The sequence below is a fragment of the Dermacentor andersoni genome, unplaced genomic scaffold, assembly GCF_023375885.2.
Source record: "Dermacentor andersoni unplaced genomic scaffold, qqDerAnde1_hic_scaffold ctg00000070.1, whole genome shotgun sequence".
In the NCBI taxonomy this organism is placed as follows: domain Eukaryota; kingdom Metazoa; phylum Arthropoda; class Arachnida; order Ixodida; family Ixodidae; genus Dermacentor; species Dermacentor andersoni.
Genome location: NW_027314782.1, coordinates 49,194 through 121,282, shown reverse-complemented (window position 1 = coordinate 121,282; position 72,089 = coordinate 49,194). Strand labels below are relative to the sequence as shown.

The 72,089-nt window shown below is 47.5% G+C and overlaps 1 long non-coding RNA gene across 1 annotated transcript; it reads left to right on the top strand.

Annotated features, from left to right (window-relative positions):
- The first annotated feature begins 22,235 nt into the window (after positions 1-22,235).
- LOC140214465 (uncharacterized) lies at positions 22,236-30,027 on the top strand. The gene is made up of 4 exons (XR_011891389.1): positions 22,236-23,262; positions 24,253-24,357; positions 27,025-27,169; positions 29,918-30,027. It is a non-coding gene; the product is annotated as an uncharacterized lncRNA (long non-coding RNA).
- Positions 30,028-72,089: the final 42,062 nt, after the last annotated feature.

The following is a 72,089-nucleotide window of genomic DNA, read 5'->3' as shown; positions in this document are numbered from 1 at the left end:
ACCACAAGATGTGCGTGCAAATGGTGCTTTTGGCAGAACGCGCACGTGGATTTCTACCAAACGACGTGCTAAGCATGCCGATGCTGCTCTTTTTAGCACCCGCGCACGGATTTGTGCGAAAACGCGTTTTAAGCATGCACATGCATCTTTTGGTAGACGCGAATGAAGTTTTCTGCAAAACCACAAGATGTGCATGCAAATGGTGCTTTTTGCAGAACGCGCACGTGGATTTCTACCAAACGACGTGCTAAGCATGCGATGCTGCTCTTTTTAGCACCCGCGCACGGATTTGTGCGAAAACGCGTTTTAAGCAATCACATGCATCTTTTGGTAGACGCGGATGAAGTTTTCTGCAAAACCACAAGATGTGCATGCAAATGGTGCTTTTGGCAGAACGCGCACGTGGATTTCTACCAAAGGACGTGCTAAGCATGCCGATGCTGCTCTTTTTAGCACCCGCGCACGGATTTGTGCGAAAACGCGTTTTAAGCAACATGCATCTTTTGGTAGACGCGGATGAAGTTTTCTGCAAAACCACAAGATGTGCATGCAAATGGTGCTTTTTGCAGAACGCGCACGTGGATTTCTACCAAACGACGTGCTAAGCATGCCGATGCTGTTCTTTTTAGCACCCGCGCACGGATTTGTGCGAAAACGCGTTTTAAGCATGCACATGCATCTTTTGGTAGACGCGGATGAAGTTTTCTGCAAAACCACAAGATGTGCATGCAAATGGTGCTTTTGGCAGAACGCCACGTGGATTCTACCAAACGACGTGCTAAGCATGCCGATGCTGCTCTTTTTAGCACCCGCGCACGGATTTGTGCGAAAACGCGTTTTAAGCATGCACATGCATCTTTTGGTAGACGCGGATGAAGTTTTCTGAAAAACCACAAGATGTGCATGCAAATGGTGCTTTTGGCAGAACGCGCACGTGGATTTCTACCAAACGACGTGCTAAGCATGCCGATGCTGCTCTTTTTAGCACCTGCGCACGGATTTGTGCGAAAACGCGTTTTAAGCATGCACATGCATCTTTTGGTAGACGCGGATGAAGTTCTCTGCAAAACCACAAGATGTGCGTGCAAATGGTGCTTTTGGCAGAACGCGCACGTGGATTTCTACCAAACGACGTGCTAAGCATGCCGATGCTGCTCTTTTTAGCACCCGCGCATGGATTTGTGTGAAAACGCGTTTTAAGCATGCACATGCATCTTTTGGTAGACGCGAATGAAGTTTTCTGCAAAACCACAAGATGTGCATGCAAATGGTGCTTTTGGCAGAACGCGCACGTGGATTTCTACCAAACGACGTGCTAAGCATGCCGATGCTCTCTTTTTAGCACCCGCGCACGGATTTGTGCGAAAACGCGTTTTAAGCATGCACATGCATCTTTTGGTAGACGCGGATGAAGTTTTCTGCAAAACCACAAGATGTGCATGTAAATGGTGCTTTTTGCAGAACGCGCACGTGGATTTCTACCAAACGACGTGCTAAGCATGCCGATGCTGCTCTTTTTAGCACCCGCGCACGGATTTGTGCGAAAACGCGTTTTAAGCATGCACATGCATCTTTTGGTAGACGCGGATGAAGTTTTCTGCAAAAGCACAAGATGTGCATGCAAATGGTGCTTTTGGCAGAACGCGCACGTGATTTCTACCAAACGACGTGCTAAGCATGCCGATGCTGCTCTTTTTAGCACCCGCGCACGGATTTGTGCGAAAACGCGTTTTAAGCATGCACATGCATCTTTTGGTAGACGCGGATGAAGTTTTCTGCAAAACCACAAGATGTGCATGCAAATGGTGCTTTTGGCAGAACGCGCACGTGGATTTCTACCAAACGACGTGCTAAGCATGCCGATGCTGCTCTTTTTAGCACCCGCGCACGGATTTGTGCGAAAACGCGTTTTAAGCATGCACATGCATCTTTTGGTAGACGCGGATGAAGTTTTCTGCAAAACCACAATATGTGCATGCAAATGGTGCTTTTGGCAGAACGCGCACGTGGATTTCTACCAAACGACGTGCTAAGCATGCCGATGCTGCTCTTTTTAGCTACCCGCGCACGGATTTGTGCGAAAACGCGTTTTAAAGCGTGCACATGCATCTTTTGGTAGACGCGGATGAAGTTTTCTGCAAAACCACAAGATGTGCATGCAAATGGTGCTTGTTGCAGAACGCGCACGTGCATTTCTACCAAACGACGTGCTAAGCATGCCGATGCTGCTCTTTTTAGCACCCGCGCACGGATTTGTGCGAAAACGCGTTTTAAGCATGCACATGCATCTTTTGGTAGACGCGGATGAAGTTCTCTGGAAAACCACAAGATGTGCATGCAAATGGTGCTTTTGGCAGAACGCGCACGTGGATTTCTACCAAACGACGTGCTAAGCATGCCGATGCTCTCTTTTTAGCACCCGCGCACGGATTTGTGCGAAAACGCGTTTTAAGCATGGCACATGCATCTTTTGGTAGACGCGGATGAAGTTTTCTGCAAAACCACAAGATGTGCATGCAAATGGTGCTTTTGGCAGAACGCGCACGTGGATTTCTACCAAACGACGTGCTAAGCATGCCGATGCTGCTCTTTTTAGCACCCGCGCACGGATTTGTGCGAAAACGCATTTAAAGCATGCACATGCATCTTTGGTAGACGCGGATGAAGTTTTCTGCAAAACCACAAGATGTGCATGCAAATGGTGCTTTTGGCAGAACGCGCACGTGGATTCTACCAAACGACGTGCTAAGCATGCCGATGCTGCTCTTTTTAGCACCCGCGCACGGATTTGTGCGAAAACGCGTTTTAAGCATGCACATGCATCTTTTGGTAGACGCGGATGAAGTTTTCTGCAAAACCACAAGGTGTGCATGCAAATGGTGCTTTTGGCAGAACGCGCACGTGGATTTCTACCAAACGACGTGCTAAGCATGCCGATGCTGCTCTTTTTAGCACCCGCGCAGCGATTTGTGCGAAAACGCGTTTTAAGCATGCACATGCATCTTTTGGTAGACGCGGATGAAGTTTTCTGCAAAACCACAAGATGTGCATGCAAATGGTGCTTTTGGCAGAACGCGCACGTGGATTTCTACCAAACGACGTGCTAAGCATGCCGATGCTGCTCTTTTTAGCACCCGCGCACGGATTTGTGCGAAAACGCGTTTTAAGCATGCACATGCATCTTTTGGTAGACGCGGATGAAGTTTTCTGCAAAACCACAAGATGTGCATGCAAATGGTGCTTTTGGCAGAACGCGCACGTGGATTTCTACCAAACGACGTGCTAAGCATGCCGATGCTGCTCTTTTTAGCACCCGCGCAGCATTTGTGCGAAAACGCGTTTTAAGCATGCACATGCATCTTTTGGTAGACGCGGATGAAGTTTCTGCAAAACCACAAGATGTGCATGCAAATGTGCTTTGGGCAGAACGCGCACGTGGATTTCTACCAAACGACGTGCTAAGCATGCGATGCTGCTCTTTTAGCACCCGCGCACGCATTTGTGCGAAAACGCGTTTTTAAGCATGCACATGCATCTTTTGGTAGACGCGGATGAAGTTTTCTGCAAAACCACAAGATGTGCATGCAAATGGTGCTTTTGGCAGAACGCGCATCGTGGATGTCTACCAAACGACGTGCTAAGCATGCCGATGCTGCTCTTTTTAGCAGCCCGCGCACGGATTTGTGCGAAAACGCGTTTTAAGCATGCACATGCATCTTTTGGTAGACGCGGATGAAGTTTTCTGCAAAACCACAAGATGTGCATGCAAATGGTGCTTTGGCAGAACGCGCACGTGGATTTCTACCAAACGACGTGCTAAGCATGCCGATGCTGCTCTTTTTAGCACCCGCGCACGGATTTGTGCGAAAACGCGTTTTAAGCATGCACATGCATCTTTTGGTAGACGCGGATGAAGTTTTCTGCAAAACCACAATATGTGCATGCAAATGGTGCTTTTGGCAGAACGCGCACGTGGATTTCTACCAAACGACGTGCTAAGCATGCCGATGCTGCTCTTTTTAGCACCCGCGCACGGATTTGTGCGAAAACGCGTTTTAAGCATGCACATGCATCTTTTGGTAGACGCGGATGAAGTTTTCTGCAAAACCACAAGATGTGCATGCAAATGGTGCTTTTGCAGAACGCGCACGTGATTTCTACCAAACGACGTGCTAAGCATGCCGATGCTGCTCTTTTTAGCACCCGCGCACGGATTTGTGCGAAAACGCGTTTTAAGCATGCACATGCATCTTTTGGTAGACGCGGATGAAGTTTCTGCAAAACCACAAGATGTGCATGCAAATGGTGCTTTTGGCAGAACGCGCACGTGGATTTCTACCAAACGACGTGCTAAGCATGCCGATGCTGCTCTTTTTAGCACCCGCGCACGGATTTGTGCGAAAACGCGTTTTAAGCATGCACATGCATCTTTTGGTAGACGCGGATGAAGTTTTCTGCAAAACCACAAGATGTGCATGCAAATGGTGCTTTTGGCAGAACGCCACGTGGATTTCTACCAAACGACGTGCTAAGCATGCCGATGCTGCTCTTTTTAGCACCCGCGCACGGATTTGTGCGAAAACGCGTTTTAAGCATGCACATGCATCTTTTGGTAGACCGGATGAAGTTCTTCTGCAAAACCACAAGATGTGCATGCAAATGGTGCTTTTGGCAGAACGCGCACGTGGATTTCTACCAAACGACGTGCTAAGCATGCCGATGCTGCTCTTTTTAGCACCCGCGCACGGATTTGTGCGAAAACGCGTTTTAAGCATGCACATGCATCTTTTGGTAGACGCGGATGAAGTTTTCTGCAAAACCACAAGATGTGCATGCAAATGGTGCTTTTGGCAGAACGCCCACGTGGATTTCTACCAAACGACGTGCTAAGCATGCCGATGCTGCTCTTTTTAGCACCCGCGCACGGATTTGTGCGAAAACGCGTTTTAAGCATGCACATGCATCTTTTGGTAGACACGGATGAAGTTTTCTGCAAAACCACAAGATGTGCATGCAAATGGTGCTTTTGGCAGAACGCGCACGTGGATTTCTACCAAACGACGTGCTAAGCATGCCGATGCTGCTCTTTTTAGCACCCGCGCACGGATTTGTGCGAAAACGCGTTTTAAGCATGCACATGCATCTTTTGGTAGACGCGGATGAAGTTTTCTGAAAAACCACAAGATGTGCATGCAAATGGTGCTTTTGGCAGAACGCGCACGTGGATTTCTACCAAACGACGTGCTAAGCATGCCGATGCTGCTCTTTTTAGCACCCGCGCACGGATTTGTGCGAAAACGCGTTTTAAGCATGCACATGCATCTTTGGTAGACGCGGATGAAGTTTTCTGCATAACCACAAGATGTGCATGCAAATGGTGCTTTTGGCAGAACGCGCACGTGGATTTCTACCAAACGACGTGCTAAGCATGCCGATGCTGCTCTTTTTAGCACCCGCGCACGGATTTGTGCGAAAACGCGTTTTAAGCATGCATCTTTTGGTAGACGCGGATGAAGTTTTCTGCAAAACCACAAATGTGCATGCAAATGGTGCTTTTGGCAGAACGCGCACGTGGATTTCTACCAAACGACGTGCGAAGCATGCCGATGCTGCTTTTTTAGCACCCGCGCACGGATTTGTGCGAAAACGCGTTTTAAGCATGCACATGCTTTTGGTAGACGCGGATGAAGTTTTCTGCAAAAGCCACAAGATGTGCATGCAAATGGTGCTTTTGGCAGAACGCGCACGTGGATTTCTACCAAACGACGTGCTAAGCATGCCGATGCTGCTCTTTTTAGCACCCGCGCACGCATTTGTGCGAAAACGCGTTTTAAGCATGCACATGCATCTTTTGGTAGACGCGGATGAAGTTTTCTGCAAAACCACAAGATGTGCATGCAAATGGTGCTTTTGGCAGAACGCACGTGGATGTCTACCAAACGACGTGCTAAGCATGCCGATGCTGCTCTTTTTAGCAGCCCGCGCACGGATTTGTGCGAAAACGCGTTTTAAGCATGCACATGCATCTTTTGGTAGACGCGGATGAAGTTTCTGCAAAACCACAAGATGTGCATGCAAATGGTGCTTTTGGCAGAACGCGCACGTGGATTTCTACCAAACGACGTGCTAAGCATGCCGATGCTGCTCTTTTTAGCACCGCCGCACGGATTTGTGCGAAAACGCGTTTTAAGCATGCACAAACGCGTTTTAAGCATGCACATGCATCTTTTGGTAGACGCGGATGAAGTTTTCTGCAAAACCACAAGATGTGCATGCAAATGGTGCTTTTGGCAGAACGCGCACGTGGATTTCTACCAAACGACGTGCTAAGCATGCCGATGCTGCTCTTTTTAGCACCCGCGTTTGTGCGAAAACGCATTTTAAGCATGCACATGCATCTTTTGGTAGACGCGGATGAAGTTTTCTGCAAAACCACAAGATGTGCATGCAAATGGTGCTTTTGGCAGAACGCGCACGTGGATTTCTACCAAACGACGTGCTAAGCATGCCGATGCTGCTCTTAGCACCCGCGCACGGATTTGTGCGAAAACGCGTTTTAAGCATGCACATGCATCTTTTGGTAGACGCGGATGAAGTTTTCTGCAAAACCACAAGATGTGCATGCAAATGGTGCTGTTGGCAGAACGCGCACGTGGATTTCTACCAAACGACGTGCTAAGCATGCCGATGCTGCTCTTTTTAGCACCCGCGCACGGATTTGTGCGAAAACGCGTTTTAAGCATGCACATGCATATTTTGGTAGACGCGGATGAAGTTTTCTGCAAAACCACAAGATGTGCATGCAAATGGTGCTTTTGGCAGAACGCGCACGTAGATTTCTACCAAACGACGTGCTAAGCATGCCGATGCTGCTCTTTTTAGCGCCCGCGCAAGGATTTGTGCGAAAACGCGTTTTAAGCATGTACATGCATCTTTTGGTAGACGCGGATGAAGTTTTCTGCAAAACCACAAGATGTGCATGCAAATGGTGCTTTTGGCAGAACGCGCACGTGGATTTCTACCAAACGACGTGCTAAGCATGCCGATGCTGCTCTTTTTAGCACCCGCGCACGCATTTGTGCGAAAACGCGTTTTAAGCATGCACATGCATCTTTTGGTAGACGCGGATGAAGTTTTCTGCAAAACCACAAGATGTGCATGCAAATGGTGCTTTTGGCAGAACGCGCACGTGGATTTCTCCTGAACGACGTGCTAAGCATGCCGATGCTGCTCTTTTTAGCACCCGCGCACGGATTTGTGCGAAAACGCGTTTTAAGCATGCACATGCATCTTTTGGTAGACGCGGATGAAGTTTTCTGCAAAACCACAAGATGTGCATGCAAATGGTGCTTTTGGCAGAACGCGCACGTGGATTTCTACCAAACGACGTGCTAAGCATGCCGATGCTGCTCTTTTTAGCACCCGCGCACGGATTTGTGCGAAAACGCGTTTTAAGCATGCACATGCATCTTTTGGTAGACGCGGATGAAGTTTTCTGCAAAACCACAATATGTGCATGCAAGTGGTGCTTTTGGCAGAACGCGCACGTGGATTTCTACCAAACGACGTGCTAAGCATGCCGATGCTGCTCTTTTTAGCACCCGCGCACGGATTTGTGCGAAAACGCGTTTTAACCATGCACATGCATCTTTTGGTAGACGCGGATGAAGTTTATGCAAAACCACAAGATGTGCATGCAAATGGTGCTTTTTGCAGAACGCGCACGTGCATTTCTACCAAACGACGTGCTAAGCATGCCAATGCTGCTCTTTTTAGCACCCGCGCACGGATTTGTGCGAAAACGCGTTTTAAGCATGCACATGCATCTTTTGGTAGACGCGGATGAAGTTCTCTGCAAAACCACAAGATGTGCATGCAAATGGTGCTTTTGGCAGAACGCGCACGTGGATTTCTACCAAACGACGTGCTAAGCATGCCGATGCTGCTCTTTTTAGCACCCGCGCACGGATTTGTGCGAAAACGCGTTTTAAGCATGGACATGCTTCTTTTGGTAGACGCGGATGAAGTTTTCTGCAAAACCACAAGATGTGCATGCAAATGGTGCTTTTGGCAGAACGCGCACGTGGATTTCTACCAAACGACGTGCTAAGCAGGCCGATGCTGCTCTTTTTAGCACCCGCGCACGGATTTGTGCGAAAACGCATTTTAAGCATGCACATGCATCTTTTGGTAGACGCGGATGAAGTTTTCTGCAAAACCACAAGATGTGCATGCAAATGGTGCTTTTGGCAGAACGCGCACGTGGATTTCTACCAAACGACGTGCTAAGCATGCCGATGCTGCTCTTTTTAGCACCCGCGCAGGCATTTGTGCGAAAACGCGTTTTAAGCATGCACCTGCATCTTTTGGTAGACGCGGATGAAGTTTTCTGCAAAACCACAAGATGTGCATGCAAATGGTGCTTTTGGCAGAACGCGCACGTGGATTTCTACCAAACGACGTGCTAAGCATGCCGATGCTGCTCTTTTTAGCACCCGCTAGAGGATTTGTGCGAAAACTCGTTTTAAGCATGCACATGCATATTTTGGTAGACGCGGATGAAGTTTTCTGCAAAACCACAAGATGTGCATGGAAATGGTGCTTTTGGCAGAACGCGCACGGGGATTTCTACCAAACGACGTGCTAAGCATGCCGATGCTGCTCTTTTTAGCACCCGCGCACGCATTTGTGCGAAAACGCGTTTTAAGCATGCACATGCATCTTTTGGTAGACGCGGATGAAGTTTTCTGCAAAACCACAAGATGTGCACGCAAATGGTGCTTTTGGCAGAACGCGCACGTGAATTTCTACCAAACGACGTGCTAAGCATGCCGATGCTGCTCTTTTTAACACCCGCGCACGGATTTGTGCGAAAACGCATTTTAAGCATGCACATGCATCTTTTGGTAGACGCGGATGAAGTTTTCTGCAAAACCACAAGATGTGCATGCAAATGGTGCTTTTGGCAGAACGCGCACGTGGATTTCTACCAAACGACGTGCTAAGCATGCCGATGCTGCTCTTTTTAGCACCCGCGCAGGCATTTGTGCGAAAACGCGTTTTAAGCATGCACATGCATCTTTTGGTAGACGCGGATGAAGTTTTTTGCAAAACCACAAGATGTGCATGCAAATGGTGCTTTTGGCAGAACGCGCACGTGGATTTCTACCAAACGACGTGCTAAGCATGCCGATGCTGCTCTTTTTAGCACCCGCTAGAGGATTTGTGCGAAAACTCGTTTTAAGCATGCACATGCATATTTTGGTAGACGCGGATGAAGTTTTCTGCAAAACCACAAGATGTGCATGCAAATGGTGCTTTTGGCAGAACGCGCACGGGGATTTCTACCAAACGACGTGCTAAGCATGCCGATGCTGCTCTTTTTAGCACCCGCGCACGCATTTGTGCGAAAACGCGTTTTAAGCATGCACATGCATCTTTTGGTAGACGCGGATGAAGTTTTCTGCAAAACCACAAGATGTGCACGCAAATGGTGCTTTTGGCAGAACGCGCACGTGGATTTCTACCAAACGACGTGCTAAGCATGCCGATGCTGCTCTTTTTAGCACCCGCGAACGGATTTGTGCGAAAACGCGTTTTAAGCATGCACATGCATCTTTTGGTAGACGCGGATGAAGTTTTCTGCAAAACCACAAGATGTGCATGCAAATGGTGCTTTTGGCAGAACGCGCACGTGTATTTCTACCAAACGACGTGCTAAGCATGCCGATGCTCCTCTTTTTAGCACCCGCGCACGCATTTGTGCGAAAACGCGTTTTGAGCATGCACATGCATCTTTTGGTAGACGCGGATGAAGTTTTCTGCAAAACCACAAGGTGTGCATGCAAATGGTGCTTTTTGCAGAACGCGCACGTGGATTTCTACCAAACGACGTGCTAAGCATGCCGATGCTGCTCTTTTTAGCACCCGCGCACGCATTTGTGCGAAAACGCGTTTTAAGCATGCACATGCATCTTTTGATAGACGCAGATGAAGTTTTCTACAAAACCACAAGATGTGCATGCAAATGGTGCTTTTGGCAGAACGCGCACGTGGATTTCTACCAAACGACGTGCTAAGCATGCCGATGCTGCTCTTTTTAGCACCCGCGCACGCATTTGTGCGAAAACGCGTTTTAAGCATGCACATGCATCTTTTGGTAGACGCGGATGAAGTTTTCTGCAAAACCGCAAGATGTGCATGCAAATGGTGCTTTTTGCAGAACGCGCACGTGAATTTCTACCAAACGACGTGCTAAGCATGCCGATGCTGCTCTTTTTAGCACCCGCGCCCGCATTTGTGCGAAAACGCGTTTTAAGCATGCACATGCATCTTTTGGTAGACGCGGATTAAGTTTTCTGCAAAACCACAAGATGTGCATGCAAATGGTGCTGTTGGCAGAACGCGCACGTGGATTTCTACCAAACGACGTGCTAAGCATGCCGATGCTGCTCTTTTTAGCACCCGCGCACGGATTTGCGCGAAAACGCGTTTTAAGCATGCACATGCATCTTTTGGTAGACGCGGATGAAGTTTTCTGCAAAACCACAAGATGTGCATGCAAATGGTGCTTTTGTCAGAACGCGCACGTAGATTTCTACCAAACGACGTGCTAAGCATGCCGATGCTGCTCTTTTTAGCGCCCGCTCAAGGATTTGTGCGAAAACGCGTTTTAAGCATGCACATGCATCTTTTGGTAGACGCGGATGAAGTTTTCTGCAAAACCACAAGATGTGCATGCAAATGGTGCTGTTGGCAGAACGCGCACGTGGATTTCTACCAAACGACGTGCTAAGCATGCCGATGCTGCTCTTTTTAGCACCCGCGCACGCATTTGTGCGAAAACGCGTTTTAAGCATGCACATGCATCTTTTGGTAGACGCGGATGAAGTTTTCTGCAAAACCGCAAGATGTGCATGCAAATGGTGCTTTTTGCAGAACGCGCACGTGAATTTCTACCAAACGACGTGCTAAGCATGCCGATGCTGCTCTTTTTAGCACCCGCGCACGCATTTGTGCGAAAACGCGTTTTAAGCATGCACATGCATCTTTTGGTAGACGCGGATGAAGTTTTCTGCAAAACCACAAGATGTGCATGCAAATGGTGCTTTTGGCAGAACGCGCACGTGGATTTCTACCAAACGACGTGCTAAGCATGCCGATGCTGCTCTTTTTAGCACCCGCGCACGCATTTGTGCAAAAACGCGTTTTAAGCATGCACATGCATCTTTTGGTAGACGCGGATGAAGTTTTCTGCAAAACCACAAGATGTGCATGCAAATGGTGCTTTTTGCAGAACGCGCACGTGCATTTCTACCAAACGACGTGCTAAGCATGCCGATGCTGCTCTTTTTAGCACCCGCGCACGGATTTGTGCGAAAACGCGTTTTAAGCATGCACATGCATCTTTTGGTAGACGCGGATGAAGTTCTCTGCAAAACCACAAGATGTGCATGCAAATGGTGCTTTTGGCAGAACGCGCACGTGGATTTCTACCAAACGACGTGCTAAGCATGCCGATGCTGCTCTTTTTAGCACCCGCGCACGGATTTGTGCGAAAACGCGTTTTAAGCATGGACATGCTTCTTTTGGTAGACGCGGATGAAGTTTTCTTCAAAACCACAAGATGTGCATGCAAATGGTGCTTTTGGCAGAACGCGCACGTGGATTTCTACCAAACGACGTGCTAAGCAGGCCGATGCTGCTCTTTTTAGCACCCGCGCACGGATTTGTGCGAAAACGCAATTTAAGCATGCACATGCATCTTTTGGTAGACGCGGATGAAGTTTTCTGCAAAACCACAAGATGTGCATGCAAATGGTGCTTTTGGCAGAACGCGCACGTGGATTTCTACCAAACGACGTGATAAGCATGCCGATGCTGCTCTTTTTAGCACCCGCGCAGGCATTTGTGCGAAAACGCGTTTTAAGCATGCACATGCATCTTTTGGTAGACGCGGATGAAGTTTTCTGCAAAACCACAAGATGTGCATGCAAATGGTGCTTTTGGCAGAACGCGCACGTGGATTTCTACCAAACGACGTGCTAAGCATGCCGATGCTGCTCTTTTTAGCACCCGCTAGAGGATTTGTGCGAAAACTCGTTTTAAGCATGCACATGCATATTTTGGTAGACGCGGATGAAGTTTTCTGCAAAACCACAAGATGTGCATGCAAATGGTGCTTTTGGCAGAACGCGCACGGGGATTTCTACCAAACGACGTGCTAAGCATGCCGATGCTGCTCTTTTTAGCACCCGCGCACGCATTTGTGCGAAAACGCGTTTTAAGCATGCACATGCATCTTTTGGTAGACGCGGATGAAGTTTTCTGCAAAACCACAAGATGTGCACGCAAATGGTGCTTTTGGCAGAACGCGCACGTGGATTTCTACCAAACGACGTGCTAAGCATGCCGATGCTGCTCTTTTTAGCACCCGCGAACGGATTTGTGCGAAAACGCGTTTTAAGCATGCACATGCATCTTTTGGTAGACGCGGATGAAGTTTTCTGCAAAACCACAAGATGTGCATGCAAATGGTGCTTTTGGCAGAACGCGCACGTGTATTTCTACCAAACGACGTGCTAAGCATGCCGATGCTCCTCTTTTTAGCACCCGCGCACGCATTTGTGCGAAAACGCGTTTTAAGCATGCACATGCATCTTTTGGTAGACGCGGATGAAGTTTTCTGCAAAACCACAAGATGTGCATGCAAATGGTGCTTTTTGCAGAACGCGCACGTGGATTTCTACCAAACGACGTGCTAAGCATGCCGATGCTGCTCTTTTTAGCACCCGCGCACGCATTTGTGCGAAAACGCGTTTTAAGCATGCACATGCATCTTTTGATAGACGCAGATGAAGTTTTCTGCAAAACCACAAGATGTGCATGCAAATGGTGCTTTTGGCAGAACGCGCACGTGGATTTCTACCAAACGACGTGCTAAGCATGCCGATGCTGCTCTTTTTAGCACCCGCGCACGCATTTGTACGAAAACGCGTTTTAAGCATGCACAAGCATCTTTTGGTAGACGCGGATGAAGTTTTCTGCAAAACCGCAAGATGTGCATGCAAATGGTGCTTTTTGCAGAACGCGCACGTGAATTTCTACCAAACGACGTGCTAAGCATGCCGATGCTGCTCTTTTTAGCACCCGCGCACGCATTTGTACGAAAACGCGTTTTAAGCATGCACAAGCATCTTTTGGTAGACGCGGATGAAGTTTTCTGCAAAACCGCAAGATGTGCATGCAAATGGTGCTTTTTGCAGAACGCGCACGTGAATTTCTACCAAACGATGTGCTAAGCATGCCGATGCTGCTCTTTTTAGCACCCGCGCACGGATTTGCGCGAAAACGCGTTTTAAGCATGCACATGCATCTTTTGGTAGACGCGGATGAAGTTTTCTGCAAAACCACAAGATGTGCATGCAAATGGTGCTTTTGTCAGAACGCGCACGTAGATTTCTACCAAACGACGTGCTAAGCATGCCGATGCTGCTCTTTTTAGCGCCCGCTCAAGGATTTGTGCGAAAACGCGTTTTAAGCATGCACATGCATCTTTTGGTAGACGCGGATGAAGTTTTCTGCAAAACCACAAGATGTGCATGCAAATGGTGCTGTTGGCAGAACGCGCACGTGGATTTCTACCAAACGACGTGCTAAGCATGCCGATGCTGCTCTTTTTAGCACCCGCGCACGCATTTGTGCGAAAACGCGTTTTAAGCATGCACATGCATCTTTTGGTAGACGCGGATGAAGTTTTCTGCAAAACCGCAAGATGTGCATGCAAATGGTGCTTTTTGCAGAACGCGCACGTGAATTTCTACCAAACGACGTGCTAAGCATGCCGATGCTGCTCTTTTTAGCACCCGCGCACGCATTTGTGCGAAAACGCGTTTTAAGCATGCACATGCATCTTTTGGTAGACGCGGATGAAGTTTTCTGCAAAACCACAAGATGTGCATGCAAATGGTGCTTTTGGCAGAACGCGCACGTGGATTTCTACCAAACGACGTGCTAAGCATGCCGATGCTGCTCTTTTTAGCACCCGCGCACGCATTTGTGCAAAAACGCGTTTAAGCATGCACATGCATCTTTTGGTAGACGCGGATGAAGTTTTCTGCAAAACCACAAGATGTGCATGCAAATGGTGCTTTTTGCAGAACGCGCACGTGCATTTCTACCAAACGACGTGCTAAGCATGCCGATGCTGCTCTTTTTAGCACCCGCGCACGGATTTGTGCGAAAACGCGTTTTAAGCATGCACATGCATCTTTTGGTAGACGCGGATGAAGTTCTCTGCAAAACCACAAGATGTGCATGCAAATGGTGCTTTTGGCAGAACGCGCACGTGGATTTCTACCAAACGACGTGCTAAGCATGCCGATGCTGCTCTTTTTAGCACCCGCGCACGGATTTGTGCGAAAACGCGTTTTAAGCATGGACATGCTTCTTTTGGTAGACGCGGATGAAGTTTTCTTCAAAACCACAAGATGTGCATGCAAATGGTGCTTTTGGCAGAACGCGCACGTGGATTTCTACCAAACGACGTGCTAAGCAGGCCGATGCTGCTCTTTTTAGCACCCGCGCACGGATTTGTGCGAAAACGCAATTTAAGCATGCACATGCATCTTTTGGTAGACGCGGATGAAGTTTTCTGCAAAACCACAAGATGTGCATGCAAATGGTGCTTTTGGCAGAACGCGCACGTGGATTTCTACCAAACGACGTGATAAGCATGCCGATGCTGCTCTTTTTAGCACCCGCGCAGGCATTTGTGCGAAAACGCGTTTTAAGCATGCACATGCATCTTTTGGTAGACGCGGATGAAGTTTTCTGCAAAACCACAAGATGTGCATGCAAATGGTGCTTTTGGCAGAACGCGCACGTGGATTTCTACCAAACGACGTGCTAAGCATGCCGATGCTGCTCTTTTTAGCACCCGCTAGAGGATTTGTGCGAAAACTCGTTTTAAGCATGCACATGCATATTTTGGTAGACGCGGATGAAGTTTTCTGCAAAACCACAAGATGTGCATGCAAATGGTGCTTTTGGCAGAACGCGCACGGGGATTTCTACCAAACGACGTGCTAAGCATGCCGATGCTGCTCTTTTTAGCACCCGCGCACGCATTTGTGCGAAAACGCGTTTTAAGCATGCACATGCATCTTTTGGTAGACGCGGATGAAGTTTTCTGCAAAACCACAAGATGTGCACGCAAATGGTGCTTTTGGCAGAACGCGCACGTGGATTTCTACCAAACGACGTGCTAAGCATGCCGATGCTGCTCTTTTTAGCACCCGCGAACGGATTTGTGCGAAAACGCGTTTTAAGCATGCACATGCATCTTTTGGTAGACGCGGATGAAGTTTTCTGCAAAACCACAAGATGTGCATGCAAATGGTGCTTTTGGCAGAACGCGCACGTGTATTTCTACCAAACGACGTGCTAAGCATGCCGATGCTCCTCTTTTTAGCACCCGCGCACGCATTTGTGCGAAAACGCGTTTTAAGCATGCACATGCATCTTTTGGTAGACGCGGATGAAGTTTTCTGCAAAACCACAAGATGTGCATGCAAATGGTGCTTTTTGCAGAACGCGCACGTGGATTTCTACCAAACGACGTGCTAAGCATGCCGATGCTGCTCTTTTTAGCACCCGCGCACGCATTTGTGCGAAAACGCGTTTTAAGCATGCACATGCATCTTTTGATAGACGCAGATGAAGTTTTCTGCAAAACCACAAGATGTGCATGCAAATGGTGCTTTTGGCAGAACGCGCACGTGGATTTCTACCAAACGACGTGCTAAGCATGCCGATGCTGCTCTTTTTAGCACCCGCGCACGCATTTGTACGAAAACGCGTTTTAAGCATGCACAAGCATCTTTTGGTAGACGCGGATGAAGTTTTCTGCAAAACCGCAAGATGTGCATGCAAATGGTGCTTTTTGCAGAACGCGCACGTGAATTTCTACCAAACGACGTGCTAAGCATGCCGATGCTGCTCTTTTTAGCACCCGCGCACGCATTTGTGCGAAAACGCGTTTTAAGCATGCACATGCATCTTTTGGTAGACGCGGATGAAGTTTTCTGCAAAACCACAAGATGTGCATGCAAATGGTGCTTTTGGCAGAACGCGCACGTGGATTTCTACCAAACGACGTGCTAAGCATGCCGATGCTGCTCTTTTTAGCACCCGCGCACGCATTTGTGCGAAAACGCGTTTTAAGCATGCACATGCATCTTTTGGTAGACGCGGATGAAGTTTTCTGCAAAACCACAAGATGTGCATGCAAATGGTGCTTTTTGCAGAACGCGCACCTGGATTTCTACCAAACGACGTGCTAAGCATGCCGATGCTGCTCTTTTTAGCACCCGCGCACGGATTTGTGCGAAAACGCGTTTTAAGCAATCACATGCATCTTTTGGTAGACGCGGATGAAGTTTTCTGCAAAACCACAAGATGTGCATGCAAATGGTGCTTTTGGCAGAACGCGCACGTGGATTTCTACCAAACGACGTGCTAAGCATGCCGATGCTGCTCTTTTTAGCACCCGCGCACGGATTTGTGCGAAAACGCGTTTTAAGCATGCACATGCATCTTTTGGTAGACGCGGATGAAGTTTTCTGCAAAACCACAAGATGTGCATGCAAATGGTGCTTTTGGCAGAACGCGCACGTGGATTTCTACCAAACGACGTGCTAAGCATGCCGACGCTGCTCTTTTTAGCACCCGCGCACGGATTTGTGCGAAAACGCATTTTAAGCATGCACATGCATCTTTTGGTAGACGCGGATGAAGTTTTCTGCAAAACCACAAGATGTGCATGCAAATGGTGCTTTTGGCAGAACGCGCACGTGGATTTCTACCAAACGACGTGCTAAGCATGCCGATGCTGCTCTTTTTAGCACCCGCGCACGGATTTGTGCGAAAACGCGTTTTAAGCATGCACATGCATCTTTTGGTAGACGCGGATGAAGTTTTCTGCAAAACCACAAGATGTGCATGCAAATGATGCTTTTGACAGAACGCGCACGTGGATTTCTACCAAACGACGTGCTAAGCATGCCGATGCTGCTCTTTTTAGCGCCCGCGCAAGGATTTGTGCGAAAACGCGTTTTAAGCATGTACATGCATCTTTTGGTAGACGCGGATGAAGTTTTCTGCAAAACCACAAGATGTGCATGCAAATGGTGCTTTTGGCAGAACGCGCACGTGGATTTCTACCAAACGACGTGCTAAGCATGCCGATGCTGCTCTTTTTAGCACCCGCGCACGGATTTGTGCGAAAACGCGTTTTAAGCATGCACATGCATCTTTTGGTAGACGCGGATGAAGTTTTCTGCAAAACCACAAGATGTGCATGCAAATGGTGCTGTTGGCAGAACGCGCACGTGGATTTCTACCAAACGACGTGCTAAGCATGCCGATGCTGCTCTTTTTAGCACCCGCGCACGGATTTGTGCGAAAACGCGTTTTAAGCATGCACATGCATCTTTTGGTAGACGCGGATGAAGTTTTCTGCAAAACCACAAGATGTGCATGCAAATGGTGCTTTTGGCAGAACGCGCACGTGGATTTCTACCAAACGATGTGCTAAGCATGCCGATGCTGCTCTTTTTAGCGCCCGCGCAAGGATTTGTGCGAAAACGCGTTTTAAGCATGTACATGCATCTTTTGGTAGACGCGGATGAAGTTTTCTGCAAAACCACAAGATGTGCATGCAAATGGTGCTTTTGGCAGAACGCGCACGTGGATTTCTACCAAACGACGTGCTAAGCATGCCGATGCTGCTCTTTTTAGCACCCGCGCACGCATTTGTGCGAAAACGCGTTTTAAGCATGCACATGCATCTTTTGGTAGACGCGGATGAAGTTTTCTGCAAAACCGCAAGATGTGCATGCAAATGGTGCTTTTTGCAGAACGCGCACGTGAATTTCCACCAAACGACGTGCTAAGCATGCCGATGCTGCTCTTTTTAGCACCCGCGCACGCATTTGTGCGAAAACGCGTTTTAAGCATGCACATGCATCTTTTGGTAGACGCGGATGAAGTTTTCTGCAAAACCACAAGATGTGCATGCAAATGGTGCTTTTGGCAGAACGCGCACGTGGATTTCTACCAAACGACGTGCTAAGCATGCCGATGCTGCTCTTTTTAGCACCCGCGCACGCATTTGTGCGAAAACGCGTTTTAAGCATGCACATGCATCTTTTGGTAGACGCGGATGAAGTTTTCTGCAAAACCACAAGATGTGCATGCAAATGGTGCTTTTTGCAGAACGCGCACCTGGATTTCTACCAAACGACGTGCTAAGCATGCCGATGCTGCTCTTTTTAGCACCCGCGCACGGATTTGTGCGAAAACGCGTTTTAAGCAATCACATGCATCTTTTGGTAGACGCGGATGAAGTTTTCTGCAAAACCACAAGATGTGCATGCAAATGGTGCTTTTTGCAGAACGCGCACCTGGATTTCTACCAAACGACGTGCTAAGCATGCCGATGCTGCTCTTTTTAGCACCCGCGCACGGATTTGTGCGAAAACGCGTTTTAAGCAATCACATGCATCTTTCGGTAGACGCGGATGAAGTTTTCTGCAAAACCACAAGATGTGCATGCAAATGGTGCTTTTGGCAGAACGCGCACGTGGATTTCTACCAAACGACGTGCTAAGCATGCCGATGCTGCTCTTTTTAGCACCCGCGCACGGATTTGTGCGAAAACGCGTTTTAAGCATGCACATGCATCTTTTGGTAGACGCGGATGAAGTTTTCTGCAAAACCACAAGATGTGCATGCAAATGGTGCTTTTGGCAGAACGCGCACGTGGATTTCTACCAAACGACGTGCTAAGCATGCCGACGCTGCTCTTTTTAGCACCCGCGCACGGATTTGTGCGAAAACGCATTTTAAGCATGCACATGCATCTTTTGGTAGACGCGGATGAAGTTTTCTGCAAAACCACAAGATGTGCATGCAAATGGTGCTTTTGGCAGAACGCGCACGTGGATTTCTACCAAACGACGTGCTAAGCATGCCGATGCTGCTCTTTTTAGCACCCGCGCACGGATTTGTGCGAAAACGCGTTTTAAGCATGCACATGCATCTTTTGGTAGACGCGGATGAAGTTTTCTGCAAAACCACAAGATGTGCATGCAAATGGTGCGGTTGGCAGAACGCGCACGTGGATTTCTACCAAACGACGTGCTAAGCATGCCGATGCTGCTCTTTTTAGCACCCGCGCACGGATTTGTGCGAAAACGCGTTTTAAGCATGCATATGCATCTTTTGGTAGACGCGGATGAAGTTTTCTGCAAAACCACAAGATGTGCATGCAAATGATGCTTTTGACAGAACGCGCACGTGGATTTCTACCAAACGACGTGCTAAGCATGCCGATGCTGCTCTTTTTAGCGCCCGCGCAAGGATTTGTGCGAAAACGCGTTTTAAGCATGTACATGCATCTTTTGGTAGACGCGGATGAAGTTTTCTGCAAAACCACAAGATGTGCATGCAAATGGTGCTTTTGGCAGAACGCGCACGTGGATTTCTACCAAACGACGTGCTAAGCATGCCGATGCTGCTCTTTTTAGCACCCGCGCACGGATTTGTGCGAAAACGCGTTTTAAGCATGCACATGCATCTTTTGGTAGACGCGGATGAAGTTTTCTGCAAAACCACAAGATGTGCATGCAAATGGTGCTGTTGGCAGAACGCGCACGTGGATTTCTACCAAACGACGTGCTAAGCATGCCGATGCTGCTCTTTTTAGCACCCGCGCACGGATTTGTGCGAAAACGCGTTTTAAGCATGCACATGCATCTTTTGGTAGACGCGGATGAAGTTTTCTGCAAAACCACAAGATGTGCATGCAAATGGTGCTTTTGACAGAACGCGCACGTGGATTTCTACCAAACGACGTGCTAAGCATGCCGATGCTGCTCTTTTTAGCGCCCGCGCAAGGATTTGTGCGAAAACGCGTTTTAAGCATGTACATGCATCTTTTGGTAGACGCGGATGAAGTTTTCTGCAAAACCACAAGATGTGCATGCAAATGGTGCTTTTGGCAGAACGCGCACGTGGATTTCTACCAAACGACGTGCTAAGCATGCCGATGCTGCTCTTTTTAGCACCCGCGCACGGATTTGTGCGAAAACGCGTTTTAAGCATGCACATGCATCTTTTGGTAGACGCGGATGAAGTTTTCTGCAAAACCACAAGATGTGCATGCAAATGGTGCTTTTGGCAGAACGCGCACGTGGATTTCTACCAAACGACGTGCTAAGCATGCCGATGCTGCTCTTTTTAGCACCCGCGCACGGATTTGTGCGAAAACGCGTTTTAAGCATGCACATGCATCTTTTGGTAGACGCGGATGAAGTTTTCTGCAAAACGACAAGATGTGCATGCAAATGGTGCTGTTGGCAGAACGCGCATGTGGATTTCTACCAAACGACGTGCTAAGCATGCCGATGCTGCTCTTTTTAGCACCCGCGCACGGATTTGTGCGAAAACGCGTTTTAAGCATGCACATGCATCTTTTGGTAGACGCGGATGAAGTTTTCTGCAAAACCGCAAGATGTGCATGCAAATGGTGCTTTTGGCAGAACGCGCACGTGGATTTCTACCAAACGACGTGCTAAGCATGCCGATGCTGCTCTTTTTAGCACCCGTGCACGGATTTGTGCGAAAACGCGTTTTAAGCATGCACATCCCTATTGGAAAATCCTATTTAAATTCAAACTGGGTTATACAGGTTTAAACTGGTTTTAACAGGGACCTGTTTAGCAACAAACAGGTATAAACAGGACCAGTTTACACACGAACAGGTTTGAACGGGGTCCCGTTTGGCATGCAAACAGGTATAAACTGGACCAGTTTACACACGAACAGGTCTGAACGGGGTCCCGTTTGGCATGCAAACAGGTATAAACTGGACCAGTTCACACATGAACAGGGCTGAGCGGGGTCCCGTTTGGCATGCAAGCAGGTATAGGCACGACCAGTTCAAGCAGAAATGGGTCTTAACAGGGGCCCTGTTTGCAACTAAACTGGCTTATACTGGACACAGTGGCACCATATAGGGTCGCCTGTTTGGCACAAAAGCTGGTTTATTCTGGAGCTTTGTGGCAACCATACTGGATGGTATCATGCATACGAGTTTAATGCTTGAATAGAACTGGGGAGGAACTTTTTATTGTTCGACATCCTGACAATTTAGCCCCTAGTGCTAAATTGGGGCCATTATCAAGCTCTACAGAAATTGCGTGACCACCTCGGAACATTCACAGACCAAACTGCGATATGCTAGCTGCGAATTTCAAACCGATTCCCGGTCCTGCCCAGTTGAAAAAGACACAGGAATTCCTGCTGCAACTACAGCAATTTCTGTTGTACGACAGAAGTTCCTAACGTTTCTGAAGTTGCGACAGACATTTCTGACGTTACGACAGCGATTCTGACGTCGCAACAGAAACATTCGGTCGCGACGGCCAAGAGTTCTGAAGTCGCAACAGAAGCACTTTCCGTCGCGGCCCTTTAAAATGTCAGCTTCGCATCGGTGGTGTACACTGTATTTTTTTTCTTGCGCGGTATTCAATCGTGCTTCTTTGGAGCCGGCAGTACTGATAGCACGGACACCGGCATTAAAGTCGACGTTGCCAATTGTTATAATTGTGCCGTGACGACGCGGCACCAGCAACGCCCTACCGGCCTCCTCAAAATCGGCCGCTGATGAAAATCATACTATCTGCGGGAATGGCTGCGTATCCGCTTTGTTTTATTTGGTAAGATGGGGCACACAGGCCTGTGGACTTACATGTGCGGTTACACTGACACATTAGTTAATTTCCCAGAAATATTGCACAAGCATATGCGAAGCGGGAAAGAAGTTTTGGATTGTTCCACAAAGTTGCGTGAAAAGCTGTCTCGCTCGGGTCTCATTAATCTGGTACAGCGCTGCCGTGAGAAGCCAGTATTCTGTCGAGATGAAGACTCACCCACGAGTGTTTATGTAGCTATATTGTATTGAACACACGAATTATATGCGAGGTCAAAAGTAGTGTAAAGAGCAAGAGACAACTGTCGAAATTAGCAGTAACAACCCTCAGTGTCCCCGGTCACCGTTGTCTGTTTCTGAATTTCGTATGAAATATGGATATCATTACAGCAAAATCGATGGTCTAGCACTCCACGATGTACCTGTCGATGGTAACAACACTTTTGCTCATCTAGAGATGCGGCAGTTGACGCGGTGAAGTGAAAGCGCATCGTGGCTTTTAAAATGCAAATGTAAACAGCAACCCAGACAGCAATTTGCACTCTTGACATAGCTTCAACATACGCCAGCAGTGATGTTCGGCGTGGTGCAGTGGTAAGATGCTTGTGTCGGAACCGTTGGGTCCGAAGTTCGAATCCTAGGCGAAAGGCATTTTTTTTCTACTTTTATTTTTTTATTTTATTTCGTATTAATAATTTTACATAACCTTAAAATGACCTCTGTCAATTTTTAATCAAATATTGATCAAGAACTACAGAATTTTCGACTACAGGGCGTCACACTACAGAGAACAGAACGACAGTCACAACGTCCCAAAATACGACAGACTGAAAATTTGCTGTTGTGTTTTTCAAGTGGGTGAGACGTCTATACGGCGTATACGCAGATTGCTGTCCTCTCTATTAAAAGCAACGTTGCTGAAACACGTCGTACAAGACGCTGTACGACTCGCATAACATCGAAATACAACGCCGTCACCATCCATGAGATCACCGAAAGCACGGTCGCTTTCGGTGGCGGCCTACAGATGGCAGCACAGGTAGCGCCGGTAAAGTTACAGGTGATATTATTTTGCCGTCCTCAGTTGTCGGCACATGTGAGCGCTTGCTGCATTGACGCCGTCCGATGTAGTTGTTTAATCGTGTGTACGCTGTGCCGAGAGAAATTGTGGTGCATTTTGTATGCATTGAGAATCACAAAACCCCTGGGACCGCGTAATGTAGCCCGCAGTATCCTTCGTGTGGTGCGCCGATGTCGAAGATATGACCCTTCGCGCTTCCTTTGTTCCGGGCTCATGAACAGGATCTCCTCCTCTGGCACTGTCGCATCGTATCGCGCTGTACGGAAGAATTTGGTGAAAGTTGTGCTCTTACGTCCTGTAGTTGATCCGCAATTCAACAGTGTGTGCGCCGGAAGGACCGTTGGTGCAGTCGATGCCGCGGCACCTGTGACGCTAAAAGGAGCGTTTTCCGAGTACGCCTAGAAAGGTAAGTCCGGCGCTTGCGCGCATTCTTCCTGTCTATGGTTCGTGAAGTGTGCGTTGTTGTACGTATCGCAAGATCCGTACAACAACCGGATCCGGATTTGTAAAGCAGCAAGAATTATAAATGTGCTTTTCAAGTGGTTGTTCTTCATGTCGCAGTGCACATTTAGCAAAAAGTTCCATGGAAATTGCCCTAAAACGTATTCATGTTACCAACAGCTCTATCTGTGGTTTATTTACTTTCACCTATGAAGCACGCTAGCGCGGGTGGTTCTTTGATATAAATGGGCACAAAAATTCAAGCAAAGAAAGTTACTGTTTGTGTACATAATTTTTCATTAAGAAATGGTATAGTCATTTCTAGAAGTAGTACGTCGATGTGTCGTCGTCACAGCTAACAGCTGCGCGAGATAGCACCCGATTTCTTCGTCGACGCATGGCCAGATTTTTAGCTTGTATGGAAATTCTTCTGTTTATAGTGTGTCGTCAGATGACGTGTATTAGTGTCCTGTGTGTTTTCGTGTACTTGTAAAGGATTCCGATCTAGCAGAGAAGCCGAAATTACATAAGCAATGTTTCTTTTTAATCGAAAAATCTTTCTCTTTTCTGTATTGTCTCTCCAGAAATGAGGTGGTCTGTTGTAATTTTAAGCGCATCGTCCTTTGGGAGCAGTGCTTTGTTGCGCCGCATAGACAAGTTAGGTTTTGGAACGCTTTTCATGTCCTAAGGAATTTTTTGATAGTACAATTCACATTTCACGTTATACAGCTGTACGTTTGTGTGAACCTTTTCATAGTAGATTCATGTTCTCTACAGTTCGATTTACGTGTTATTTAACCGCCTGTGATGTTACAATCAGATATTTGCACAACCAGTTGCAGCTTCATGTAACTGGTTGTATGAGACTTTTTTCAAAATATGACGGGATCTTTTTATATCACAAGTTTGCAGTTTCAGCAGGGATTACAATAAATAAGTATTTATTATTGTTTAGGGATGGCAAGATTTTGTGAACCAGAGGCACCTCCACATATGCACCTGCGGCACTTCTGCAGCCTCAACAGCACGGAAAAGTACCTGATGTGCATGCTGTGACAAGGTGTGTGCAAAGCAGTTGCTGCCACTTACAAGAGCTGCAGATTTTGTTGGTATCATCCATGTTTGGAAACTCCTGAATTTTTCGTGGGTTTACAAATGTGGGCTCATTTTACAATTTTATTAATGTCATTTTAGAAAGACAATGAAGTTGTGTTGGTTAAGATGTTTTAAAGCTGTTGAGAGATTGACGGTATGACATTGTTAAAATGCATGTAAAAAATTTATTATAATGGTACTCGTACTGCTTTATTATTAGCGATGCAATATCTCTAACGAGAACATCAGAGGGGCACGTGCTTTTAGGAAGTTTAGTCAGATAAATTCCTGAAGCAGCGTAAAGCTCTGTAATCTAAAAAAAAATGTCAGTTACTGGTTTCAAGTTCGCTGCTGCTTTTCGTGCTGTACGACAAGTTAAATAATGGTTGATAATGTGTGTGTGACGTAATAGTTCTGCGTAAACACACGAGGTGGAGAGAAGTAATTAATAAAGGGAAAATCGGACATCCACCCGCTCGTACCATTTGCAACAAAGGAAACCTGTATGTGTTCCTCAAAAGGAAAGCCGCACAGTTGAAGAAAAATTCGTCCTGGTCCGGGACTCGAACCCGGGACTACCGCCTTTCCGAGGCAGCCACTCTACCATCTGAGATAACCAGCTGGCTAGCACATGGCAGGGCGAAGTCGAATTACTTGACAACGCGAAGCAAAAGCAAGGGTTTGACATAATATTTTTTTCTCCTTTATTAATTACTTCTCTACACCTTGCGCATTTCCGCAGAACTATTACGTCAGACCCTTGCCTTTGCTTCATGTTGTCGACAAATTCGACTTGGCCCGGCCATCTGCTAGCCGCCTGGTTATCTTAGATGGTAAAGCGGCTGTCCCGGAAAGGCGGTGGTCCCGGGTTTGAGTCCCAGACCTGAACGGTTTCTTTTTTTCAATTGTGAGGCTTTCCTTTCGAGGAATCCGTACGGGTTTCTTTTGTAGCAATTGCTACGAGCGGGTAGATGTGCGATTTTCCCTTTATTAATAATGTGTGTGTGTATGCAACAATGGGGGTGCTGAGAGCAAGCTTTAAAATAATGTGTGCTATGTCCCTAACAAAGAATTTAGTGTCTGCAGCATTTTTACAAAATATTATGTTCACAGGTTGGCAGGTATGACATAATGTACAACAATAATGTACAACACTTTTGCTGTAGATGCATTTTCATAACGTCCATTTTCTGTCTACTTGAATCGTATATTTAGAATTTGGCCCACCTTCAGTTTGATCAAGTTACATAGGTAGCCCCCTCTGAGTTAAATATAATTAGGAGCTATTGTAGATATGCATGATATACCTACTCACTGTATTGTGACAGATATTTTTAGGGACTGTGTTTTGAGGCATGCTTTACCTGTTTGTCTTGCTGCAGCTTGCCCGACAAAAGCATAAATGCTTTGCCCACCTTTATTATTATGCTTTCATGTAGACTTCTAACATCTGTGCCCACATAGACTCCATGTTCTTAATTACATTTTTCTAAGTATTCACTGTTGTGCATTACATTATTGTGTTACATTACTGTGCATTACATGTTTTTCTTTGTTTTATTTTGGAGGGGGTATTCATTTCTATAATAGTACAGAGAATAGGAGTTCAAAACAAAAAGCCACGAAAGGTGGCTTAAAAGTGTATGAAGCTTGGAATTCTACATTCCATCCCCTAAAGCGCTACCAGTAGTAAAAGATTCCTAATTGTCTTTTTTAGAAGCTAGCTGCCAGATACATAGTCCCATTAGGAGAGTATTTTATTTTTTCTTCTTTGGTCTGACTTGTTTTGTTGAATGTTCTCCTTGTTCAGAATTTGTTTTCTTGCCACCTCATGCAATACTCCAACTGGAGCCTATGAGCTATGTGTATAATAAATAAGTAAATTCCTAAAGCATGCAACAAACCATGCAGCATAGCATTTAAATGTTGCCAGTTTATAATGCTTCTTGAGTGCAGCGCATCATGGAGCTTGAGGCTGATCTCTTCAGATGTAAAACAAATTGCAGGGTATGAAAATGTGGTCCTACAAACTGCTGGTTAAGCATGTCAGTCAGCCTGTTGCAGTGGTCACAAGTGAGAATGTAACCAGAAGCTGGGCGTGCTCGGCCATTTTGCATATGGCACAGGATAAAGCTTCACCTCTGCCATTGCTTCTCTTATAATAATGGCCTCCGAGTATACATGCCGAGTTATGCTTCTGGGGACACCTATTAGTTAACCTTATCAGGTAATACCATTAGCCTTATGGGTGCTATAATGTTGCAGTGCCTGCAGGATGGCCAGCATTACAACACATTAAAATTATTGTACAAGTCATGCAATGGTATCGGGATTGGCCCACCAAGTGACAACCTTTAATTACACTATACCTGGGATCAGCTCACTCAGTCAGGGAGACATCCATGCATAAGGGGAGGGGTATGGCAAATAGAGGGCGTTCGATTAACCTTTCTCACATAGATAGCTGATACATATAATCTTTCTTAAATTGGATGCTTTGTTGCTCAAAGTGAAGTTACTTATGGGCATAATGTCAGCATTTCGATCCTATTTATGCTTAACGAAAGTTGCTTTGTTCAGTGTCACTTTTTATATTGTTTCGCTTGTGATTCTAAGCTCACTTGTTTTATAGCTGCTGTAGGTATGGCTGGACCTGGAGAAGAAGTGTAAGCAGACCATGCTATGTTGCTGATCTGCGCTGATCTCCACATCCAAGTTGGTCCCGCGACAGTTGGGCACCATTGTGCCTTGCTTCATTGACAAGGTGATATAATATGGTGAGCTTGTACTTCAATATCGGTATTGAAAATTATGTTAAGGAAAAAAGACAAGGATTGGTCTTTATGATAGATACACTCATGTTCTGTCTTTAAGGTGTTCTTTTGACACTGTTCTGCATGGACAAATTTTTAGAGAATTATAACAGTCCTTTATTGCAAAGTGCCATGGCGCTAGTTTATGCGTTAAACTAGCACTCTTTCACCAAAAAAAGCCTTATTTAGCACACAATTCACAAGGAAAGAAAGGAGGCAACAGGACAGAGTGCTACTAACAGTTCAGTATTATTGCTCGCACAGTGATATTGTGCAAAAGGTGAAAGGGGGAGAATAGATCTGAATACATGCTGTTCGCACAGAAACATGGTGAGCGTGACACTTGTTTTTCAATGATAAGAAGCAGTCTCACTGTCTAGTAATTCTCTGCATGGGGAGCTAGCGCTAGGTTCCTCGTCATACATATAAGAAAAGCCTCAGATATCTCTCCAGCGCTTTTGTCTTTATATTTTGTCACGATCAAGCAGCTTTCAAACATAGGTGCATGTGCGCCGGGAGCAGTGCACTACCACTGCTAACTGACCCATGCATCAAGTTTGCTTGGTCACGCTGCCAGTCATTTATACATTGGCCGGTTTATCCGATGTAGCCTCTACTGCACGAAATGGTATGTGATAGACACTGCACCTGTGTACTGTACGTGCTTTGTTACATGATTTTTTTTTCAGAGATAGTGATGCAGGCCTTTTCATTATTTACATGCCTACACAACAAACCAAGCCAGCATGCGGCAACTGTTCTCGGCACGAAACAAACTTGATTCGTTAGTTTTCGTTCATTGGTGCGATCACACTAAGGCAGAAAAGCTTGTAGGCTGTGCTTCTGCAATTTGTACAGCACACTGACAGCACTGGTGTGGGCCTCATCTGTGGGCTGACTTATGGCACCTTCTACAGCGCAAACCACTTGTGTTGGGCGAGGCACCAATGTTGACGTTTGTTCCCTTGTGCAAAACAGCAGTCCTAGGTTTTGAGTAGTTGTAGGAAGACAAGGTAAACACAACTTCCATGGCTTGAGTGGGCTCATTTCTCTTGGGGCATCTAGCTTTTTTTCTTGCAACTGTGCAGAGGTGCTTCCCTAGAGTCTGTGTGAAAATGGCATAGAGTTGTGCATTCGGGAACTCCTGAACAATGATCTACTATAGTTAGGGCTTTGCGAAAATGCACTGTCTACCAATTGGTAGAAGGTGCATTATTCAGCCACTGATTTCCTGTTGGCATGCTTGCACTCGTGCTGTCAGTAATTTCTTGGCTTGCCGAATTATCTTGAGGCCCCACGCTGATGATGCTACCGATGTCGTCATGTGCAGACTTTTCAGGATGAGGTTTTTTGCTTTGCAAATGTTGTTGAAAGGTAGGTGGTGCTTACAGGTAGCTATTCTAGATATTAGTGGAATGAATTGGCCCATCTTGCTTCATCAAACATCGTCACGCCGACATCAGTTGCACAAACAAAAAACCTGGCCTACTCGCAGCTTCGTGCACGAAGAAACAAACAAATCAGCTGCTGGATTGTCTTGACATGGCATACTAAGCTGAGACCGGAACTGCTGTAGCTACAAACCAGGCAGAGACGATGATGATGAGCAGGGATTTGCAGTAGCGCCACTTCGTGGGGCAGCAAGGAGGCTCCGTTCAAAACAAAAATGTCGTTCAGCAAGTAGAACCATGCAACGGTCAGAGTCGGTGCATGGTGCTCTCGATCAAGTTGGCTCAAGGAGTGTCCGAAAAATCAGACGAGAGGTTGCAAGGCGACCGAACTTTCGGAAGTTGTTATACATTATGGTCCATGGGGAGAATGGCGGTGCCGTGAAGCAGACCGAGTAATCAAGTCCGAATTTTCGGAGTCCGGAAAATCAGTCGGCGACTGTACCTATACCTATGTGTCTATGTATACCTAGGTGCAACAGTGTTTGCTATGATCTGTGCAAGAATTGCTGTTGCCCGTAGATGCCCAACATGTCGGGTGTCAAGTTGTAAAATACCTTGCAAAAGTGATCTACGGAAAAATACCGCTTCTGCTATATTTCGCTTTTGCAAGAAATTTTGCGGCTGCTGGCACCTACCTTAAAAGGCTTTATATGGTCTTCGCATGGCCAGGGCCTTCTACTTTTGTGAGTTTGCTTATCTAGAAATTTACCCCGGTTTTTATAACTTCAAGCTGGCGGGATCCCTAGTCTCCTTTAACGTGTACCCAATAGACCTTACATAGGGGTTTTGGCATTTCCCTGCCATCTAAATGCAGCCATTGTGGCCGGGATTCAATCCCACGCCCTCTGCCTGAGCAGCGCAATGTCAAAGCCAGTACACTACGGTATTTTGCTGGCAGAAGGGTTTAGTTTCTGAATAATTTATTATCTCAACCTGTCGGTGTTGTTTTTAAAGGTATTTCATGTTTGTATTCTGTTGCTTCAATACTAGTAATTATTGCTAATCAAACGATGTGTCCATCTTTTTCCTATAACACTTGCTTCAATCGCCTGCTATTTATGACAGCTTATTCTCCCACAGTACTCCATGTTCCCTTGAAACATAGGCATTGCATGAAACCACATATTTTTCAATAAGATTTATTCATTATCTCCTATGACCGGAATGCTGAACCTTTCTTATCTGTGGGAACATAGGCGAATTTGCCTATGTGCCAACCTGTTGCATGAGTCAAGATAAATTATTGGCTTTACTTTTTCAGGTGCCCTGCTCGCTCTCACCCAAGCAACCCACTCCAGCGGTCTTCTCTCGGCAGACTGGATGCATCGAAATACCGTTAGAAGGTCCAATAAACAGTGCTTGGGACATTTATGACATGCTTTTTTTTAAGCCGGATGACTTCAGGCTTAATGAAAGCTCAAGTTGGTGTACAGAAATACCTACGTAAAGTATACTTGTCTTTTTCACTTACAAGTACATGCCAATACTTTGCCTGACATTTTTCACCCCAAAATTACGCTTTACTGTGGATTTGTGAACAAACCATTACAAGAAAAAGCACTGCATTAAAACGAGTACAAGTAATCGAACAAATACTAAATCTGCAAGAATTACATTTGCATACTAGTAGTAAATATGAAAATGAGGTACAGTCTTCTTCAGGGTGCATTTTCTTGTAGGTCATACATAGAGAACGTACTCGTGGGTCATACAAAACTTGTTCATGATGTATCACATCAGTGTTGGTAGTGCTAATCAATTTATGCCGAAAATTGTGTTTATCTTCGTATCAAGCAATGTACCAGGCAAACCTACATGTGAAAGTGGCATTCTTGTTGCAAACATAATGCAGATCTACTTCTCTTCAATGCTGATCGCAAATACACAAATGTACAAAATAGGTTTAAGAGTAAATTATATTAAGCAACATCAATCCATTCTGAAAGGACCAGGTATGAATGCAGCAAAATATAGGTCTGAACAGGGGTAAACAGGTCTGGGTTAGATAGGACGGGATTAAACGGGTCAGGATTAAACAGGATTTAAACGGGTCGGGATCAAACAGGATTTAAACGGGTCAGGTTTAAACAGGATTTAAACGGGTCAGGTTTAAACAGGAATAAACAGGATTTAAACAGGTCAGGACTGAACAGGATCAAACGGGGTCCCGTTCCATAACCCTATTTGATGAAACCCGTTTGAAAACAAATAGGATTTTCTAGTAGGGATGCATCTTTTGGTAGACGCGGATGAAGTTTTCTGCAAAACCACAAGATGTGCATGCAAATGGTGCTTTTGGCAGAACGCGCACGTGGATTTCTACCAAACGACGTGCTAAGCATGCCGATGCTGCTCTTTTTAGCACCCGCGCACGGATTTGCGCGAAAACGCGTTTTAAGCATGCTCATGCATCTTTTGGTAGACGCGGATGAAGTTTTCTGCAAAACCACAAGATGTGCATGCAAATGGTGCTTTTGGCAGAACGCGCACGTGGATTTCTACCAAACGACGTGCTAAGCATGCCGATGCTGCTCTTTTTAGCACCCGCGCACGCATTTGTGCGAAAACGCGTTTTAAGCATGCACATGCATCTTTTGGTAGACGCGGATGAAGTTTTCTGCAAAACCACAAGATGTGCATGCAAATGGTGCTTTTGGCAGAACGCGCACGTGGATTTCTACCAAACGACGTGCTAAGCATGCCGATGCTGCTCTTTTTAGCACCCGCGCACGGATTTGTGCGAAAACGCGTTTTAAGCATGCACATGCATCTTTTGGTAGACGCGGATGAAGTTTTCTGCAAAACCACAAGATGTGCATGCAAATGGTGCTTTTGGCAGAACGCGCACGTGGATTTCTACCAAACGACGTGCTAAGCATGCCGATGCTGCTCTTTTTAGCACCCGCGCACGCATTTGTGCGAAAACGCGTTTTAAGCATGCACATGCATCTTTTGGTAGACGCGAATGAAGTTTTCTGCAAAACCACAAGATGTGCATGCAAATGGTGCTTTTGGCAGAACGCGCACGTGGATTTCTACCAAACGACGTGCCAAGCATGCCGATGCTGCTCTTTTTAGCACCCGTGCACGGATTTGTGCGAAAACGCGTTTTAAGCATGCACATGCATCTTTTGGTAGACGCGGATGAAGTTTTCTGCAAAACCACAAGATGTGCATGCAAATGGTGCTTTTGGCAGAACGCGCACGTGGATTTCTACCAAACGACGTGCTAAGCATGCCGACGCTGCTCTTTTTAGCACCCGCGCACGGATTTGTGCGAAAACGCATTTTAAGCATGCACATGCATCTTTTGGTAGACGCGGATGAAGTTTTCTGCAAAACCACAAGATGTGCATGGAAATGGTGCTTTTGGCAGAACGCGCACGTGGATTTCTACCAAACGACGTGCTAAGCATGCCGATGCTGCTCTTTTTAGCAACCGCGCAAGGATTTGTGCGAAAACGCGTTTTAAGCATGCACATGCATCTTTTGGTAGACGCGGATGAAGTTTTCTGCAAAACCACAAGATGTGCATGCAAATGGTGCTTTTGGCAGAACGCGCACGTGGATTTCTACCAAACGACGTGCTAAGCATGCCGATGCTGCTCTTTTTAGCACCCGCGCACGCATTTGTGCGAAAACGCGTTTTAAGCATGCACATGCATCTTTTGGTAGACGCGGATGAAGTTTTCTGCAAAACCACAAGATGTGCATGCAAATGGTGCTTTTGGCAGAACGCGCACGTGGATTTCTACCAAACGACGTGCTAAGCATGCCGATGCTGCTCTTTTTAGCACCCGCGAAGGGATTTGTGCGAAAACGCGTTTTAAGCATGCACATGCATCTTTTGGTAGACGCGGATGAAGTTTTCTGCAAAACCACAAAATGTGCATGCAAATGGTGCTTCTAGGAGAACGCGCACGTGGATTTCTACCAAACGACGTGCTAAGCATGCCGATGCTGCTCTTTTTAGCACCCGCGCACGCATTTGTGCGAAAACGCGTTTTAAGCATGCACATGCATCTTTTGGTAGACGCGGATGAAGTTTTCTGCAAAACCACAAGATGTGCATGCAAATGGTGCTTTTGGCAGAACGCGCACGTGGATTTCTACCAAACGACGTGCTAAGCATGCCGATGCTGCTCTTTTTAGCACCCGCGCACGGATTTGCGCGAAAACGCGTTTTAAGCATGCTCATGCATCTTTTGGTAGACGCGGATGAAGTTTTCTGCAAAACCACAAGATGTGCATGCAAATGGTGCTTTTGGCAGAACGCGCACGTGGATTTCTACCAAACGACGTGCTAAGCATGCCGATGCTGCTCTTTTTAGCACCCGCGCACGCATTTGTGCGAAAACGCGTTTTAAGCATGCACATGCATCTTTTGGTAGACGCGGATGAAGTTTTCTGCAAAACCACAAGATGTGCATGCAAATGGTGCTTTTGGCAGAACGCGCACGTGGATTTCTACCAAACGACGTGCTAAGCATGCCGATGCTGCTCTTTTTAGCACCCGCGCACGGATTTGTGCGAAAACGCGTTTTAAGCATGCACATGCATCTTTTGGTAGACGCGGATGAAGTTTTCTGCAAAACCACAAGATGTGCATGCAAATGGTGCTTTTGGCAGAACGCGCACGTGGATTTCTACCAAACGACGTGCTAAGCATGCCGATGCTGCTCTTTTTAGCACCCGCGCACGCATTTGTGCGAAAACGCGTTTTAAGCATGCACATGCATCTTTTGGTAGACGCGAATGAAGTTTTCTGCAAAACCACAAGATGTGCATGCAAATGGTGCTTTTGGCAGAACGCGCACGTGGATTTCTACCAAACGACGTGCCAAGCATGCCGATGCTGCTCTTTTTAGCACCCGTGCACGGATTTGTGCGAAAACGCGTTTTAAGCATGCACATGCATCTTTTGGTAGACGCGGATGAAGTTTTCTACAAAACCACAAGATGTGCATGCAAATGGTGCTTTTGGCAGAACGCGCACGTGGATTTCTACCAAACGACGTGCTAAGCATGCCGACGCTGCTCTTTTTAGCACCCGCGCACGGATTTGTGCGAAAACGCATTTTAAGCATGCACATGCATCTTTTGGTAGACGCGGATGAAGTTTTCTGCAAAACCACAAGATGTGCATGGAAATGGTGCTTTTGGCAGAACGCGCACGTGGATTTCTACCAAACGACGTGCTAAGCATGCCGATGCTGCTCTTTTTAGCAACCGCGCAAGGATTTGTGCGAAAACGCGTTTTAAGCATGCACATGCATCTTTTGGTAGACGCGGATGAAGTTTTCTGCAAAACCACAAGATGTGCATGCAAATGGTGCTTTTGGCAGAACGCGCACGTGGATTTCTACCAAACGACGTGCTAAGCATGCCGATGCTGCTCTTTTTAGCACCCGCGCACGCATTTGTGCGAAAACGCGTTTTAAGCATGCACATGCATCTTTTGGTAGACGCGGATGAAGTTTTCTGCAAAACCACAAGATGTGCATGCAAATGGTGCTTTTGGCAGAACGCGCACGTGGATTTCTACCAAACGACGTGCTAAGCATGCCGATGCTGCTCTTTTTAGCACCCGCGAAGGGATTTGTGCGAAAACGCGTTTTAAGCATGCACATGCATCTTTTGGTAGACGCGGATGAAGTTTTCTGCAAAACCACAAAATGTGCATGCAAATGGTGCTTCTAGGAGAACGCGCACGTGGATTTCTACCAAACGACGTGCTAAGCATGCCGATGCTGCTCTTTTTAGCACCCGCGCACGCATTTGTGCGAAAACGCGTTTTAAGCATGCACATGCATCTTTTGGTAGACGCGGATGAAGTTTTCTGCAAAACCACAAGATGTGCATGCAAATGGTGCTTTTGGCAGAACGCGCACGTGGATTTCTACCAAACGACGTGCTAAGCATGCCGATGCTGCTCTTGTTAGCAGCCGCGCACGGATTTGTGCGAAAACGCGTTTTAAGCATGCACATGCATCTTTTGGTATACGCGGATGAAGTTTTCTGCAAAACCACAAGATGTGCATACAAATGGTGCTTTTGGCAGAACGCGCACGTGGATTTCTACTGAACGACGTGCTAAGCATGCCGATGCTGCTCTTTTTAGCACCCGCGCACGCATTTGTGCGAAAACGCGTTTTAAGCATGCACATGCATCTTTTGGTAGACGCGGATGAAGTTTTCTGCAAAACCACAAGATGTGCATGCAAATGGTGCTTTTGGCAGAACGCGCACGTGGATTTCTACCAAACGACGTGCTAAGCATGCCGATGCTGCTCTTTTTAGCACCCGCGCACGGATTTGTGCGAAAACGCGTTTTAAGCATGCACATGCATCTTTTGGTAGACGCGGATGAAGTTTTCTGCAAAACCACAAGATGTGCATGCAAATGGTGCTTTTGGCAGAACGCGCACGTGGATTTCTACCAAACGACGTGCTAAGCATGCCGATGCTGCTCTTTTTAGCACCCGCGCACGCATTTGTGCTAAAACGCGTTTTAAGCACGCACATGCATCTTTTGGTAGACGCGGATGAAGTTTTCTGCAAAACCACAAGATGTGCATGCAAATGGTGCTTTTGGCAGAACGCGCACGTGGATTTCTACCAAACGACGTGCTAAGCATGCCGATGCTGCTCTTTTTAGCACCCGCGCACGGATTTGTGCGAAAACGCGTTTTAAGCATGCACATGCATCTTTTGGTAGACGCGGATGAAGTTTTCTGCAAAACCACAAGATGTGCATGCAAATGGTGCTTTTGGCAGAACGCGCACGTGGATTTCTACCAAACGACGTGCTAAGCATGCCGATGCTGCTCTTTTTAGCACGCGCGAACGGATTTGTGCGAAAACGCGTTTTAAGCATGCACATGCATCTTTTGGTAGACGCGGATGAAGTTTTTTGCAAAACGACAAGATGTGCATGCAAATGGTGCTGTTGGCAGAACGCGCACGTGGATTTCTACCAAACGACGTGCTAAGCATGCCGATGCTGCTCTTTTTAGCACCCGCGCACGGATTTGTGCGAAAACGCGTTTTAAGCATGCACATGCATCTTTTGGTAGACGCGGATGAAGTTTTCTGCGAAACCGCAAGATGTGCATGCAAATGGTGCTTTTGGCAGAACGCGCACGTGGATTTTTACGAAACGACGTGCTAAGCATGCCGATGCTGCTCTTTTTAGCACCCGCGCAAGGATTTGTGCGAAAACGCGTTTTAAGCATGCACATGCATCTTTTGGTAGACGCGGATGAAGTTTTCTGCAAAACCACAAGATGTGCATGCAAATGGTGCTTTTGGCAGAACGCGCACGTGGATTTCTACCAAACGACGTGCTAAGCATGCCGATGCTGCTCTTTTTAGCACCCGCGCACGGATTTGTGCGAAAACGCGTTTTAAGCATGCACATGCATCTTTTGGTAGACGCGGATGAAGTTTTCTGCAAAACCACAAGATGTGCATGCAAATGGTGCTTTTGGCAGAACGCGCACGTGGATTTCTACCAAACGACGTGCTAAGCATGCCGATGCTGCTCTTTTTAGCACCCGCGAACGGATTTGTGCGAAAACGCGTTTTAAGCATGCACATGCATCTTTTGGTAGACGCGGATGAAGTTTTCTGCAAAACCACAAGATGTGCATGCAAATGGTGCTTTTGGCAGAACGCGCACGTGGATTTCTACCAAACGACGTGCTAAGCATGCCGATACTGCTCTTTTTAGCACCCGCGAACGGATTTGTGCGAAAACGCGTTTTAAGCATGCGCATGCATCTTTTGGTAGACGCGGATGAAGTTTTCTGCAAAACCACAAGATGTGCATGCAAATGGTGCTTTTGGCAGAACGCGCACGTGGATTTCTACCAAACGACGTGCTAAGCATGCCGATGCTGCTCTTTTTAGCACCCGCGCACGCATTTGTGCGAAAACGCGTTTTAAGCATGCACATGCATCTTTTGGTAGACGAGGATGAAGTTTTCTGCAAAACCACAAGATGTGCATGCAAATGGTGCTTTTGGCAGAACGCGCACGTGGATTTCTACCAAACGACGTGCTAAGCATGCCGACGCTGCTCTTTTTAGCACCCGCGCACGGATTTGTGCGAAAACGCATTTTAAGCATGCACATGCATCTTTTGGTAGACGCGGATGAAGTTTTCTGCAAAACCACAAGATGTGCATGGAAATGGTGCTTTTGGCAGAACGCGCACGTGGATTTCTACCAAACGACGTGCTAAGCATGCCGATGCTGCTCTTTTTAGCAGCCGCGCACGGATTTGTGCGAAAACGCGTTTTAAGCATGCACATGCATCTTTTGGTAGACGCGGATGAAGTTTTCTGCAAAACCACAAGATGTGCATGCAAATGGTGCTTTTGGCAGAACGCGCACGTGGATTTCTACCAAACGACGTGCTAAGCATGCCGATGCTGCTCTTTTTAGCACCCGCGCACGGATTTGTGCGAAAACGCGTTTTAAGCATGCACATGCATCTTTTGGTAGACGCGGATGAAGTTTTCTGCAAAACCACAATATGTGCATGCAAATGGTGCTTTTGGCAGAACGCGCACGTGGATTTCTACCAAACGACGTGCTAAGCATGCCGATGCTGCTCTTTTTAGCACCCGCGCACGGATTTGTGCGAAAACGCGTTTTAAGCATGCACATGCATCTTTTGGTAGACGCGGATGAAGTTTTCTGCAAAACCACAAGATGTGCATGCAAATGGTGCTTTTGGCAGAACGCGCACGTGGATTTCTACCAAACGACGTGCTAAGCAGGCCGATGCTGCTCTTTTTAGCACCCGCGCACGGATTTGTGCGAAAACGCATTTTAAGCATGCACATGCATCTTTTGGTAGACGCGGATGAAGTTTTCTGCAAAACCACAAGATGTGCATGCAAATGGTGCTTTTGGCAGAACGCGCACGTAGATTTCTACCAAACGACGTGCTAAGCATGCCGATGCTGCTCTTTTTAGCACCCGCGCAGGCATTTGTGCGAAAACGCGTTTTAAGCATGCACATGCATCTTTTGGTAGACGCGGATGAAGTTTTCTGCAAAACCACAAGATGTGCATGCAAATGGTGCTTTTGGCAGAACGCGCACGTGGATTTCTACCAAACGACGTGCTAAGCATGCCGATGCTGCTCTTTTTAGCACCCGCTAGAGGATTTGTGCGAAAACTCGTTTTAAGCATGCACATGCATATTTTGGTAGACGCGGATGAAGTTTTCTGCAAAATCACAAGATGTGCATGCAAATGGTGCTTTTGGCAGAACGCGCACGTGGATTTCTACCAAACGACGTGCTAAGCATGCCGATGCTGCTCTTTTTAGCACCCGCGCACGCATTTGTGCGAAAACGCGTTTTAAGCATGCACATGCATCTTTTGGTAGACGCGGATGAAGTTTTCTGCAAAACCACAAGATGTGCACGCAAATGGTGCTTTTGGCAGAACGCGCACGTGGATTTCTACCAAACGACGTGCTAAGCATGCCGATGCTGCTCTTTTTAGCACCCGCGCAGGCATTTGTGCGAAAACGCGTTTTAAGCATGCACATGCATCTTTTGGTAGACGCGGATGAAGTTTTCTGCAAAACCACAAGATGTGCATGCAAATGGTGCTTTTGGCAGAACGCGCACGTGGATTTCTACCAAACGACGTGCTAAGCATGCCGATGCTGCTCTTTTTAGCACCCGCTAGAGGATTTGTGCGAAAACTCGTTTTAAGCATGCACATGCATATTTTGGTAGACGCGGATGAAGTTTTCTGCAAAATCACAAGATGTGCATGCAAATGGTGCTTTTGGCAGAACGCGCACGTGGATTTCTACCAAACGACGTGCTAAGCATGCCGATGCTGCTCTTTTTAGCACCCGCGCACGCATTTGTGCGAAAACGCGTTTTAAGCATGCACATGCATCTTTTGGTAGACGCGGATGAAGTTTTCTGCAAAACCACAAGATGTGCACGCAAATGGTGCTTTTGGCAGAACGCGCACGTGGATTTCTACCAAACGACGTGCTAAGCATGCCGATGCTGCTCTTTTTAGCACCCGCGCACGCATTTGTGCGAAAACGCGTTTTAAGCATGCACATGCATCTTTTGGTAGACGCGGATGAAGTTTTCTGCAAAACCACAAGATGTGCATGCAAATGGTGCTTTTGGCAGAACGCGCACGTGGATTTCTACCAAACGACGTGCTAAGCATGCCGATGCTGCTCTTTTTAGCACCCGTGAACGGATTTGTGCGAAAACGCGTTTTAAGCATGCACATGCATCTTTTGGTAGACGCGGATGAAGTTTTCTGTAAAACCACAAGATGTGCATGCAAATGGTTCTTTTGGCAGAACGCGCACGTGGATTTCTACCAAACGACGTGCTAAGCATGCCGATGCTGCTCTTTTTAGCACCCGCGCACGCATTTGTGCGAAAACGCGTTTTAAGCATGCACATGCATCTTTTGGTAGACGCGGATGAAGTTTTCTGCAAAACCACAAGATGTGCATGCAAATGGTGCTTTTGGCAGAACGCGCACGTGGATTTCTACCAAACGACGTGCTAAGCATGCCGATGCTGCTCTTTTTAGCACCCGCGCACGGATTTGTGCGAAAACGCGTTTTAAGCATGCACATGCATCTTTTGGTAGACGCGGATGAAGTTTTCTGCAAAACCACAAGATGTGCATGCAAATGGTGCTTTTGGCAGAACGCGCACGTGGATTTCTACCAAACGACGTGCTAAGCATGCCGATACTGCTCTTTTTAGCACCCGCGCACGCATTTGTGCGAAAACGCGTTTTAAGCATGCACATGCATCTTTTGGTAGACGCGGATGAAGTTTTCTGCAAAACCACAAGATGTGCATGCAAATGGTGCTTTTGGCAGAACGCGCACGTGGATTTCTACCAAACGACGTGCTAAGCATGCCGATGCTGCTCTTTTTAGCACCCGCGCACGGATTTGTGCGAAAACGCGTTTTAAGCATGCACATGCATCTTTTGGTAGACGAGGATGAAGTTTTCTGCAAAACCACAAGATGTGCATGCAAATGGTGCTTTTGGCAGAACGCGCACGTGGATTTCTACCAAACGACGTGCTAAGCATGCCGACGCTGCTCTTTTTAGCACCCGCGCACGGATTTGTGCGAAAACGCATTTTAAGCATGCACATGCATCTTTTGGTAGACGCGGATGAAGTTTTCTGCAAAACCACAAGATGTGCATGGAAATGGTGCTTTTGGCAGAACGCGCACGTGGATTTCTACCAAACGACGTGCTAAGCATGCCGATGCTGCTCTTTTTAGCAACCGCGCAAGGATTTGTGCGAAAACGCGTTTTAAGCATGCACATGCATCTTTTGGTAGACGCGGATGAAGTTTTCTGCAAAACCACAAGATGTGAATGCAAATGGTGCTTTTGGCAGAACGCGCACGTGGATTTCTACCAAACGACGTGCTAAGCATGCCGATGCTGCTCTTTTTAGCACCCGCGCACGCATTTGTGCGAAAACGCGTTTTAAGCATGCACATGCATCTTTTGGTAGACGCGGATGAAGTTTTCTGCAAAACCACAAGATGTGCATGCAAATGGTGCTTTTGGCAGAACGCGCACGTGGATTTCTACCAAACGACGTGCTAAGCATGCCGATGCTGCTCTTTTTAGCACCCGCGAACGGATTTGTGCGAAAACGCGTTTTAAGCATGCACATGCATCTTTTGGTAGACGCGGATGAAGTTTTCTGCAAAACCACAAAATGTGCATGCAAATGGTGCTTTTGGGAGAACGCGCACGTGGATTTCTACCAAACGACGTGCTAAGCATGCCGATGCTGCTCTTTTTAGCACCCGCGCACGCATTTGTGCGAAAACGCGTTTTAAGCATGCACATGCATCTTTTGGTAGACGCGGATGAAGCTTTCTGCAAAACCACAAGATGTGCATGCAAATGGTGCTTTTTGCAGAACGCGCACGTGGATTTCTACCAAACGACGTGCTAAGCATGCCGATGCTGCTCTTTTTAGCACCCGCGCACGCATTTGTGCGAAAACGCGTTTTAAGCATGCACGTGCATCTTTTGGTAGACGCGGATGAAGTTTTCTGCAAAACCACAAGATGTGCATGCAAATGGTGCTTTTGGCAGAACGCGCACGTGGATTTCTACCAAACGACGTGCTAAGCATGCCGATGCTGCTCTTTTTAGCACCCGCGCACGGATTTGTGCGAAAACGCGTTTTAAGCATGCACATGCATCTTTTGGTAGACGCGGATGAAGTTTTCTGCAAAACCACAATATGTGCATGCAAATGGTGCTTTTGGCAGAACGCGCACGTGGATTTCTACCAAACGACGTGCTAAGCATGCCGATGCTGCTCTTTTTAGCACCCGCGCACGGATGTGTGCGAAAACGCGTTTTAAGCAATCACATGCATCTTTTGGTAGACGCGGATGAAGTTTTCTGCAAAACCACAAGATGTGCATGCAAATGGTGCTTTTGGCAGAACGCGCACGTGGATTTCTACCAAACGACGTGCTAAGCATGCCGATGCTGCTCTTTTTAGCACCCGCGCACGGATTTGTGCGAAAACGCGTTTTAAGCATGCACATGCATCTTTTGGTAGACGCGGATGAAGTTTTCTGCAAAACCACAAGATGTGCATGCAAATGGTGCTTTTGGCAGAACGCGCACGTGGATTTCTACCAAACGACGTGCTAAGCATGCCGACGCTGCTCTTTTTAGCACCCGCGCACGGATTTGTGCGAAAACGCATTTTAAGCATGCACATGCATCTTTTGGTAGACGCGGATGAAGTTTTCTGCAAAACCACAAGATGTGCATGCAAATGGTGCTTTTTGCAGAACGCGCACGTGAATTTCTACCAAACGACGTGCTAAGCATGCCGATGCTGCTCTTTTTAGCACCCGCGCACGCATTTGTGCGAAAACGCGTTTTAAGCATGCACATGCATCTTTTGGTAGACGCGGATGAAGTTTTCTGCAAAACCACAAGATGTGCATGCAAATGGTGCTTTTGGCAGAACGCGCACGTGGATTTCTACCAAACGACGTGCTAAGCATGCCGATGCTGCTCTTTTTAGCACCCGCGCACGGATTTGTGCGAAAACGCGTTTTAAGCATGCACATGCATCTTTTGGTAGACGCGGATGAAGTTTTCTGCAAAACCACAAGATGTGCATGCAAATGGTGCTTTTGGCAGAACGCGCACGTGGATTTCTACCAAACGACGTGCTAAGCATGCCGATGCTGCTCTTTTTAGCACCCGCGCACGCATTTGTGCGAAAACGCGTTTTAAGCATGCACATGCATCTTTTGGTAGACGCGGATGAAGTTTTCTGCAAAACCGCAAGATGTGCATGCAAATGGTGCTTTTTGCAGAACGCGCACGTGGATTTCTACCAAACGACGTGCTAAGCATGCCGATGCTGCTCTTTTTAGCACCCGCGCACGGATTTGTGCGAAAACGCGTTTTAAGCATGCACATGCATCTTTTGGTAGACGCGGATGAAGTTTTCTGCAAAACCACAATATGTGCATGCAAATGGTGCTTTTGGCAGAACGCGCACGTGGATTTCTACCAAACGACGTGCTAAGCATGCCGATGCTGCTCTTTTTAGCACCCGCGCACGGATTTGTGCGAAAACGCGTTTTAGGCATGCACATGCATCTTTTGGTAGACGCGGATGAAGTTTTCTGCAAAACCACAAGATGTGCATGCAAATGGTGCTTTTTGCAGAACGCGCACGTGCATTTCTACCAAACGACGTGCTAAGCATGCCGATGCTGCTCTTTTTAGCACCCGCGCACGGATTTGTGCGAAAACGCGTTTTAAGCATGCACATGCATCTTTTGGTAGACGCGGATGAAGTTCTCTGCAAAACCACAAGATGTGCATGCAAATGGTGCTTTTGGCAGAACGCGCACGTGGATTTTTACCAAACGACGTGCTAAGCATGCCGATGCTGCTCTTTTTAGCACCCACGCACGGATTTGTGCGAAAACGCGTTTTAAGCATGGACATGCTTCTTTTGGTAGACGCGGATGAAGTTTTCTGCAAAACCACAAGATGTGCATGCAAATGGTGCTTTTGGCAGAACGCGCGCGTGGATTTCTACCAAACGACGTGCTAAGCAGGCCGATGCTGCTCTTTTTAGCACCCGCGCACGGATTTGTGCGAAAACGCATTTTAAGCATGCACATGCATCTTTTGGTAGACGCGGATGAAGTTTTCTGCAAAACCACAAGATGTGCATGCAAATGGTGCTTTGGCAGAACGCGCACGTGGATTTCTACCAAACGACGTGCTAAGCATGCCGATGCTGCTCTTTTTAGCACCCGCGCACGCATTTGTGCGAAAACGCGTTTTAAGCATGCACATGCATCTTTTGGTAGACGCGGATGAAGTTTTCTGCAAAACCACAAGATGTGCATGCAAATGGTGCTTTTGGCAGAACGCGCACGTGGATTTCTACCAAACGACGTGCTAAGCATGCCGATGCTGCTCTTTTTAGCACCCGCTAGAGGATTTGTGCGAAAACTCGTTTTAAGCATGCACATGCATATTTTGGTAGACGCGGATGAAGTTTTCTGCAAAACCACAAGATGTGCATGCAAATGGTGCTTTTGGCAGAACGCGCACGTGGATTTCTACCAAACGACGTGCTAAGCATGCCGATGCTGCTCTTTTTAGCACCCGCGCACGCATTTGTGCGAAAACGCGTTTTAAGCATGCACATGCATCTTTTGGTAGACGCGGATGAAGTTTTCTGCAAAACCACAAGATGTGCACGCAAATGGTGCTTTTGGCAGAACGCGCACGTGGATTTCTACCAAACGACGTGCTAAGCATGCCGATGCTGCTCTTTTTAGCACCCGCGCACGCATTTGTGCGAAAACGCGTTTTAAGCATGCACATGCATCTTTTGGTAGACGCGGATGAAGTTTTCTGCAAAACCACAAGATGTGCATGCAAATGGTGCTTTTTGCAGAACGCGCACGTGGATTTCTACCAAACGACGTGCTAAGCATGCCGATGCTGCTCTTTTTAGCACCCGCGCACGCATTTGTGCGAAAACGCGTTTTAAGCATGCACATGCATCTTTTGATAGACGCGGATGAAGTTTTCTGCAAAACCACAAGATGTGCATGCAAATGGTGCTTTTGGCAGAACGCGCACGTGGATTTCTACCAAACGACGTGCTAAGCATGCCGATGCTGCTCTTTTTAGCACCCGCGCACGCATTTGTGCGAAAACGCGTTTTAAGCATGCACATGCATCTTTTGGTAGACGCGGATGAAGTTTTCTGCAAAACCACAAGATGTGCATGCAAATGGTGCTTTTTGCAGAACGCGCACGTGAATTTCTACCAAACGACGTGCTAAGCATGCCGATGCTGCTCTTTTTAGCACCCGCGCACGCATTTGTGCGAAACGCGTTTTAAGCATGCACATGCATCTTTTGGTAGACGCGGATGAAGTTTTCTGCAAAACCACAAGATGTGCATGCAAATGGTGCTTTTGGCAGAACGCGCACGTGGATTTCTACCAAACGACGTGCTAAGCATGCCGATGCTGCTCTTTTTAGCACCCGCGCACGGATTTGTGCGAAAACGCGTTTTAAGCATGCACATGCATCTTTTGGTAGACACGGATGAAGTTTTCTGCAAAACCACAAGATGTGCATGCAAATGGTGCTTTTGGCAGAACGCGCACGTGGATTTCTACCAAACGACGTGCTAAGCATGCCGATGCTGCTCTTTTTAGCACCCGCGCACGCATTTTTGCGAAAACGCGTTTTAAGCATGCACATGCATCTTTTGGTAGACGCGGATGAAGTTTTTCTGCAAAACCACAAGATGTGCATGCAAATGGTGCTTTTTGCAGAACGCGCACGTGGATTTCTACGAAACGACGTGCTAAGCATGCCGATGCTGCTCTTTTTAGCACCCGCGCACGGATTTGTGCGAAAACGCGTTTTAAGCAATCACATGCATCTTTTGGTAGACGCGGATGAAGTTTTCTGCAAAACCACAAGATGTGCATGCAAATGGTGCTTTTGGCAGAACGCGCACGTGGATTTCTACCAAACGACGTGCTAAGCATGCCGATGCTGCTCTTTTTAGCACCCGCGCACGGATTTGTGCGAAAACGCGTTTTAAGCATGCACATGCATCTTTTGGTAGACGCGGATGAAGTTTTCTGCAAAACCACAAGATGTGCATGCAAATGGTGGTTTTGGCAGAACGCGCACGTGGATTTCTACCAAACGACGTGCTAAGCATGCCGACGCTGCTCTTTTTAGCACCCGCGCACGGATTTGTGCGAAAACGCATTTTAAGCATGCACATGCATCTTTTGGTAGACGCGGATGAAGTTTTCTGCAAAACCACAAGATGTGCATGCAAATGGTGCTTTTTGCAGAACGCGCACGTGGATTTCTACCAAACGACGTGCTAAGCATGCCGATGCTGCTCTTTTTAGCACCCGCTAGAGGATTTGTGCGAAAACTCGTTTTAAGCATGCACATGCATATTTTGGTAGACGCGGATGAAGTTTTCTGCAAAACCACAAGATGTGCATGCAAATGGTGCTTTTGGCAGAACGCGCACGTGGATTTCTACCAAACGACGTGCTAAGCATGCCGATGCTGCTCTTTTTAGCACCCGCGCACGCATTTGTGCGAAAACGCGTTTTAAGCATGCACATGCATCTTTTGGTAGACGCGGATGAAGTTTTCTGCAAAACCACAAGATGTGCATGCAAATGGTGCTTTTGGCAGAACGCGCACGTGGATTTCTACCAAACGACGTGCTAAGCATGCCGATGCTGCTCTTTTTAGCACCCGCTAGAGGATTTGTGCGAAAACTCGTTTTAAGCATGCACATGCATATTTTGGTAGACGCGGATGAAGTTTTCTGCAAAACCACAAGATGTGCATGCAAATGGTGCTTTTGGCAGAACGCGCACGTGGATTTCTACCAAACGACGTGCTAAGCATGCCGATGCTGCTCTTTTTAGCACCCGCGCACGCATTTGTGCGAAAACGCGTTTGAAGCATGCACATGCATCTTTTGGTAGACGCGGATGAAGTTTTCTGCAAAACCACAAGTGTGCACGCAAATGGTGCTTTTGGCAGAACGCGCACGTGGATTTCTACCAAACGACGTGCTAAGCATGCCGATGCTGCTCTTTTTAGCACCCGCGCACGCATTTGTGCGAAAACGCGTTTTAAGCATGCACATGCATCTTTTGGTAGACGCTGATGAAGTTTTCTGCAAAACCACAAGATGTGCATGCAAATGGTGCTTTTTGCAGAACGCGCACGTGGATTTCTACCAAACGACGTGCTAAGCATGCCGATGCTGCTCTTTTTAGCACCCGCGCACGCATTTGTGCGAAAACGCGTTTTAAGCATGCACATGCATCTTTTGATAGACGCGGATGAAGTTTTCTGCAAAACCACAAGATGTGCATGCAAATGGTGCTTTTGGCAGAACGCGCACGTGGATTTCTACCAAACGACGTGCTAAGCATGCCGATGCTGCTCTTTTTAGCACCCGCGCACGCATTTGTGCGAAAACGCGTTTTAAGCATGCACATGCATCTTTTGGTAGACGCGGATGAAGTTTTCTGCAAAACCACAAGATGTGCATGCAAATGGTGCTTTTGGCAGAACGCGCACGTGGATTTCTACCAAACGACGTGCTAAGCATGCCGATGCTGCTCTTTTTAGCACCCGCTAGAGGATTTGTGCGAAAACTCGTTTTAAGCATGCACATGCATATTTTGGTAGACGCGGATGAAGTTTTCTGCAAAACCACAAGATGTGCATGCAAATGGTGCTTTTGGCAGAACGCGCACGTGGATTTCTACCAAACGACGTGCTAAGCATGCCGATGCTGCTCTTTTTAGCACCCGCGCACGCATTTGTGCGAAAACGCGTTTTAAGCATGCACATGCATCTTTTGGTAGACGCGGATGAAGTTTTCTGCAAAACCACAAGATGTGCACGCAAATGGTGCTTTTGGCAGAACGCGCACGTGGATTTCTACCAAACGACGTGCTAAGCATGCCGATGCTGCTCTTTTTAGCACCCGCGCACGCATTTGTGCGAAAACGCGTTTTAAGCATGCACATGCATCTTTTGGTAGACGCGGATGAAGTTTTCTGCAAAACCACAAGATGTGCATGCAAATGGTGCTTTTTGCAGAACGCGCACGTGGATTTCTACCAAACGACGTGCTAAGCATGCCGATGCTGCTCTTTTTAGCACCCGCGCACGCATTTGTGCGAAAACGCGTTTTAAGCATGCACATGCATCTTTTGATAGACGCGGATGAAGTTTTCTGCAAAACCACAAGATGTGCATGCAAATGGTGCTTTTGGCAGAACGCGCACGTGGATTTCTACCAAACGACGTGCTAAGCATGCCGATGCTGCTCTTTTTAGCACCCGCGCACGCATTTGTGCGAAAACGCGTTTTAAGCATGCACATGCATCTTTTGGTAGACGCGGATGAAGTTTTCTGCAAAACCACAAGATGTGCATGCAAATGGTGCTTTTTGCAGAACGCGCACGTGAATTTCTACCAAACGACGTGCTAAGCATGCCGATGCTGCTCTTTTTAGCACCCGCGCACGCATTTGTGCGAAAACGCGTTTTAAGCATGCACATGCATCTTTTGGTAGACGCGGATGAAGTTTTCTGCAAAACCACAAGATGTGCATGCAAATGGTGCTTTTGGCAGAACGCGCACGTGGATTTCTACCAAACGACGTGCTAAGCATGCCGATGCTGCTCTTTTTAGCACCCGCGCACGGATTTGTGCGAAAACGCGTTTTAAGCATGCACATGCATCTTTTGGTAGACACGGATGAAGTTTTCTGCAAAACCACAAGATGTGCATGCAAATGGTGCTTTTGGCAGAACGCGCACGTGGATTTCTACCAAACGACGTGCTAAGCATGCCGATGCTGCTCTTTTTAGCACCCGCGCACGCATTTTTGCGAAAACGCGTTTTAAGCATGCACATGCATCTTTTGGTAGACGCGGATGAAGTTTTCTGCAAAACCACAAGATGTGCATGCAAATGGTGCTTTTTGCAGAACGCGCACGTGGATTTCTACGAAACGACGTGCTAAGCATGCCGATGCTGCTCTTTTTAGCACCCGCGCACGGATTTGTGCGAAAACGCGTTTTAAGCAATCACATGCATCTTTTGGTAGACGCGGATGAAGTTTTCTGCAAAACCACAAGATGTGCATGCAAATGGTGCTTTTGGCAGAACGCGCACGTGGATTTCTACCAAACGACGTGCTAAGCATGCCGATGCTGCTCTTTTTAGCACCCGCGCACGGATTTGTGCGAAAACGCGTTTTAAGCATGCACATGCATCTTTTGGTAGACGCGGATGAAGTTTTCTGCAAAACCACAAGATGTGCATGCAAATGGTGGTTTTGGCAGAACGCGCACGTGGATTTCTACCAAACGACGTGCTAAGCATGCCGACGCTGCTCTTTTTAGCACCCGCGCACGGATTTGTGCGAAAACGCATTTTAAGCATGCACATGCATCTTTTGGTAGACGCGGATGAAGTTTTCTGCAAAACCACAAGATGTGCATGCAAATGGTGCTTTTTGCAGAACGCGCACGTGGATTTCTACCAAACGACGTGCTAAGCATGCCGATGCTGCTCTTTTTAGCACCCGCTAGAGGATTTGTGCGAAAACTCGTTTTAAGCATGCACATGCATATTTTGGTAGACGCGGATGAAGTTTTCTGCAAAACCACAAGATGTGCATGCAAATGGTGCTTTTGGCAGAACGCGCACGTGGATTTCTACCAAACGACGTGCTAAGCATGCCGATGCTGCTCTTTTTAGCACCCGCGCACGCATTTGTGCGAAAACGCGTTTTAAGCATGCACATGCATCTTTTGGTAGACGCGGATGAAGTTTTCTGCAAAACCACAAGATGTGCATGCAAATGGTGCTTTTGGCAGAACGCGCACGTGGATTTCTACCAAACGACGTGCTAAGCATGCCGATGCTGCTCTTTTTAGCACCCGCTAGAGGATTTGTGCGAAAACTCGTTTTAAGCATGCACATGCATATTTTGGTAGACGCGGATGAAGTTTTCTGCAAAACCACAAGATGTGCATGCAAATGGTGCTTTTGGCAGAACGCGCACGTGGATTTCTACCAAACGACGTGCTAAGCATGCCGATGCTGCTCTTTTTAGCACCCGCGCACGCATTTGTGCGAAAACGCGTTTGAAGCATGCACATGCATCTTTTGGTAGACGCGGATGAAGTTTTCTGCAAAACCACAAGTGTGCACGCAAATGGTGCTTTTGGCAGAACGCGCACGTGGATTTCTACCAAACGACGTGCTAAGCATGCCGATGCTGCTCTTTTTAGCACCCGCGCACGCATTTGTGCGAAAACGCGTTTTAAGCATGCACATGCATCTTTTGGTAGACGCTGATGAAGTTTTCTGCAAAACCACAAGATGTGCATGCAAATGGTGCTTTTTGCAGAACGCGCACGTGGATTTCTACCAAACGACGTGCTAAGCATGCCGATGCTGCTCTTTTTAGCACCCGCGCACGCATTTGTGCGAAAACGCGTTTTAAGCATGCACATGCATCTTTTGATAGACGCGGATGAAGTTTTCTGCAAAACCACAAGATGTGCATGCAAATGGTGCTTTTGGCAGAACGCGCACGTGGATTTCTACCAAACGACGTGCTAAGCATGCCGATGCTGCTCTTTTTAGCACCCGCGCACGCATTTGTGCGAAATCGCGTTTTAAGCATGCACATGCATCTTTTGGTAGACGCGGATGAAGTTTTCTGCAAAACCACAAGATGTGCATGCAAATGGTGCTTTTTGCAGAACGCGCACGTGAATTTCTACCAAACGACGTGCTAAGCATGCCGATGCTGCTCTTTTTAGCACCCGCGCACGCATTTGTGCGAAAACGCGTTTTAAGCATGCACATGCATCTTTTGGTAGACGCGGATGAAGTTTTCTGCAAAACCACAAGATGTGCATGCAAATGGTGCTTTTGGCAGAACGCGCACGTGGATTTCTACCAAACGACGTGCTAAGCATGCCGATGCTGCTCTTTTTAGCACCCGCGCACGGATTTGTGCGAAAACGCGTTTTAAGCATGCACATGCATCTTTTGGTAGACGCGGATGAAGTTTTCTGCAAAACCACAAGATGTGCATGCAAATGGTGCTTTTGGCAGAACGCGCACGTGGATTTCTACCAAACGACGTGCTAAGCATGCCGATGCTGCTCTTTTTAGCACCCGCGCACGCATTTTTGCGAAAACGCGTTTTAAGCATGCACATGCATCTTTTGGTAGACGCGGATGAAGTTTTCTGCAAAACCACAAGATGTGCATGCAAATGGTGCTTTTTGCAGAACGCGCACGTGGATTTCTACCAAACGACGTGCTAAGCATGCCGATGCTGCTCTTTTTAGCACCCGCGCACGGATTTGTGCGAAAACGCGTTTTAAGCAATCACATGCATCTTTTGGTAGACGCGGATGAAGTTTTCTGCAAAACCACAAGATGTGCATGCAAATGGTGCTTTTGGCAGAACGCGCACGTGGATTTCTACCAAACGACGTGCTAAGCATGCCGATGCTGCTCTTTTTAGCACCCGCGCACGGATTTGTGCGAAAACGCGTTTTAAGCATGCACATGCATCTTTTGGTAGACGCGGATGAAGTTTTCTGCAAAACCACAAGATGTGCATGCAAATGGTGCTTTTGGCAGAACGCGCACGTGGATTTCTACCAAACGACGTGCTAAGCATGCCGACGCTGCTCTTTTTAGCACCCGCGCACGGATTTGTGCGAAAACGCATTTTAAGCATGCACATGCATCTTTTGGTAGACGCGGATGAAGTTTTCTGCAAAACCACAAGATGTGCATGCAAATGGTGCTTTTTGCAGAACGCGCACGTGGATTTCTACCAAACGACGTGCTAAGCATGCCGATGCTGCTCTTTTTAGCACCCGCGCACGCATTTGTGCGAAAACGCGTTTTTAGCATGCACATGCATCTTTTGATAGACGCGGATGAAGTTTTCTGCAAAACCACAAGATGTGCATGCAAATGGTGCTTTTGGCAGAACGCGCACGTGGATTTCTACCAAACGACGTGCTAAGCATGCCGATGCTGCTCTTTTTAGCACCCGCTAGAGGATTTGTGCGAAAACTCGTTTTAAGCATGCACATGCATATTTTGGTAGACGCGGATGAAGTTTTCTGCAAAACCACAAGATGTGCATGCAAATGGTGCTTTTGGCAGAACGCGCACGTGGATTTCTACCAAACGACGTGCTAAGCATGCCGATGCTGCTCTTTTTAGCACCCGCGCACGCATTTGTGCGAAAACGCGTTTTAAGCATGCACATGCATCTTTTGGTAGACGCGGATGAAGTTTTCTGCAAAACCACAAGATGTGCATGCAAATGGTGCTTTTGGCAGAACGCGCACGTGGATTTCTACCAAACGACGTGCTAAGCATGCCGATGCTGCTCTTTTTAGCACCCGCTAGAGGATTTGTGCGAAAACTCGTTTTAAGCATGCACATGCATATTTTGGTAGACGCGGATGAAGTTTTCTGCAAAACCACAAGATGTGCATGCAAATGGTGCTTTTGGCAGAACGCGCACGTGGATTTCTACCAAACGACGTGCTAAGCATGCCGATGCTGCTCTTTTTAGCATCCGCGCACGCATTTGTGCGAAAACGCGTTTTAAGCATGCACATGCATCTTTTGGTAGACGCGGATGAAGTTTTCTGCAAAACCACAAGATGTGCACGCAAATGGTGCTTTTGGCAGAACGCGCACGTGGATTTCTACCAAACGACGTGCTAAGCATGCCGATGCTGCTCTTTTTAGCACCCGCGCACGCATTTGTGCGAAAACGCGTTTTAAGCATGCACATGCATCTTTTGGTAGACGCTGATGAAGTTTTCTGCAAAACCACAAGATGTGCATGCAAATGGTGCTTTTTGCAGAACGCGCACGTGGATTTCTACCAAACGACGTGCTAAGCATGCCGATGCTGCTCTTTTTAGCACCCGCGCACGCATTTGTGCGAAAACGCGTTTTAAGCATGCACATGCATCTTTTGATAGACGCGGATGAAGTTTTCTGCAAAACCACAAGATGTGCATGCAAATGGTGCTTTTGGCAGAACGCGCACGTGGATTTCTACCAAACGACGTGCTAAGCATGCCGATGCTGCTCTTTTTAGCACCCGCGCACGCATTTGTGCGAAATCGCGTTTTAAGCATGCACATGCATCTTTTGGTAGACGCGGATGAAGTTTTCTGCAAAACCACAAGATGTGCATGCAAATGGTGCTTTTTGCAGAACGCGCACGTGAATTTCTACCAAACGACGTGCTAAGCATGCCGATGCTGCTCTTTTTAGCACCCGCGCACGCATTTGTGCGAAAACGCGTTTTAAGCATGCACATGCATCTTTTGGTAGACGCGGATGAAGTTTTCTGCAAAACCACAAGATGTGCATGCAAATGGTGCTTTTGGCAGAACGCGCACGTGGATTTCTACCAAACGACGTGCTAAGCATGCCGATGCTGCTCTTTTTAGCACCCGCGCACGGATTTGTGCGAAAACGCGTTTTAAGCATGCACATGCATCTTTTGGTAGACGCGGATGAAGTTTTCTGCAAAACCACAAGATGTGCATGCAAATGGTGCTTTTGGCAGAACGCGCACGTGGATTTCTACCAAACGACGTGCTAAGCATGCCGATGCTGCTCTTTTTAGCACCCGCGCACGCATTTTTGCGAAAACGCGTTTTAAGCATGCACATGCATCTTTTGGTAGACGCGGATGAAGTTTTCTGCAAAACCACAAGATGTGCATGCAAATGGTGCTTTTTGCAGAACGCGCACGTGGATTTCTACCAAACGACGTGCTAAGCATGCCGATGCTGCTCTTTTTAGCACCCGCGCACGGATTTGTGCGAAAACGCGTTTTAAGCAATCACATGCATCTTTTGGTAGACGCGGATGAAGTTTTCTGCAAAACCACAAGATGTGCATGCAAATGGTGCTTTTGGCAGAACGCGCACGTGGATTTCTACCAAACGACGTGCTAAGCATGCCGATGCTGCTCTTTTTAGCACCCGCGCACGGATTTGTGCGAAAACGCGTTTTAAGCATGCACATGCATCTTTTGGTAGACGCGGATGAAGTTTTCTGCAAAACCACAAGATGTGCATGCAAATGGTGCTTTTGGCAGAACGCGCACGTGGATTTCTACCAAACGACGTGCTAAGCATGCCGACGCTGCTCTTTTTAGCACCCGCGCACGGATTTGTGCGAAAACGCATTTTAAGCATGCACATGCATCTTTTGGTAGACGCGGATGAAGTTTTCTGCAAAACCACAAGATGTGCATGCAAATGGTGCTTTTTGCAGAACGCGCACGTGGATTTCTACCAAACGACGTGCTAAGCATGCCGATGCTGCTCTTTTTAGCACCCGCGCATGGATTTGTGCGAAAACGCGTTTTAGGCATGCACATGCATCTTTTGGTAGACGCGGATGAAGTTTTCTGCAAAACCACAAGATGTGCATGCAAATGGTGCTTTTGGCAGAACGCGCACGTGGATTTCTACCAAACGACGTGCTAAGCATGCCGATGCTGCTCTTTTTAGCACCCGCGCACGCATTTGTGCGAAAACGCGTTTTAAGCATGCACATGCATCTTTTGGTAGACGCGGATGAAGTTTTCTGCAAAACCACAAGATGTGCATGCAAATGGTGCTTTTTGCAGAACGCGCACGTGGATTTCTACCAAACGACGTGCTAAGCATGCCGATGCTGCTCTTTTTAGCACCCGCGCACGGATTTGTGCGAAAACGCGTTTTAAGCAATCACATGCATCTTTTGGTAGACGCGGATGAAGTTTTCTGCAAAACCACAAGATGTGCATGCAAATGGTGCTTTTGGCAGAACGCGCACGTGGATTTCTACCAAACGACGTGCTAAGCATGCCGATGCTGCTCTTTTTAGCACCCGCGCACGGATTTGTGCGAAAACGCGTTTTAAGCATGCACATGCATCTTTTGGTAGACGCGGATGAAGTTTTCTGCAAAACCACAAGATGTGCATGCGAATGGTGCTTTTGGCAGAACGCGCACGTGGATTTCTACCAAACGACGTGCTAAGCATGCCGATGCTGCTCTTTTTAGCACCCGCGCACGGATTTGTGCGAAAACGCGTTTTAAGCATGCACTTGCATCTTTTGGTAGACGCGGATGAAGTTTTCTGCAAAACCACAAGATGTGCATGCAAATGGTGCTGTTGGCAGAACGCGCACGTGGATTTCTACCAAACGACGTGCTAAGCATGCCGATGCTGCTCTTTTTAGCACCCGCGCACGGATTTGGGCGAAAACGCGTTTTAAGCATGCACATGCATCTTTTGGTAGACGCGGATGAAGTTTTCTGCAAAACCACAAGATGTGCATGCAAATGGTGCTTTTGGCAGAACGCGCACGTGGATTTCTACCAAACGACGTGCTGAGCATGCCGATGCTGCTCTTTTTAGCGCCCGCGCAAGGATTTGTGCGAAAACGCGTTTTAAGCATGTACATGCATCTTTTGGTAGACGCGGATGAAGTTTTCTGCAAAACCACAAGATGTGCATGCAAATGGTGCTTTTGGCAGAACGCGCACGTGGATTTCTACCAAACGACGTGCTAAGCATGCCGATGCTGCTCTTTTTAGCACCCGCGCACGGATTTGTGCGAAAACGCGTTTTAAGCATGCACATGCATCTTTTGGTAGACGCGGATGAAGTTTTCTGCAAAACCACAAGATGTGCATGCAAATGGTGCTGTTGGCAGAACGCGCACGTGGATTTCTACCAAACGACGTGCTAAGCATGCCGATGCTGCTCTTTTTAGCACCCGCGCACGGATTTGTGCGAAAACGCGTTTTAAGCATGCACATGCATATTTTGGTAGACGCGGATGAAGTTTTCTGCAAAACCACAAGATGTGCATGCGAATGGTGCTTTTGGAAGAACGCGCACGTGGATTTCTACCAAACGACGTGCTAAGCATGCCGATGCTGCTCTTTTTAGCGCCCGCGCAAGGATTTGTGCGAAAACGCGTTTTAAGCATGTACATGCATCTTTTGGTAGACGCGGATGAAGTTTTCTGCAAAACCACAAGATGTGCATGCAAATGGTGCTTTTGGCAGAACGCGCACGTGGATTTCTACCAAACGACGTGCTAAGCATGCCGATGCTGCTCTTTTTAGCACCCGCGCACGCATTTGTGCGAAAACGCGTTTTAAGCATGCACATGCATCTTTTGGTAGACGCGGATGAAGTTTTCTGCAAAACCACAAGATGTGCATGCAAATGGTGCTTTTGGCAGAACGCGCACGTGGATTTCTACTGAACGACGTGCTAAGCATACCGATGCTGCTCTTTTTAGCACCCGCGAACGGATTTGTGCGAAAACGCGTTTTAAGCATGAACATGCATCTTTTGGTAGACGCGGATGAAGTTTTCTGCAAAACCACAAGATGTGCATGCAAATGGTGCTTTTGGCAGAACGCGCACGTGGATTTCTACCAAACGACGTGCTAAGCATGCCGATGCTGCTCTTTTTAGCACCCGCGCACGGATTTGTGCGAAAACGCGTTTTAAGCATGCACATGCATCTTTTGGTAGACACGGATGAAGTTTTCTGCAAAACCACTAGATGTGCATGCAAATGGTGCTTTTGGCAGAACGCGCACGTGGATTTCTACCAAACGACGTGCTAAGCATGCCGATGCTGCTCTTTTTAGCACCCGCGGACGGATTTGTGCGAAAACGCGTTTTAAGCATGCACATGCATCTTTTGGTAGACGCGGATGAAGTTTTCTGGAAAACCACAAGATGTGCATGCAAATGGTGCTTTTGGCAGAACGCGCACGTGGATTTCTACCAAACGACGTGCTAAGCATGCCGATGCTGCTCATTTTAGCACCCGCGCACGCATTTGTGCGAAAACGCGTTTTAAGCATGCACATGCATCTTTTGGTAGACGCGGATGAAGTTTTCTGCAAAACCACAAGATGTGCATGCAAATGGTGCTTTTGGCAGAACGCGCACGTGGATTTCTACCAAACGACGTGCTAAGCATGCCGATGCTGCTCTTTTTAGCACCCGCGAACGGATTTGTGCGAAAACGCGTTTTAAGCATGCACATGCATCTTTTGGTAGACGCGGATGAAGTTTTCTGCAAAACCACAAGATGTGCATGCAAATGTGCTTTTGGCAGAACGCGCACGTGGATTTCTACCAAACGACGTGCTAAGCATGCCGATGCTGCTCTTTTTAGCACCCGCGCACGCATTTGTGCGAAAACGCGTTTTAAGCATGCACATGCATCTTTTGGTAGACGCGGATGAAGTTTTCTGCAAAACGACAAGATGTGCATGCAAATGGTGCTTTCGGCAGAACGCGCACGTGGATTTCTACCAAACGACGTGCTAAGCATGCCGATGCTGCTCTTTTTAGCACCCGCGGACGGATTTGTGCGAAAACGCGTTTTAAGCATGCACATGCATCTTTTGGTAGACGCGGATGAAGTTTTCTGCAAAACCACAAGATGTGCATGCAAATGGTGCTTTTGGCAGAACGCGCACGTGGATTTCTACCAAACGACGTGCTAAGCATGCCGATGCTGCTCATTTTAGCACCCGCGCACGCATTTGTGCGAAAACGCGTTTTAAGCATGCACATGCATCTTTTGGTAGACGCGGATGAAGTTTTCTGCAAAACCACAAGATGTGCATGCAAATGGTGCTTTTGGCAGAACGCGCACGTGGATTTCTACCAAACGACGTGCTAAGCATGCCGATGCTGCTCTTTTTAGCACCCGCGCACGCATTTGTGCGAAAACGCGTTTTAAGCATGCACATGCATCTTTTGGTAGACGCGGATGAAGTTTTCTGCAAAACCACAAGATGTGCATGCAAATGGTGCTTTTTGCAGAACGCGCACGTGGATTTCTACCAAACGACGTGCTAAGCATGCCGATGCTGCTCTTTTTAGCACCCGCGCACGGATTTGTGCGAAAACGCGTTTTAAGCAATCACATGCATCTTTTGGTAGACGCGGATGAAGTTTTCTGCAAAACCACAAGATGTGCATGCAAATGGTGCTTTTGGCAGAACGCGCACGTGGATTTCTACCAAACGACGTGCTAAGCATGCCGATGCTGCTCTTTTTAGCACCCGCGCACGGATTTGTGCGAAAACGCGTTTTAAGCATGCACATGCATCTTTTGGTAGACGCGGATGAAGTTTTCTGCAAAACCACAAGATGTGCATGCGAATGGTGCTTTTGGCAGAACGCGCACGTGGATTTCTACCAAACGACGTGCTAAGCATGCCGATGCTGCTCTTTTTAGCACCCGCGCACGGATTTGTGCGAAAACGCGTTTTAAGCATGCACTTGCATCTTTTGGTAGACGCGGATGAAGTTTTCTGCAAAACCACAAGATGTGCATGCAAATGGTGCTGTTGGCAGAACGCGCACGTGGATTTCTACCAAACGACGTGCTAAGCATGCCGATGCTGCTCTTTTTAGCACCCGCGCACGGATTTGGGCGAAAACGCGTTTTAAGCATGCACATGCATCTTTTGGTAGACGCGGATGAAGTTTTCTGCAAAACCACAAGATGTGCATGCAAATGGTGCTTTTGGCAGAACGCGCACGTGGATTTCTACCAAACGACGTGCTGAGCATGCCGATGCTGCTCTTTTTAGCGCCCGCGCAAGGATTTGTGCGAAAACGCGTTTTAAGCATGTACATGCATCTTTTGGTAGACGCGGATGAAGTTTTCTGCAAAACCACAAGATGTGCATGCAAATGGTGCTTTTGGCAGAACGCGCACGTGGATTTCTACCAAACGACGTGCTAAGCATGCCGATGCTGCTCTTTTTAGCACCCGCGCACGGATTTGTGCGAAAACGCGTTTTAAGCATGCACATGCATCTTTTGGTAGACGCGGATGAAGTTTTCTGCAAAACCACAAGATGTGCATGCAAATGGTGCTGTTGGCAGAACGCGCACGTGGATTTCTACCAAACGACGTGCTAAGCATGCCGATGCTGCTCTTTTTAGCACCCGCGCACGGATTTGTGCGAAAACGCGTTTTAAGCATGCACATGCATATTTTGGTAGACGCGGATGAAGTTTTCTGCAAAACCACAAGATGTGCATGCAAATGGTGCTTTTGGCAGAACGGGCACGTGGATTTCTACCAAACGACGTGCTAAGCATGCCGATGCTGCTCTTTTTAGCACCCGCGCACGCATTTGTGCGAAAACGCGTTTTAAGCATGCACATGCATCTTTTGGTAGACGCGGATGAAGTTTTCTGCAAAACCACAAGATGTGCATGCAAATGGTGCTTTTTGCAGAACGCGCACGTGGATTTCTACCAAACGACGTGCTAAGCATGCCGATGCTGCTCTTTTTAGCACCCGCGCACGGATTTGTGCGAAAACGCGTTTTAAGCAATCACATGCATCTTTTGGTAGACGCGGATGAAGTTTTCTGCAAAACCACAAGATGTGCATGCAAATGGTGCTTTTGGCAGAACGCGCACGTGGATTTCTACCAAACGACGTGCTAAGCATGCCGATGCTGCTCTTTTTAGCACCCGCGCACGGATTTGTGCGAAAACGCGTTTTAAGCATGCACATGCATCTTTTGGTAGACGCGGATGAAGTTTTCTGCAAAACCACAAGATGTGCATGCGAATGGTGCTTTTGGCAGAACGCGCACGTGGATTTCTACCAAACGACGTGCTAAGCATGCCGATGCTGCTCTTTTTAGCACCCGCGCACGGATTTGTGCGAAAACGCGTTTTAAGCATGCACTTGCATCTTTTGGTAGACGCGGATGAAGTTTTCTGCAAAACCACAAGATGTGCATGCAAATGGTGCTGTTGGCAGAACGCGCACGTGGATTTCTACCAAACGACGTGCTAAGCATGCCGATGCTGCTCTTTTTAGCACCCGCGCACGGATTTGGGCGAAAACGCGTTTTAAGCATGCACATGCATCTTTTGGTAGACGCGGATGAAGTTTTCTGCAAAACCACAAGATGTGCATGCAAATGGTGCTTTTGGCAGAACGCGCACGTGGATTTCTACCAAACGACGTGCTGAGCATGCCGATGCTGCTCTTTTTAGCGCCCGCGCAAGGATTTGTGCGAAAACGCGTTTTAAGCATGTACATGCATCTTTTGGTAGACGCGGATGAAGTTTTCTGCAAAACCACAAGATGTGCATGCAAATGGTGCTTTTGGCAGAACGCGCACGTGGATTTCTACCAAACGACGTGCTAAGCATGCCGATGCTGCTCTTTTTAGCACCCGCGCACGGATTTGTGCGAAAACGCGTTTTAAGCATGCACATGCATCTTTTGGTAGACGCGGATGAAGTTTTCTGCAAAACCACAAGATGTGCATGCAAATGGTGCTGTTGGCAGAACGCGCACGTGGATTTTTACCAAACGACGTGCTAAGCATGCCGATGCTGCTCTTTTTAGCACCCGCGCACGGATTTGTGCGAAAACGCGTTTTAAGCATGCACATGCATATTTTGGTAGACGCGGATGAAGTTTTCTGCAAAACCACAAGATGTGCATGCGAATGGTGCTTTTGGAAGAACGCGCACGTGGATTTCTACCAAACGACGTGCTAAGCATGCCGATGCTGCTCTTTTTAGCGCCCGCGCAAGGATTTGTGCGAAAACGCGTTTTAAGCATGTACATGCATCTTTTGGTAGACGCGGATGAAGTTTTCTGCAAAACCACAAGATGTGCATGCAAATGGTGCTTTTGGCAGAACGCGCACGTGGATTTCTACCAAACGACGTGCTAAGCATGCCGATGCTGCTCTTTTTAGCACCCGCGCACGCATTTGTGCGAAAACGCGTTTTAAGCATGCACATGCATCTTTTGGTAGACGCGGATGAAGTTTTCTGCAAAACCACAAGATGTGCATGCAAATGGTGCTTTTGGCAGAACGCGCACGTGGATTTCTACTGAACGACGTGCTAAGCATACCGATGCTGCTCTTTTTAGCACCCGCGAACGGATTTGTGCGAAAACGCGTTTTAAGCATGAACATGCATCTTTTGGTAGACGCGGATGAAGTTTTCTGCAAAACCACAAGATGTGCATGCAAATGGTGCTTTTGGCAGAACGCGCACGTGGATTTCTACCAAACGACGTGCTAAGCATGCCGATGCTGCTCTTTTTAGCACCCGCGCACGGATTTGTGCGAAAACGCGTTTTAAGCATGCACATGCATCTTTTGGTAGACACGGATGAAGTTTTCTGCAAAACCACTAGATGTGCATGCAAATGGTGCTTTTGGCAGAACGCGCACGTGGATTTCTACCAAACGACGTGCTAAGCATGCCGATGCTGCTCTTTTTAGCACCCGCGGACGGATTTGTGCGAAAACGCGTTTTAAGCATGCACATGCATCTTTTGGTAGACGCGGATGAAGTTTTCTGCAAAACCACAAGATGTGCATGCAAATGGTGCTTTTGGCAGAACGCGCACGTGGATTTCTACCAAACGACGTGCTAAGCATGCCGATGCTGCTCATTTTAGCACCCGCGCACGCATTTGTGCGAAAACGCGTTTTAAGCATGCACATGCATCTTTTGGTAGACGCGGATGAAGTTTTCTGCAAAACCACAAGATGTGCATGCAAATGGTGCTTTTGGCAGAACGCGCACGTGGATTTCTACCAAACGACGTGCTAAGCATGCCGATGCTGCTCTTTTTAGCACCCGCGAACGGATTTGTGCGAAAACGCGTTTTAAGCATGCACATGCATCTTTTGGTAGACGCGGATGAAGTTTTCTGCAAAACCACAAGATGTGCATGCAAATGTGCTTTTGGCAGAACGCGCACGTGGATTTCTACCAAACGACGTGCTAAGCATGCCGATGCTGCTCTTTTTAGCACCCGCGCACGCATTTGTGCGAAAACGCGTTTTAAGCATGCACATGCATCTTTTGGTAGACGCGGATGAAGTTTTCTGCAAAACGACAAGATGTGCATGCAAATGGTGCTTTCGGCAGAACGCGCACGTGGATTTCTACCAAACGACGTGCTAAGCATGCCGATGCTGCTCTTTTTAGCACCCGCGCACGCATTTGTGCGAAAACGCGTTTTAAGCATGCACATGCATCTTTTGGTAGACGCGGATGAAGTTTTCTGCAAAACCACAAGATGTGCATGCAAATGGTGCTTTTGGCAGAACGCGCACGTGGATTTCTACTGAACGACGTGCTAAGCATACCGATGCTGCTCTTTTTAGCACCCGCGAACGGATTTGTGCGAAAACGCGTTTTAAGCATGAACATGCATCTTTTGGTAGACGCGGATGAAGTTTTCTGCAAAACCACAAGATGTGCATGCAAATGGTGCTTTTGGCAGAACGCGCACGTGGATTTCTACCAAACGACGTGCTAAGCATGCCGATGCTGCTCTTTTTAGCACCCGCGCACGGATTTGTGCGAAAACGCGTTTTAAGCATGCACATGCATCTTTTGGTAGACACGGATGAAGTTTTCTGCAAAACCACTAGATGTGCATGCAAATGGTGCTTTTGGCAGAACGCGCACGTGGATTTCTACCAAACGACGTGCTAAGCATGCCGATGCTGCTCTTTTTAGCACCCGCGGACGGATTTGTGCGAAAACGCGTTTTAAGCATGCACATGCATCTTTTGGTAGACGCGGATGAAGTTTTCTGCAAAACCACAAGATGTGCATGCAAATGGTGCTTTTGGCAGAACGCGCACGTGGATTTCTACCAAACGACGTGCTAAGCATGCCGATGCTGCTCTTTTTAGCACCCGCGCACGCATTTGTGCGAAAACGCGTTTTAAGCATGCACATGCATCTTTTGGTAGACGCGGATGAAGTTTTCTGCAAAACGACAAGATGTGCATGCAAATGGTGCTTTCGGCAGAACGCGCACGTGGATTTCTACCAAACGACGTGCTAAGCATGCCGATGCTGCTCTTTTTAGCACCCGCGGACGGATTTGTGCGAAAACGCGTTTTAAGCATGCACATGCATCTTTTGGTAGACGCGGATGAAGTTTTCTGCAAAACCACAAGATGTGCATGCAAATGGTGCTTTTGGCAGAACGCGCACGTGGATTTCTACCAAACGACGTGCTAAGCATGCCGATGCTGCTCATTTTAGCACCCGCGCACGCATTTGTGCGAAAACGCGTTTTAAGCATGCACATGCATCTTTTGGTAGACGCGGATGAAGTTTTCTGCAAAACCACAAGATGTGCATGCAAATGGTGCTTTTGGCAGAACGCGCACGTGGATTTCTACCAAACGACGTGCTAAGCATGCCGATGCTGCTCTTTTTAGCACCCGCGAACGGATTTGTGCGAAAACGCGTTTTAAGCATGCACATGCATCTTTTGGTAGACGCGGATGAAGTTTTCTGCAAAACCACAAGATGTGCATGCAAATGTGCTTTTGGCAGAACGCGCACGTGGATTTCTACCAAACGACGTGCTAAGCATGCCGATGCTGCTCTTTTTAGCACCCGCGCACGCATTTGTGCGAAAACGCGTTTTAAGCATGCACATGCATCTTTTGGTAGACGCGGATGAAGTTTTCTGCAAAACCACAAGATGTGCATGCAAATGGTGCTTTTGGCAGAACGCGCACGTGGATTTCTACCAAACGACGTGCTAAGCATGCCGATGCTGCTCTTTTTAGCACCCGCGCACGGATTTGTGCGAAAACGCGTTTTAAGCATGCACATGCATCTTTTGGTAGACGCGGATGAAGTTTTCTGCAAAACCACAAGATGTGCATGCAAATGGTGCTTTTGGCAGAACGCGCACGTGGATTTCTACCAAACGACGTGCTAAGCATGCCGATTCTGCTCTTTTTAGCACCCGCGCACGCATTTGTGCGAAAACGCGTTTTAAGCATGCACATGCATCTTTTGGTAGACGCGGATGAAGTTTTCTGCAAAACCACAAGATGTGCATGCAAATGGTGCTTTTGGCAGAACGCGCACGTGGATTTCTACCAAACGACGTGCTAAGCATGCCGATGCTGCTCTTTTTAGCACCCGCGCACGGATTTGTGCGATAACGCGTTTTAAGCATGCACATGCATCTTTTGGTAGACGCGGATGAAGTTTTCTGCAAAACCACAAGATGTGCATGCAAATGGTGCTTTTGGCAGAACGCGCACGTGGATTTCTACCAAACGACGTGCTAAGCATGCCGACGCTGCTCTTTTTAGCACCCGCGCACGGATTTGTGCGAAAACGCATTTTAAGCATGCATATGCATCTTTTGGTAGATGCGGATGAAGTTTTCTGCAAAACCACAAGATGTGCATGGAAATGGTGCTTTTGGCAGAACGCGCACGTGGATTTCTACCAAACGACGTGCTAAGCATGCCGATGCTGCTCTTTTTAGCAACCGCGCAAGGATTTGTGCGAAAACGCGTTTTAAGCATGCACATGCATCTTTTGGTAGACGCGGATGAAGTTTTCTGCAAAACCACAAGATGTGCATGCAAATGGTGCTTTTGGCAGAACGCGCACGTGGATTTCTACCAAACGACGTGCTAAGCATGCCGATGCTGCTCTTTTTAGCACCCGCGCACGCATTTGTGCGAAAACGCGTTTTAAGCATGCACATGCATCTTTTGGTAGACGCGGATGAAGTTTTCTGCAAAACCACAAGATGTGCATGCAAATGGTGCTTTTGGCAGAACGCGCACGTGGATTTCTACCAAACGACGTGCTAAGCATGCCGATGCTGCTCTTTTTAGCACCCGCGAACGGATTTGTGCGAAAACGCGTTTTAAGCATGCACATGCATCTTTTGGTAGACGCGGATGAAGTTTTCTGCAAAACCACAAAATGTGCATGCAAATGGTGCTTTTGGAAGAACGCGCACGTGGATTTCTACCAAACGACGTGCTAAGCATGCCGATGCTGCTCTTTTTAGCACCCGCGCACGCATTTGTGCGAAAACGCGTTTTAAGCATGCACATGCATCTTTTGGTAGACGCGGATGAAGCTTTCTGCAAAACCACAAGATGTGCATGCAAATGGTGCTTTTTGCAGAACGCCCACGTGGATTTCTACCAAACGACGTGCTAAGCATGCCGATGCTGCTCTTTTTAGCACCCGCGCACGCATTTGTGCGAAAACGCGTTTTAAGCATGCACATGCATCTTTTGGTAGACGCGGATGAAGTTTTCTGCAAAACCACAAGATGTGCATGCAAATGGTGCTTTTGGCAGAACGCGCACGTGGATTCCTACCAAACGACGTGCAAAGCATGCCGATGCTGCTCTTTTTAGCAGCCGCGCACGGATTTGTGCGAAAACGCGTTTTAAGCATGCACATGCATCTTTTGGTAGACGCGGAGGAAGTTTTCTGCAAAACCACAAGATGTGCATGCAAATGGTGCTTTTGGCAGAACGCGCACGTGGATTTCTACCAAACGACGTGCTAAGCATGCCGATGCTGCTCGTTTTAGCACCCGCGCACGCATTTGTGCGAAAACGCGTTTTAAGCATTCACATGCATCTTTTGGTAGACGCGGATGAAGTTTTCTGCAAAACCACAAGATGTGCATGCAAATGGTGCTTTTGGCAGAACGCGCACGTGGATTTCTACCAAACGACGTGCTAAGCATGCCGATGCTGCTCTTTTTAGTACCCGCGCACGGATTTGTGCGAAAACGCGTTTTAAGCATGCACATGCATCTTTCGGTAGACGCGGATGAAGTTTTCTGCAAAACCACAAGATGTGCATGCAAATGGTGCTTTTGGCAGAACGCGCACGTGGATTTCTACCAAACGACGTGCTAAGCATGCCGATGCTGCTCTTTTTAGCACCCGCGCACGCATTTGTGCGAAAACGCGTTTTAAGCATGCACATGCATCTTTTGGTAGACGCGGATGAAGTTTTCTGCAAAACCACAAGATGTGCATGCAAATGGTGCTTTTTGCAGAACGCGCACGTGAATTTCTACCAAACGACGTGCTAAGCATGCCGATGCTGCTCTTTTTAGCACCCGCGCACGCATTTGTGCGAAAACGCGTTTTAAGCATGCACATGCATCTTTTGGTAGACGCGGATGAAGTTTTCTGCAAAACCACAAGATGTGCATGCAAATGGTGCTTTTGGCAGAACGCGCACGTGGATTTCTACCAAACGACGTGCTAAGCATGCCGATGCTGCTCTTTTTAGCACCCGCGCACCGATTTGTGCGAAAACGCGTTTTAAGCATGCACATGCATCTTTTGGTAGACGCGGATGAAGTTTTCTGCAAAACCACAAGATGTGCATGCAAATGGTGCTTTTGGCAGAACGCGCACGTGGATTTCTACCAAACGACGTGCTAAGGCATGCCGATGCTGCTCTTTTTAGCACCCGCGCACGCATTTGTGCGAAAACGCGTTTTAAGCATGCACATGCATCTTTTGGTAGACGCGGATGAAGTTTTCTGCAAAACCACAAGATGTGCATGCAAATGGTGCTTTTTGCAGAACGCGCACGTGGATTTCTACCAAACGACGTGCTAAGCATGCCGATGCTGCTCTTTTTAGCACCCGCGCACGGATTTGTGCGAAAACGCGTTTTAAGCAATCACATGCATCTTTTGGTAGACGCGGATGAAGTTTTCTGCAAAACCACAAGATGTGCATGCAAATGGTGCTTTTGGCAGAACGCGCACGTGGATTTCTACCAAACGACGTGCTAAGCATGCCGATGCTGCTCTTTTTAGCACCCGCGCACGGATTTGTGCGAAAACGCGTTTTAAGCATGCACATGCATCTTTTGGTAGACGCGGATGAAGTTTTCTGCAACACCACAAGATGTGCATGCAAATGGTGCTTTTGGCAGAACGCGCACGTGGATTTCTACCAAACGACGTGCTAAGCATGCCGACGCTGCTCTTTTTAGCACCCGCGCACGGATTTGTGCGAAAACGCATTTTAAGCATGCACATGCATCTTTTGGTAGACGCGGATGAAGTTTTCTGCAAAACCACAAGATGTGCATGCAAATGGTGCTTTTGGCAGAACGCGCACGTGGATTTCTACCAAACGACGTGCTAAGCATGCCGATGCTGCTCTTTTTAGCACCCGCGCACGGATTTGTGCGAAAACGCGTTTTAAGCATGCACTTGCATCTTTTGGTAGACGCGGATGAAGTTTTCTGCAAAACCACAAGATGTGCATGCAAATGGTGCTGTTGGCAGAACGCGCACGTGGATTTCTACCAAACGACGTGCTAAGCATGCCGATGCTGCTCTTTTTAGCACCCGCGCACGGATTTGTGCAAAAACGCGTTTTAAGCATGCACATGCATCTTTTGGTAGACGCGGATGAAGTTTTCTGCAAAACCACAAGATGTGCATGCAAATGGTGCTTTTGGCAGAACGCGCACGTGGATTTCTACAAAACGACGTGCTGAGCATGCCGATGCGGCTTTTTAGCGCCCGCGCAAGGATTTGTGCGAAAACGCGTTTTAAGCATGTACATGCATCTTTTGGTAGACGCGGATGAAGTTTTCTGCAAAACCACAAGATGTGCATGCAAATGGTGCTTTTGGCAGAACGCGCACGTGGATTTCTACCAAACGACGTGCTAAGCATGCCGATGCTGCTCTTTTTAGCACCCGCGCACGGATTTGTGCGAAAACGCGTTTTAAGCATGCACATGCATCTTTTGGTAGACGCGGATGAAGTTTTCTGCAAAACCACAAGATGTGCATGCAAATGGTGCTGTTGGCAGAACGCGCACGTGGATTTCTACCAAACGACGTGCTAAGCATGCCGATGCTGCTCTTTTTAGCACCCGCGCACGCATTTGTGCGAAAACGCGTTTTAAGCATGCACATGCATCTTTTGGTAGACGCGGATGAAGTTTTCTGCAAAACCACAAGATGTGCATGCAGATGGTGCTTTTGGCAGAACGCGCACGTGGATTTCTACCAAACGACGTGCTAAGCATGCCGATGCTGCTCTTTTTAGCACCCGCGAACGGATTTGTGCGAAAACGCGTTTTAAGCATGCACATGCATCTTTTGGTAGACGCGGATGAAGTTTTCTGCAAAACCACAAGATGTGCATGCAAATGTGCTTTTGGCAGAACGCGCACGTGGATTTCTACCAAACGACGTGCTAAGCATGCCGATGCTGCTCTTTTTAGCACCCGCGCACGCATTTGTGCGAAAACGCGTTTTAAGCATGCACATGCATCTTTTGGTAGACGCGGATGAAGTTTTCTGCAAAACCACAAGATGTGCATGCAAATGGTGCTTTTGGCAGAACGCGCACGTGGATTTCTACCAAACGACGTGCTAAGCATGCCGATGCTGCTCTTTTTAGCACCCGCGCACGGATTTGTGCGAAAACGCGTTTTAAGCATGCACATGCATCTTTTGGTAGACACGGATGAAGTTTTCTGCAAAACCACAAGATGTGCATGCAAATGGTGCTTTTGGCAGAACGCGCACGTGGATTTCTACCAAACGACGTGCTAAGCATGCCGATTCTGCTCTTTTTAGCACCCGCGCACGCATTTGTGCGAAAACGCGTTTTAAGCATGCACATGCATCTTTTGGTAGACGCGGATGAAGTTTTCTGCAAAACCACAAGATGTGCATGCAAATGGTGCTTTTGGCAGAACGCGCACGTGGATTTCTACCAAACGACGTGCTAAGCATGCCGATGCTGCTCTTTTTAGCACCCGCGCACGGATTTGTGTGATAACGCGTTTTAAGCATGCACATGCATCTTTTGGTAGACGCGGATGAAGTTTTCTGCAAAACCACAAGATGTGCATGCAAATGGTGCTTTTGGCAGAACGCGCACGTGGATTTCTACCAAACGACGTGCTAAGCATGCCGACGCTGCTCTTTTTAGCACCCGCGCACGGATTTGTGCGAAAACGCATTTTAAGCATGCATATGCATCTTTTGGTAGACGCGGATGAAGTTTTCTGCAAAACCACAAGATGTGCATGGAAATGGTGCTTTTGGCAGAACGCGCACGTGGATTTCTACCAAACGACGTGCTAAGCATGCCGATGCTGCTCTTTTTAGCAACCGCGCAAGGATTTGTGCGAAAACGCGTTTTAAGCATGCACATGCATCTTTTGGTAGACGCGGATGAAGTTTTCTGCAAAACCACAAGATGTGCATGCAAATGGTGCTTTTGGCAGAACGCGCACGTGGATTTCTACCAAACGACGTGCTAAGCATGGCGATGCTGCTCTTTTTAGCACCCGCGCACGCATTTGTGCGAAAACGCGTTTTAAGCATGCACATGCATCTTTTGGTAGACGCGGATGAAGTTTTCTGCAAAACCACAAAATGTGCATGCAAATGGTGCTTTTGGAAGAACGCGCACGTGGATTTCTACCAAACGACGTGCTAAGCATGCCGATGCTGCTCTTTTTAGCACCCGCGCACGCATTTGTGCGAAAACGCGTTTTAAGCATGCACATGCATCTTTTGGTAGACGCGGATGAAGCTTTCTGTAAAACCACAAGATGTGCATGCAAATGGTGCTTTTTGCAGAACGCCCACGTGGATTTCTACCAAACGACGTGCTAAGCATGCCGATGCTGCTCTTTTTAGCACCCGCGCACGCATTTGTGCGAAAACGCGTTTTAAGCATGCACATGCATCTTTTGGTAGACGCGGATGAAGTCTTCTGCAAAACCACAAGATGTGCATGCAAATGGTGCTTTTGGCAGAACGCGCACGTGGATTCCTACCAAACGACGTGCTAAGCATGCCGATGCTGCTCTTTTTAGCAGCCGCGCACGGATTTGTGCGAAAACGCGTTTTAAGCATGCACATGCATCTTTTGGTAGACGCGGATGAAGTTTTCTGCAAAACCACAAGATGTGCATGCAAATGGTGCTTTTGGCAGAACGCGCACGTGGATTTCTACCAAACGACGTGCTAAGCATGCCGATGCTGCTCTTTTTAGCGCCCGCGCAAGGATTTGTGCGAAAACGCGTTTTAAGCATGTACATGCATCTTTTGGTAGACGCGGATGAAGTTTTCTGCAAAACCACAAGATGTGCATGCAAATGGTGCTTTTGGCAGAACGCGCACGTGGATTTCTACCAAACGACGTGCTAAGCATGCCGATGCTGCTCTTTTTAGCACCCGCGAACGGATTTGTGCGAAAACGCGTTTTAAGCATGCACATGCATCTTTTGGTAGACGCGGATGAAGTTTTCTGCAAAACCACAAGATGTGCATGCAAATGTGCTTTTGGCAGAACGCGCACGTGGATTTCTACCAAACGACGTGCTAAGCATGCCGATGCTGCTCTTTTTAGCACCCGCGCACGCATTTGTGCGGAAAACGCGTTTTAAGCATGCACATGCATCTTTTGGTAGACGCGGATGAAGTTTTCTGCAAAACCACAAGATGTGCATGCAAATGGTGCTTTTGGCAGAACGCGCACGTGGATTTCTACCAAACGACGTGCTAAGCATGCCGATGCTGCTCTTTTTAGCACCCGCGCACGGATTTGTGCGAAAACGCGTTTTAAGCATGCACATGCATCTTTTGGTAGACGCGGATGAAGTTTTCTGCAAAACCACAAGATGTGCATGCAAATGGTGCTTTTGGCAGAACGCGCACGTGGATTTCTACCAAACGACGTGCTAAGCATGCCGATTCTGCTCTTTTTAGCACCCGCGCACGCATTTGTGCGAAAACGCGTTTTAAGCATGCACATGCATCTTTTGGTAGACGCGGATGAAGTTTTCTGCAAAACCACAAGATGTGCATGCAAATGGTGCTTTTGGCAGAACGCGCACGTGGATTTCTACCAAACGACGTGCTAAGCATGCCGATGCTGCTCTTTTTAGCACCCGCGCACGGATTTGTGTGATAACGCGTTTTAAGCATGCACATGCATCTTTTGGTAGACGCGGATGAAGTTTTCTGCAAAACCACAAGATGTGCATGCAAATGGTGCTTTTGGCAGAACGCGCACGTGGATTTCTACCAAACGACGTGCTAAGCATGCCGACGCTGCTCTTTTTAGCACCCGCGCACGGATTTGTGCGAAAACGCATTTTAAGCATGCATATGCATCTTTTGGTAGACGCGGATGAAGTTTTCTGCAAAACCACAAGATGTGCATGGAAATGGTGCTTTTGGCAGAACGCGCACGTGGATTTCTACCAAACGACGTGCTAAGCATGCCGATGCTGCTCTTTTTAGCAACCGCGCAAGGATTTGTGCGAAAACGCGTTTTAAGCATGCACATGCATCTTTTGGTAGACGCGGATGAAGTTTTCTGCAAAACCACAAGATGTGCATGCAAATGGTGCTTTTGGCAGAACGCGCACGTGGATTTCTACCAAACGACGTGCTAAGCATGGCGATGCTGCTCTTTTTAGCACCCGCGCACGCATTTGTGCGAAAACGCGTTTTAAGCATGCACATGCATCTTTTGGTAGACGCGGATGAAGTTTTCTGCAAAACCACAAAATGTGCATGCAAATGGTGCTTTTGGAAGAACGCGCACGTGGATTTCTACCAAACGACGTGCTAAGCATGCCGATGCTGCTCTTTTTAGCACCCGCGCACGCATTTGTGCGAAAACGCGTTTTAAGCATGCACATGCATCTTTTGGTAGACGCGGATGAAGCTTTCTGTAAAACCACAAGATGTGCATGCAAATGGTGCTTTTTGCAGAACGCCCACGTGGATTTCTACCAAACGACGTGCTAAGCATGCCGATGCTGCTCTTTTTAGCACCCGCGCACGCATTTGTGCGAAAACGCGTTTTAAGCATGCACATGCATCTTTTGGTAGACGCGGATGAAGTTTTCTGCAAAACCACAAGATGTGCATGCAAATGGTGCTTTTGGCAGAACGCGCACGTGGATTCCTACCAAACGACGTGCTAAGCATGCCGATGCTGCTCTTTTTAGCAGCCGCGCAAGGATTTGTGCGAAAACGCGTTTTAAGCATGCACATGCATCTTTTGGTAGACGCGGATGAAGTTTTCTGCAAAACCACAAGATGTGCATGCAAATGGTGCTTTTGGCAGAACGCGCACGTGGATTTCTACCAAACGACGTGCTAAGCATGCCGATGCTGCTCTTTTTAGCGCCCGCGCAAGGATTTGTGCGAAAACGCGTTTTAAGCATGTACATGCATCTTTTGGTAGACGCGGATGAAGTTTTCTGCAAAACCACAAGATGTGCATGCAAATGGTGCTTTTGGCAGAACGCGCACGTGGATTTCTACCAAACGACGTGCTAAGCATGCCGATGCTGCTCTTTTTAGCACCCGCGCACGCATTTGTGCGAAAACGCGTTTTAAGCATGCACATGCATCTTTCGATAGACGCGGATGAAGTTTTCTGCAAAACCACAAGATGTGCATGCAAATGGTGCTTTTGGCAGAACGCGCACGTGGATTTCTACTGAACGACGGGCTAAGCATGCCGATGCTGCTCTTTTTAGCACCCGCGAACGGATTTGTGCGAAAACGCGTTTTAAGCATGCACATGCATCTTTTGGTAGACGCGGATGAAGTTTTCTGCAAAACCACAAGATGTGCATGCAAATGGTGCTTTTGGCAGAACGCGCACGTGGATTTCTACCAAACGACGTGCTAAGCATGCCGATGCTGCTCTTTTTAGCACCCGCGCACGGATTTGTGCGAAAACGCGTTTTAAGCATGCACATGCATCTTTTGGTAGACGCGGATGAAGTTTTCTGCAAAACCACAAGATGTGCATGCAAATTGTGCTTTTGGCAGAACGCGCACGTGGATTTCTACCAAACGACGTGCTAAGCATGCCGATGCTGCTCTTTTTAGCACCCGCGCACGGATTTGTGCGAAAACGCGTTTTAAGCAATCACATGCATCTTTTGGTAGACGCGGATGAAGTTTCTGCAAAACCACAAGATGTGCATGCAAATGGTGCTTTTGGCAGAACGCGCACGTGGATTTCTACCAAACGACGTGCTAAGCATGCCGATGCTGCTCTTTTTAGCACCCGCGCACGGATTTGTGCGAAAACGCGTTTTAAGCATGCACATGCATCTTTTGGTAGACGCGGATGAAGTTTTCTGCAAAACCACAAGATGTGCATGCAAATGGTGCTTTTGGCAGAACGCGCACGTGGATTTCTACCAAACGACGTGCTAAGCATGCCGATGCTGCTCTTTTTAGCACCCGCGCACGCATTTGTGCGAAAACGCGTTTTAAGCAATCACATGCATCTTTTGGTAGACGCGGATGAAGTTTTCTGCAAAACCACA